Source organism: Centropristis striata, chromosome 1, assembly GCF_030273125.1.
Source record: "Centropristis striata isolate RG_2023a ecotype Rhode Island chromosome 1, C.striata_1.0, whole genome shotgun sequence".
NCBI lineage: Eukaryota > Metazoa > Chordata > Actinopteri > Perciformes > Serranidae > Centropristis > Centropristis striata.
In genome coordinates, this window is record NC_081517.1 from 38676828 (window position 1) to 38748916 (window position 72089).

At 38.2% G+C, this 72089-nt stretch overlaps 1 protein-coding gene across 5 annotated transcripts; it reads left to right on the forward strand.

Annotated features, from left to right (window-relative positions):
• The first annotated feature begins 252 nt into the window (after window positions 1-252).
• sh3gl2a (SH3 domain containing GRB2 like 2a, endophilin A1) lies at window positions 253-49662 on the forward strand. 5 transcript variants are annotated; one of them, XR_009394935.1, is made up of 12 exons: window positions 253-506; window positions 36318-36386; window positions 37773-37845; window positions 38736-38879; window positions 39208-39341; window positions 39431-39589; window positions 41621-41724; window positions 42025-42045; window positions 42506-42621; window positions 43624-43638; window positions 43802-46115; window positions 46228-46404. XR_009394935.1 is itself a non-coding variant. In XM_059341699.1 (12 exons), the coding sequence occupies exons 1-12, from the start codon at window positions 462-464 to the stop codon at window positions 46422-46424; spliced, it is 1080 nt and encodes a 359-aa protein (XP_059197682.1). In that variant the 5' UTR covers window positions 260-461; the 3' UTR covers window positions 46425-49662. The 5 variants fall into 5 exon arrangements, 3 of the variants coding, with proteins under 3 accessions (XP_059197682.1, XP_059197666.1, XP_059197673.1); XM_059341699.1 differs by lacking the exon at window positions 42025-42045 and having other exon boundaries at window positions 260-506; window positions 43802-43813; window positions 44265-44276; window positions 46228-49662; XR_009394936.1 differs by lacking the exon at window positions 42025-42045 and having other exon boundaries at window positions 254-506.
• Window positions 49663-72089: the final 22427 nt, after the last annotated feature.

Genomic DNA, 72089 nt, shown 5'->3' on the forward strand with positions numbered 1-72089 from the left:
TTTTTATCTTAGTATAATATTTGCCTTTAAAGTTACATAAAATAGAAATACTCAAGTACCAAAATACAGTACTTGAGTAAATGTACTTGGTTACATTCCACCACTGGTCTGAGTCTATGTCGCTGTCCCCGGTTTGTCCTTCCACTATAGACAGTAGATTATAAACCTCAGCCTGCTTTCACAGTAACCGGCCGTGTTGAGGAGGCGGCCGCTTTAAAAGGAGCTGGCTGCGACGTCACAGCCGTTTTAGACATGTGTCTCTGACATCCAATGGCCTGATCAGGGCTTTAGTCAGCCCCCCTTTCTCGAAGGAGATCCCTCTGCCGAAGACCAGCGTAGACAGGGCTTAGCCACGGTTGCACGAGCATAACCAGATACAAATTAGGACCGAGATTTCTTTTCCTTGCACGCACCTGCAGCATCAAGTTCATATCCCCAGCTAGAACCACCGTGTAGCAACCATGTCTGTAGCGGGGCTGAAGAAGCAATTCCACAAAGCCACTCAGGTAAGAGGGACGCGATGTCCCGAGTACCACATCTCCTCAGATATTCGTGCTGAAGTGTCATGTTGTTGCAGAGCAGTGGAGGAGGGAGGTTTGGCTATAGAGATGTGTCCTATTATAACACCTCATGCCGTGTCTGTGCTCCATCTGCACCTCTTTACTCATCGCTGTCCTGGTGCTGAAATGTGCTCCACTGAAAAGATGCTGCAGCGTTGCACCAATGCCATAATTTATTACTCGTGTTTTGCTCTGCAGCCCCCGGTGCATTTTGTTGCAGCTATTTCACGGGAAGACACGATGATTATCGAGTCATGTTTCAGGTGGTACTACAGTGTGATGGTAGTGATGCCAGACGTCAGATCCTCTCGGTACCCTTCAGATGACATTCCGCACAGAAAAAGCACCAGATCTGCGGCTCACGGCTCTGGCGCTCAACGAAGGACGGTGTTAAATCGGTGTTTCTTTCAGCCAACCACAGAGGGAAACTCCGCACCGTGTTATGCAATCGTTAAGTGCGCCTTGGCGGAAATCCGCTCCTATACTAGCAGCGGCACGCCATGACCTCGGCGCCCTCTAAACGCACCTATCTTCTATGGCGGGTTGCCAGTGATGAATTAAATCACGTCTTGCCTTTCTAATGCTGAATCATCTGTTTTTTACGCCCAATGCATGGGGAGATATTCAGCTCAAGGTTACTCAGAGGCTCCCTCAGCCCATCCCTCCCACCATAGTTATCCTCCTCCCAGGAGCTCAGACTGGGAGTTTGGAGGCCTTCAGAGTTAGGGCTGGGTATCCTTTCAAAAAATTAATTCCAATACCGATAGTTTTGGCCTTAAAGTGATGCAGATACCGATTGCAGCACAATTAATAATTTTTTTTTATAGAAATAGCAAAATATGGACTAGAGGGTATATACAAAATCGCGGAAGGCACAATATTTCTTTAAAGGCACAAATAAGATACCAGTTTTAGTAGCAAATCGTATTCTACAGACTTAAGAATATATTTTTGTTTGGTACAGATTCTTAAAAAACAAAAATGTCGTGAACTCTATCGCAATGGCAAAATCAGTCAAAAATAATCACAGTTAGATATTTTTTCAAATTGTCCACCCCAAATACTTATTAATACATTTTATGCATAGCCTACATTGCAATGAAAAGCAATGAATTAACATTGCATAAATTATGATAGTTGCGAAAAATGCCACCACTTTTCCCCATTTTTTCACTGCATCATTCAATAACCTACAGTTCATTATGTTGGTTAAGTTACGTAGTGGTTGCATAAAATGTTACCACTCTTCCCCATCCAAATTATTTTTACAGTGATACATTACTGTACTGGTTGTAGCTGCTGCTGTAGTTTGTCAATCATATGTCATATTAATTATAATAATGTTAGCGATGATTGGCTGCAAGCAAAACCATACAAGTAGTGTTTTTTTTCTAGAACTGGGTACAGAAATGTTCAAATGAATTTACCATTTGGATAGATTACTAATTAGTATTGGGTCATTGCAGTTGATACCTTTAAAGGTAACTAGCACTGATAGCAGCACTAATCAGAGTGGTGGCCAGAGGTCACCAGTGGGATCTTGATGGTCAGATGTATGGACAGATCCGTCCCCGCAGCCTTCCACTCCACTGACACCAGGGCTTTGAGTGACTTTTATTTCCGGTGTTAGCTGGGAGCTCCAGCTTCTGAGGGAGGTTGTCCTGTTTCTAGGGGTGAGTCACAGTAACACTGACAGTCAGCTTCAGGCTTCACACAGCAGGACTCCCGGAGCCTGGCTGAGTCACACACACACACACACACACACACACACACACACTCCTCGCTCTTCTCCTTGTTCTTCAGTTCACCCAGTCTCCAAATGACCTTAGCTATAGCTCCCAGTTTGAATCATTCCTCATATTTACGAGCCGTTGTCCCTGAAACGGGAGGGAATGACGTCTTAATTGTGACACTGACGGTACTCTATCTCTTTAAGGTTGACCTCTGTGGATATTAAACTCTATGAATCACATGTTGGACCTGAATAGCTGAGATGAAGCTGGCAGTTTGTGACGACAGGAGTTCATTTACACACTTTGTACAGCTGGGATCCATTATGGCCATACAATGGAGTCTAATACTGTATTTTTAGTTAATTTATGCTGCCATTAGCTATTTAAATTATCATTAATGTCACATTGACGTTTGAGAGGCTTGTGTAGGTGACACTTAAATGTGCTGGTTCTTGAAGAGCAGCATTTGCAAATCAAATGAACCTTTCATTGTGTTTAAGGATTTTAAAATATATATATTTTTTAAAGAAGAAATAATTGCAAAAAGCTGTCATTCCGCTGTTAACACACTTATCAGGTTTAATCAGGAGCTCATTTGATCAGATTGGAAGTAGACAGCAGCCCACACAGGGCATTAGATGGCTGCACAGATTGTGTTAATTCTGTGTGATGAGTCTATTGTCACCCATTAGCAGAGCCCTCTCTCTCCCTGCAGATGTTCCTTTGCAGCCTCCAATGCTTTTGTGTGTGAGGCAAGGGCGCATGAGAGCATTTATATCTGTAAATATGCATACAGTTATGTGGCTCTCAGTGTGCATGCATAAAGAGGCACGGCTGAGTGTGTAAATATGCAGCGAATACGTCTGAATTTGTAGATTTTTTACAGTCTTCATTACTCAGTTTCACTCCCAATGCGATTCAGTCAGCTTGAGGCTCTGAGTTAGCTGTCTCTGTGGTCTCCTGCCGTCTGTTCATCAGCCCTGCACACACACACACGCACACACACACTCCCTAGACTCTCAGTGGCAGAAGGCTCCTATCAACCCCTCTGTTCCCGTGCCACAACCCTGTAATCCGGGCCCAGACTCACCAAGGCAGCGACCTGGCAATCTGGCTCCTTAGTCACTCATCCTCCAACCAGACCCCACCCCCCACCCCCCCACCCCCCCCAACTCAGGAAGATGGGGGTCACACGGATTAAGTCACCGGAACAGGGATTTAAAAGAATGAAACAGGAGTTTTGCAGAATGATTATCAGCATCAAAATAATACTTTGAATTTTTGAGAAATATACTTATTTGCTGAAGGTAGATGCACTATCATGTCTGTATGTAGCAGATTGGTTTAGTATAAAGACTACAAACCGCAAACCGCGGCTCTGGTCGTGAGCTGGACTATTTCTTGACTGGTTTGGGTTAGAAATAGTCCAGCACATAAACCTCCAATAGACAGCAAATCGTTGTTTTTAAGACTAATTTATGCTCCTATAAATGTCTTGTAATCATCACTGCCAACATACTTCTACGTCATAATAATATATAGCTCCTCAGAAAGAGGCAGAAGTGAAGGCAGTATTGTAGATGGAGGTGGTCTGTAACGTCATATTGATAGTTTAAAGTCCCCCTCTGCTCAGAAATTTGTTTTTCTCATCCTAATGTCTCCTAAAATGTCTGACCTTGACTACAGTGACTTGCATCTTTACAAAGTTTCTCACTAGAGAAGTGTTTTCACATTCCTCTACTGAAAGGGGAAGATGTCTGTGTGTTCCCTACGATCTAATATTCAAATGTATGCCAGAACAGCTGGATTAAGTACATCACTACTGCGAAAGCCAATCAAAAGCCGGAAAAAAACCCGAAACCTCAGGCAAAGAGCGAACTTATCTTCATCTGAATCTGGAGGCTCACCAATGTTTCCTCTGATGGAAAAACAAATAGACAATTTACCAGACACCACACTAAAGTTGTAATTCGCAGGCCGCGAGCTGTGGAGCTCCACAGGCTCGCACTGCTCTTTCACCGGTCAACCTAGTTCATGAGCATCTGTGGTGGGTGGAAACAGTACAGGTGCATCTCAATATATTAGAATATTATGGAAAAGTCAATTTAAATATACTTTTCCTATGATATTCTAATTTATTGAGATGCACCTGTATGTCATGATATATTAAATTCAATACTTAATATATAAAATAACTACGTAAAAAGGTTATTTTCCACTAATACAAAAACTATTATGAACAACAAATTGAGCTTCTTTATCAAATTAATCTATATCATATAAAAATCCAAAATTGACTTAAATCAGTCCTTTGAATTGATTTGCCACACGGATACTAAAGCAAAATCTACCTAACTATAAACAGTAAAATCCCTCCAAATTGATCATTTTAAATTGTTTCACGGTATGGACAGCAGAGGACAGGGCTTCTTAGGCTTAATGTCTGTGATTACATAAAACGCCAATATAAAACATTACCATAAATAAATGGAGCTGCATTAATGTGAAAGCAGTTTATATGTAGATTGGAGCAGATTGCAGATCCTAAAATGCTGCATTGACCTTACGGCCCCAATGCATCACTAATTGGTAATTAGCTGTGCAGCTCTGTCTGACGTTTAGTGAACAGCATCTGCTGCGTGGGAGACGGAGAAACCCTCAGTTTGTACGTGGGGTCTTGCAGCATTTCTTCATTATAGACTTTATGAACTCTGCAGAGGCAAACGGCCCATAAAAGCCAGAATGCCATGGATTCACTGGAGTTTTATGAGATTAACACACACACACACACACACACACACACACACACACACACAAACATGCAGACACAACCTCAGCTTCACCTTCTCACAGACTTCACTGAGTAATTTATTTCACACAACCACAATCACACTTTTCTCCGACAGAAGACATCTCTCTCTCTCTCTCTCTCTCTCTCTCTCTCTCTCTCTCTCTCTCACCCAAGGACATTCAGGCTCATAGTGGTGCATTAATAACGGGGGCCATTTTAAAAAAGAAGGGAAGCATGGGGCATGAAGGGTAAAACCCAGCAGGTCCAGTGGAAATTGCCTTTTCAAAAGTTATTTATTTATTTATCCAGCAATTCATTACGCCTTCTCACTGTGGGCCATGCTAGATATACTTCTGCACACACTGTAATAGATTTTAATGTCTGGAGACTGTAAAAAAAAAAAAAACATCAGGCTGCTAGAAATACAACACCTCATATTTCCCATTTTGTTATTTTAAGGCTGGCGTATCTTAAAAGGTGACGATTGCTCACATTTTACGTCACAAGTCAACTTCACCTCAGAGTCAAATGAGTCATGCTTTGAGCAGATGCTACTTTCATTATGGCTCTGTTCCCATGAAGCGAGTCATGTATGTGTGTATGAGTCTGTGCATGCATGCGTGTGAATGTGCTAATGTGGTGAGGCTTTTTATTTGGGGCTGTTAAAACCTCAACTAATGGTTTTGAAGGAGAGCAAACCGCCTGGTGCATCTCCTACAGTTCTGCTCGGTGTTATATTTTAATCAAACTGCAGTTTTAAATACTGTTTTTCATGTTTATCTTGAGGCTGCAGAGAGCATTTTATCTCAGTGAAGTGAGTGTGGGCTTCCAGCAGGAAGACAAAAATATGTTCATTAAATAGAAACTGCAGGAGAGAGAAGAGGGCGGCGAGAAAGCGAGAGAAAGTGTTCCAGAGTGAGAGTGAGAGGGAAACAAACAGAGGAGTCTTTGGGGGGTGAGTGGTGTTGCAGCTTTTCCAGATAAAAAGGTTGCTTTGCTTCTTGTCAATGTGAGCAAGATGCTAACAAGTAATGAGCACTTCATGTTTAAATCCATTGTTATTTTCTTTTTTATGTATGGCTAGTGAATTTGAGAGTTAGTTGAATTTAAAAAGTGGTAAGATGAAGGAACTCTTTGCTCTTAATAAGGTTTAAATTAGTCCACTTCTACAAATATTTTAAATAAGATAAGATGCTGTTTTAGTGTGAGTATTGTGTGTTAAGCACACTTGTAATTATTGTATCTTCAGCTATATTCTTTGCTGTAGATCAGCACCATATGGGCTACACACAGTCCACTACTTAATATAACATTTAACTACTGAGAGAGCACAAACCTCCACCAAAGCCAGGCATTCTTCCAATTTTGGTGTTCATAAACTAATAATAATAATAATAAACTTTATTTGTATGTTATTTATAGCACCTTTCATATTGAAATGCAGCAAAAACAACAAAAAAATACACGCACCAAGTGCTTCACATTGAATGGACATACAAATGAACATATTATTATAAAAAAAATAATAATTTATAAAAAAGATAGATAAAATATGGATAATAAAAAGTGTAGCAGAGGAACTTAATGAGTACTTTACAATTGTGTGTGTTCGGTCTGTTTTGCACCTTTTTGCTCTGAAGCCGCAGCCCTAAGAATCTTACTGCCCCGACGAACACAAATTCAAAGACTAGTCTTGTCTAATTAAATATCATAGGTCGCTCCATTTGATTGAGTCCGGACCCAAACAGCCCAACCCCACCAATTGCAAGTTAAACTGTATTTTAAAAATTTCAAACAAAAGTCGTAGTAGTAAAAAATATCTTCCTGTGATCACAATCTGTTCCAAAATGTAAAGGGTTCTTTGTTGGCCCATGTCATATTCTTCCACCAAGTTTCATGAAAACCATGCCAGTAGTTTTTTAAACGTTATCCTGCTGACAGACAGACTGAAAAACTGGACCAAAACATGACAATGAAAGAGGTTATATTATTGAAGTATTAAATCTAATCACAGGTTGCACAGTTGTATAGTGGTTAGCACTTTCACCTCACAGCAAGAAGATCAGCTTCCTCCCACAGTCCAAAGACATGCAGCTTAGGTTTAATTGGTGACTCTATATTGCCCATAGGAGTGAATGAGAGCGTGAATGGTTGTCTGTCTCTATGTGTCAGCCCTACGACAGTCTGGCGACCTGTCCAAAGTGAACCCCGCCTCTCGCCCAATGAATAAATAAATAAATCTTATCACAGAGATGAATTTAGGATGAGAGTTCCACTGATATACATTAAGTGCATCATTAGTATCACAAATAAACATAACCTTCTAAATTGAGATACTAAGTGTTTGAAATGAAATAAAAACCTCACATGGAGATTTATCGGCAGCACACATTAGAAATTGCTTTTTAAACGAAAACAGTAGAATATCTGCACATCACATGGTAGACGCCAGGTAGCAATGCCACCCATTATTAATTAGAAATGACCTCTTGAGCTGCTGTTAACATGAGCCTGACAAGAGGCTGGAAAACTCCAGCAAGAAGCCTTTTGCAGAGCGTCTGTATGAGCGAGTGTTGTATCACCCATATCTGTATGTAAACACACAGATCTGTCACGATACAGAAGCTATCTGAGTCCGTCTGGGTGCGTCTAAGCACTAAGAAACAGCTATCACATTTGAATGGTGTATATTTCTTCTAGTGGGTAACAGAGCAGTAATCCTTTATTTTGCAGTCAGCTCTGGTACGACTAGAGGTTTCCCAGTGTGTGTGCTGAATACTAATGTGAGTGCTACACCTCTCCTTGTGTTGCTTGTAGCTTTTTCATTTGGCGATCAGAAACCATCTTGTTTTCGTTTGTAGCTTAAAGGCAAATAATTTAGCCATTTCTGGGTTAATTTAAAGTGAATTCTTAATTTATGTTGGTGCATTTACCAGCATTTCTGGCTTTACTTTCCTGAGAAAAGTGGTATGCAATGTGCAAGCGTGCATGTGAGTGTGCCTAGATGAAGATCCGTGCGTACCCGTGGACAGCAGTGGGGTCCTTGGATGTGGCTGACGCCTTTGGGGGCTTTAGGGCAGCAGATTGTGAGTGGGTGACTCATCCAGCCTGGATCCTCACTAGGGCCTACTGCAGTGCAGCGTAAAACAGATCCAGCTGGGAGATAACAACAGATGGGGCGGGAGGGGCGAAGAGAGTGGAGCAAGGAGAGAGAGATAAGAGACAAGACAAGAAAGCGGGAAGAGATGGAGATAGAAAGTGGCTCTGAGCAGGTAGGGAGTGGCAGAGAGATAAAGGGGGTATTCAAGCCAAGACATACTGAAGGCGAGAGCAGGAGGAAGGACTCAGCCAAGTCAAACAGGAGGGAGTGTGGAGAAAGCTTGATCTGCAGGGATTTACTTTTTTGCAGGCTCAAGGAGAAACTGAATTTCATCAGTTGATTTTGGTATTATGCCAGTTTATTTTTTTAGCCATTTATTTCTGGTAGGGATGGAACTAACAGTTGCTTTCAACAATTATTGCGCCAATAATTTAATCTGTTTGTCTAAAATGAATTATCCAGTACTCTAGGTCATCAAATTGTCCAACAAGCAGCCCAAAATCCCTAACGATATTCAGTTGATCAAATCCAGTATAAACAAAAGCAGCAGATCCTTAATTCTGAGAGGCTTAAGCCACAGATATACTTGCTACTTAACCACATGTTTGGGTCGACAATCGGCTGCGTTGTCCAATCCAATCCAATCCCTTTTATTTGTATAGCACATTTAAACAACACAAACGTTTCCAAAGTGCTGTACATAAAATCAACAATAAAACAAACAATTCCATACACCAATCAGCAATAAATAATAAGTGTATCAATCTAAAATGATGCCATAAATAAAACAATACAATCAAACAGATAAACATAGTAAAATAAAATATAAGACGTAGTTAAAGTAGTAAAAGAAATAAAAGACACAGAGGACCACAAAACTCACGCAGTGTTAAAAAGCCAAGGAATAAAAATGGGTCGTGGACAGAATTGTGCACATACTAACTACCACAGGATTTGCAGGATGTAAATAACAAACATGGTAACTCTCCAGGAGGTTATTTTATTGTTATTTCTAAGATCATGGCAGAAAAATCATAGATGATATTTAAATACCTTAAACTTAGCCTGTCGTAAAAATGGTCAGTACTTCTCCTACACTACCTAATTCCTGCTAACGTGTACAACTAACATTTTAAATAGACGCTGGATACGTGAGGCAGCTATCATGCTAACACATAATTAACAGCAAGTATATCTCTGGCCTGAAACCAGAAAATGGTTAGCAATTTGCTCTGAAAATTATTATTTGAATGTCAAATTTTAATTTTGTCAACCAACTAAGACTCTTAGCGTCTTCAAAGAGTCTCAGTTATCCAGGTCGTAGGATCAATGGAGTAGTGTTGATAGTTTATCGTTTAACTATGACAAAAAAAAAAAAAAGGCCAGTGCTGGACAGTCCTGCAGACCACTACATTGAATTCAATGTATTTTTTTGTACAATATCTAGACATGGATATTGGTGATAATTGTGGAAAAATACTTGTAAAAATGCAAAAAATGTACTACCAATATGTATTTAGAAGTAGGCAATCGACTGCTCTCCCACTGCTTTCCTCCATGGTACCAGTGCCCAGAGTTCCCTGTTTATTTGCCAGCAAAATTCTGCAAGTTGACACAAAACATATTGAGGGAAATCAAACATTCACCAGCTGCATATACTACCCACACTGAAATGGCACAAAGCTGGTTTAAAATCTGCAGAGTTTTCCTTTAAGATTAAAAAAATGATCCTTGCATGAAAGTCAATGTGCTCACACTCCTCCACCACCCTAACCTTGACACCCTCACTTCCTGCCTCACTGCATATGTTGTGCACTACCTCCTGCGTTGGCCCTGAATCTTGCCATTTGCTGTAAATCGTGAGTTCAGAACCGTCCAACATTGGCGTAACTCCTATAGAGACACTGGTATCAGGTGTAGATATGGTGCGTCATGCCTGAGTCAGGGAACAGAGCGTTATTGTTGAAATTACCTCTTTGAGAACTGATTGCACTTGTCCCAGCTAACCCAGTGTTTCCAGTCTTGGCCAAGTTTGGATCAGCAATGCAGCAAAAGTGATGCTGCACTGGATCCAGTCCAGCCGTAGATTCCCTGCAGCAATTTACCACCTCCCCTTTTATCTGGATTTATTTCCTTCCCTCACCGTGCTTCTTTTACTTTTCACTTTTGCTTGTCTTTGCCTACCAGCTTAGAAAAAGAAACTTTCAACGACCACAGTAGGGCTCTTTCTCTGAAATGTCCCGCTCAGGAAACTGTCCTTTGCTCAGGCTTGCTAAGCAGGCATAAATTTCAGTGAGCCCTCTGACAAGTGCAAACAGAATATTTTCTCAGATATTTGATCCCGGCTTCTGAAGGCTGCTCCCTTCCTGAAATTTTTAACAGGAGAGTCTTTCAGGACCAGTGACAGTTTTTTGACGAGTGTGAATGTAAAATGTCACTTCACCTCTAACAAATGCTCTCCTTATTTCTCCACGAAAACCTCTTAAAGCCTTTTGAGAGCACTTCAACAATGACTTTTCAGTTTGTTGAATCTTGAACATTTGATAAACACGACATCTCCAGAGCTGCTTCTACACCTTATAGTCTAACATGCTGTAGGCCTATACTGCAGTGTTTCCCCTACATTCATTCAGCAAGTTGAAATTGAGAATAGATTGATTTAACATAAACTGGTGCTCAAAAAATTTGGTCAGTACCCTTAAAAGTATTGATTTCTTTTTTTTGTTATTATCTTTTTATTAGGAAATTTCACAACAATTGACAAGTACAAATGGATTTACAGCTGTTAGTATCAAAACTGTACAGAGCCAAAGGTTTTGTATCAATAGCTTCTTGTTCCAAATGTTCATTGTCCATTCCCTTTTTAATAATATGAATATGTAGAGAAAAAGACAATTACAACAAAAAAGACAGTTACAATTTAACTGTCTACATCCAGAGGGGTATGGAGGCAAAAAGTAAATACATAATATGAATAAATAAATATACATGTCTGTAGCAGTTGGGCATCATTCAGTTGTATTCATGTCACTGATATACAGCTGGAGACCCCCCCCCAAAAAAAAGGAAATCAAATTATAAGTTTCTTCAGCTTGTTACCTTTACAAAATCCAATCTTAAAGGTCTGATGAACTGCACCCATCTTTCCCAGTGTTTCATAAATATGTCTAACTTTAGGTTGAGAGAAAAAGTTATCTTTTCCATGGTATAAATATCTATTGTCACATCTATCCAATTATTAATTGTAGGTCCAGTCTGCAACATCCATCTTTTCAAGAGTAAAAATTGTCATGTCCACCCAGGACATCCGAACTGGAGCCAATAATTACCTACTACCAGGCCCACCATCAGGTTGGGGGGTCAAAGGTCAAACAGTCTGTGTGTGTGGGGATGAGGGGCTCATAATTCCTGTGACTACTGAAGAGTGTTTGGAATGACTGTAACCTTTTCCACTAAAGACAAAAGCCAGGCGTTAGTGGGTGTTAGAGGGCCGATTGTCCAGTGAGAAAGAGGCTTTGCTGTAGAAGAGGGTGAACTTTCGCATGAACTTTGGATAAACTGTATTACTTTTGACAGGAGTGCACATGCAGAAGCCAGAGGGTTGAAAACCGGACTGTGGAGTTCTCAGCCTTCTGACGTCAGCTTTGTTCTGGAGGTTAATGACAGACGGACGTGGTCTGTGCCTGCCTATTATTAGCTCGTCCTGTGGTTAGATGCTGTCGGCACATTTTGAATAAGAGCACTGGTGAGGTAAACTCATTAAACAACCTCATGTAGAAGAAATGTGAATGAACAAGGCTTCATATTTGTCAAAGAAGAGAGATGTGCTGAGCTGCTGCCGTTCTGCACATTCAGTCATTCTGATTCTGACAGGGATGTTCGCTTGAGGTTTTTCGTTTGTCTCTGGAAAGCGAGCTGTTGTTTGTCACTGTCCGTGGTTTTTCCACTCCCTTTTTTCCCCTCATCCTGCCTCTCGCACTGCATCAGTATTCAGGCCATGGTTGATGTTTTATTCAGGACTGAAATATTATATATTCTGGGCATCAACCACTGCAGGAGAAGCGATGGCTCGGTGCTGAAAAAGGGAAATTCTCAAGACCTCTTAACGAGAGCTGGTAACATAATGAATGAACAAAATAAGCCTAGATGCTTCTCTTTTCTGCATATTTCCCCTTTACGATACAGTTTTAAACATATTAACCATGAATGATTAATGGCTCAGTAATATTACGCAACAAAATAATATTTTTTTTTATTACGTGATTATTCCACAGTTAATGTGTCCCCGATGTTGCAGTGAGTAAATCAATTTGCCTTTATGTGTGAAAATGGCTGGAAACATTGATAAGACTAAATTAAAGTGCACACACACACACACACACACACACACTTCTGCGTCAGGGACATTGAGGTCACATCATTATCTATAACCCAGTAGCTTGACGTACGATCTCCTCCAAACCCGTTCACCGTGCTGGTTATTGGCTTTTGTTGTAATGTCGACATGTTGGGGACACAGTGAAGGGCAATGCACTGTAATGTGCAGATATGGATGTTTTTACATCCCCAGAGACCTTGTGAAGTGTATTGTCTCTGATGTGTGGTCCATTTACTCAGGGTCAAAGGTCGTCATCCGGACAGAGGTCATGAACCAACTCACAGCATCCAATCATGTTTTCAGTCAAGATTTGAGACAGAAATGTGACATTTTGAACCAAAAGAAACCTAATTTGTTAGATAAAGAAAAGTTAAGGTCCAATTGTAGTTTTTGGCAGTAGTAATGTAATAATTGGCCAGACGGGGGTGTCAGTATAAAGGTCTTCGACAGCCTTTATCAGTAAGAGATGGAGATCTTTGTGGCTTTTTTATTTGGATGAGGAAGCCAAAAGATTAAAAAAATATATTTTTAGATCATATAGTGTCAAAATTAAGATAGAGAGATGCAGGATTTAATTAATTTACTATCACCACAGCTCTATGAATGCCAGTGTCGGTTGGTCCAAACTTAAATATCACACCAACTATCTGATGGATCGCCTGGAAATTAATGTTCATATTCCCCAGAGGACGGACCGTACAGACTTTGGTTGACTCCTGATTACAGCTGCATAGTTGATGCAGAAATTTTAGAAAATTGCAATTCCCAAATAACAGGATGCCCAATATTTGTGAAATTGAAATAAGTGTCAAAATACCTATGTGGTGTTACAGAGAGATCCCAACCTCTCAAACAAGTTTGTTTGGTGCAGATCGAATGTTTCCCACAGAATATGATTTTATCTGCAGTGTTGCAGCTGCAGCATGTTGAACTGAGTTCATACTGTTAAAAGTTCAGTTATAAATCACATGGATCAAAGATTTGTGATTGTGCTTTAGCATAAACATACATCCAGCCTCATAATTACTTAATTTACACGCTGCCAGTGTTTGAATATGACTAAGTACATTTACACATTAGAATTTTGGGGTACTTTACTACTTCCTTACATGTAGCTTTCCACTACATTTTTAAGGACGATATTGTACTTTCGACTCCACTACATTTAGCTGCCAGCTTCAGTTACTTTTCAGGTGGAGATTTAACTTGGACAATTAAAAAATATATTAAATGGGGGTGTTCCGGTGGTCGTGTGCTTGCTGCAGCGGACCCGGGTTCGAATCCGGCCTGAGGTCCCTTTGCTGCATGTCTTCCCCTCTGTCTCCCCCTTTCTATCTGTCTCTCTATCTCTCTATCAACTAAAGTAGTAAAATTGCCAAAAAAATAATCTTTAAAAAAATATATATATTAAACAATCTGAGTGGGGACATTCTGCATAATGAGTACTTTTACTTTTGATAACTTTAAGTACATTTTGATACTTTTGTACTTTTACTTAAGTAAGTTTTGATGCAGGACTTTTACTTGTTGTGGTGTAATTTTACAGTGTGGCATTAGTACTTTTATTTAAATAATGGATCTAAATATTTCCTCCACCACTGCATTCAGCACACAGGTGAACAGGTGCTCATATTAACTAATTCTTTGAATATTTCAATCTAGACCAAAGTGGTGGACCTGTGATCTGTGTTGTCAGCTTAAAGAAACAAAAAGAGAAAAAATGACAGCATAATATGAACTTTATTTAGCAGCAGATGGATTTCCTCCTTTGCTGAATCTGAAGTAAAATGAACATTTGGGTAGGAAAAGCGTTGAACAGAAAGGAGAAATGCTGATGGAGAGAGAGGGGATGAAGAGCAGCAGAGAGCAGGAAGACATTAAAGGAGGAAGTAATGGAGTTAAGTGGAGAGAAGAGGACGATGTTGGGAACAAAAGAGGAGAGGAGGCTTTGCTTTCAGGCAGCTGCAGCATCATGCGCTCAGTCTAATGCCTAATTTGGCTCATAAGAGGACAGTAATGAGCGGTGGGAGGGAACAGAATATGCTTTATGTATTAACATGTCTGATGAAGCGAGAGTCCAGCAGGTTTTGGGGGACGGTATGTTTTTGGTATTTGCTTGTATGTTTTCCAGAGTAAAAAGAAAGCCATGTTAGTTGACCTAGCCGTGCACACACACACACACACACACACACACAGAGCTTCCTCCCACCAACTGCAGAGCTCAGACTGAATGGCTTGTCAGGGATTATACTCAGATTAATCAGAGCACAGTGACTTTGCATCATATTGGAGCTGTGTGAGTCAGAGTCAGAGCGCTGCGGCGGTAATCTGTGAAACGTGGTGCATGTGCCGGACCCGCTCGCCAAATGTTCCATGTGACGGGGTCAGACACTCACGACTCCTCCTTTGCTGTTTTTTTTTTTGGTTTGTTTTTTTAATTCTCAAAGTAGTATTTTTAGCTGATTTCTTCTCTTTCTTGCGATTTCTGGAGAGCTGATGTATATTTATATTGCTTTTAATCAAATCAGCTTCAAGTCTGATTACATATGATAATTAATCATCACTAAACTCACGCTGTTATGTGTAAATGCTCTAATGTTATTGTTTACCGTGCAGTTGAGTAATTTAATCATGCTGGTGCTTTGTGTAAACAAGCCTCTTCATCATCTTCCAGACTTGTGGAAAGTGCCACAGGCTTTTTGGTAAACAAAGTTATTTTTCTGCAAAAGCACCGCCCACACACTGAGGTGTGGATTAGACACTAACGCAAATGAAATGCCAATGAAAAATATATTCCTTATTAAACTGACTTCAGTGTACATGCATGTGGGTTTGTGTTTAAAGCCGTGTCAGCAGGTGTTTGAGTAGATAATTGTGAACTTTTTGCAGGGACTTATTATCTTGAAGAGATGTAAGAAAGAATGACAGTCCTGGGAAAAAAAAGGGTGTTATTATCAAGATTTTTTACTGCTGTGTGTGTCTGCAGAAAACACACCTGAATCAAATTAACTACACACAAAATGTATACTGTAGAATTTTAAATGACTACAAAAGACTATATAGTGATTGGTATACCACAGTATGATAAGTGACATTTATATATATATTATATATAACATATCGTACTTCTGCTTATCTTCTGTATTGAAACAAAATATCTAATTTAAATTGTTTGTCCAACCCAAAAGCCTTTATTTTTCATTCATTTAATGGAATAAAAACAATTCTAACTGAGTATAATTGTAATAACTCCGAGATAACGCAATATATAAGACTTATATACCATGCAAATCTCATATCACTGCAACCCTTACAAAGATGTTCCAACAAACTATGCTTTTGAAAATGTGAATATTTACATATATCATTTGGGAAATTTGGTCTTTACTTTAATACCCCTTACTGAGCATTCATAAAGAATAAATAAACATCGAATGCATTATTTATAAGGCACTGTAATGTAGTTGTAAGCAGATATATTATTAATGTATTTGTCACAATGTATTTTTAACTCTTGTAAAAATGACATTATAGTAAAACAGAGTTATAATTACATAAAGTATGACATCATAGGAGATGGTATAATTGTTGGCAAATAGTGTGTATTGTTAAACACCGTTTGCTTGTAATATGTTACGTTTTTATTCCTCCTTCTGAGTTTGTATGTTTCCAGTTTGTAAAGCCTGAGGTGAAAGTTTTAGGGTTAATCACAGCGGAGCTTTCAGTCCAAATTATATTTCAGCCTTCACACAGTAAATGCAGAAACCATGTAAAAACATTTACAGGGTGTCTGGGCATGAATCCATAAATTATTGATCCTCAGCCTACTTTGTTAGTGTGGGCACAAACACAGACAGACGCCTTTTTGTAAAATGGATTTTTATTTTTTTTATTTTTTAAAGCACCTGCTGACCAGCTACGCTCACTTTATTAGATACACTGAGCTAAGACTAATGCCGACATTAATCCAACATTCATGAAGGTTATTTTACTGTTTATGTGTTGATTCAACTGTGAGCATTTAAGAGACTATACCTAGTTTTTAGCATTTCAGTATGAATGATGCTTTTATTGTGAAGCTTTTGACCTTGACTTTGACAACTTTAGCATAATAAATACGGTAGAACTTTTTCTAATATTACGGTAAAAGGATATTAGTAGTGTTGATTTCACGTTTAAGATTGCCATTTTATTCCATATTTTACCGTAAAAAAATCCCTCAAAAGAAATGCTGTTCTGGCATATAATTGACAAGAAAATACTTTATAAATTCTGCATAAATTAAAGATTTCACCATTAAATATTACAGTGTATTTTTGTTAAATATATGGTGTTTAGTACATTTAACAGTTAGAAAAAGTATTTTTACAAATAAGAAATGCAAAAATGACAGTGATGCTTGTATATATGTTACAGTATATTTTTGTTACAAACACGGTGCCAGTTTATTTTACAGTAGAGTAATGTATTTTAAAAAATTAAAAAAACTGTAAAAAAAAATAAAATAAAATATTTTGCTTGATATATTCATTTAAGGTGTTTCATTAACTCATTTATCATTTTACGGTATTTTACTGTCATGGTTTAGCAGTTTTTGACCGTAAAATCGACAGAAATATTTTACAGTGTACATGTTGAGCTGCTCTTTGCTTTTTAATTTGCTTTTGTTATTAAAAATAATGCTGACAACACATTCAATCCATTGATGTCATTTGTTATAGAAGAGGTCACAGGGTGTGACACTTATTGATCCTCACAGATGATCTATGGAAACATAATTATCTTATAGATATTATGACGATCTTTTTGAATCTGAGCGTTTTTTCTTTTGAGTGGCATCGCTGCTGACATTTTATTATTATTATTACTTTTATTATTATTGTTATTATTATTATTTTATAACTTTTTTTAAATTAACCTTTCTGCAGTTAATGTCTTTGTTTATAAAATGTAAAAAAAAAAAAAGAATAATAACAATAAATTTAAAAACCCAGCAAAAAAATTCTAGAACGTAAGATTATGCTTTTAATTAGGTTTTTTTGTCTGACAAAGAATCCAAAATGCAAAGATATTTTGTTTATTAAGAAAAGAAAGAAAGAAAGAAAGTAAAAGAAATACTTTATTTATACAGCACCTTTTAAAAACAGCAGCTTACAAGGTGCTTTGACAGAGAGCAGTTAATTACAACAAGAATGATGTCATAAGGCTAAAAACAATTCTTACATTAAAAGAAAAACCATAAAAGACAGAGCAGGAACAAGACATTCTCAGATACACAGAAAATAAAAGGTAAAAGGGGTAAAAAATAAAATAAAAAAGTGAAGAAGTAAGAAGAAGTACTAAAATATAAAACATTACATAAAAGCAAGTCTATAAAAATGGACTTTAAAAAGTGAAGAAACAAAGAAAGCAGAAAAGCTTAAATCTGTTAAATGTGCACATTTTAGAAGCTGGGTCTGGTGAATATTTGGCATTATTGCCTCTTAATCTTCTGTCAGTTGTCTCATCAGTTCAATCAACTCATTATTTCAGCTCTTAATGTTGCATTATTTTAATATGTATTATCAAATTTATATAGAAACACATGTTCCTCAGCGTACATCTTTCTTTGTGTGAATATAAAGGCTCATCAGTATTCTGCGTACCATTATATTTAGTTTTTTCTGTCTCCTGCCCACTTGACCTTGTGTATGTTCTGGAAGTCTAATCAAATCAGAGTCCAGATAGTCAATATCAAATATAGTGGATGTTGGTTCTGCTGAAGCTTTTCAATTTTCTCCTCTTTTAATGGGTCATGCCGGTCTCCGGATTTATTAATATTAGTGTTTATTTTGGGAGGGATTGGTGCAGTGTGATTGAAAGTCTGCAGTCGTATTTGGAGGCTGTTTTGGAATCTGTTTTTTTTTTTCCTTTTAGCTGCTTTATTGATTTTTGGCTGCTTGTTTCTTGCAGGATCCATTATTCAGCTGTCGCTGCCTGGTGCTTTAGCTTGAAGTTAGAAGTGAAAGACATTTATCTTCATCAACACTAATAATGAATCTTCTTCCATGCGAGGCTGCATTTGTTTAGCTGCGGTCTGCTGTCGTACGGGGAGCCTGTGTGAAGCAATGTGTTGAGTTCAGGCACCTCAGTGGAGTGTTGGTGTCTCCTGCACTCTCACACACCACAGGAACAGTCTGCACACTCCTGGTGGATTGTTACAACATGTTGTTTTCCCGAATGGAGCGAACACAGTTTCCCTGCAGGCGTGTTGTCACAGCATTTAAACACTCTGACATACTTTATCTTCCCTATCACATTTGTTTTCCTGCTGCTGCTGCTGCTGCTTTGACCGATCATCTCTCTTTTTTAATGTGTTCAATCTTTATTTTATTATGTTTATCTTGCATTATTGCAGTCTTACATGGCCTTGAAGTGGAATACAATACAGCAAGGAGTGTGTGTACGTGTGTTGGAAAACATTTTCGAATTTGGTGCATTAGGCTAGATGGTGCTATAACAATGATCCTTTAAGTTGAGGCCTGTTTGAATCATAAGTCTGAGAAACATTTAGTTTTTCTGTCTTTATTAGATTTTCAAAGAATATTAATAATACATAATTATATCAATACACAAACATAGACAATGCAAGTAAAACATATATATATATATATATATATATATATATATATATATATATATATTAAGGAGGGATAAAGATAAAAAAAAATAACAATTTAAGCAACATATATTTACAAAAGAAGAAAGAAAGTTGTTTTTTTTTCCTTGTCACAGATGAATCGATCCATAAATGCCACGCCCATTTGCGTTTCAATACAATTCTTGCCATTTTTGATTGTGTCCAAATCAGTTTTCTCACAATTCTACCTACACATTTTTGGTAATCGTCACCAAACTTGGTGCAGAAAATCTCTGGACCAAGCCAGAAAAAGTTACTTTTTCTGATTTCTGAAGTTCCATACAGTTTTGCTAAAGCTGTCCCTCAAAGTTTACTTAAAGGCTTTGGACAGGGTTTTTATTAAAGTTAAAAATGTCTTATCTTTTGAGTACTTAGGCTGTTGTAACCACATTTGGTGGACATGTGAAGAGAAATTTGTTGCCATCTGTCCAATAAATTATGCTGTAGCAGTTAGGGATGGCACGATACCACTTTTTCAGGTCTGATACTGATACAGATACAGGCAACCTTGCACCGATACCAATCCAATATCTTAATTTTCCCTTAAACAACTGAGCTGTTAAAAATAAAAACATTTCAGCCTCTACTTTGCTAAACCCAGCCATCTAAAAACACCATGCTCAAACTGTGAAACAACAACTCACAACTCCAATCTAGTGATTTTGGCCAATCTCGCCCGATACCCACACTGAATATCGTGCATCTCTAGTAGCAGTATCATCGAACTATAAATCAAGTCATCTTGATTGGTTTGTCTGTGTATGTACATAGTTATAGCTGTTCGTAGCATATCACTTGAAACATTCCTCAAACTACTTCACACTGTGTGTGTGTGTGTCTCTGTGCGTGTGCGTGTGTGTGTGCGTGCTGTTTGTGTAAAAGGTCAAATGCCTCATGAGAAGGACAAATCAGCGAGGGTTTTCCTGCTCGGAGACACACGGCAGCGTCTCTCCTGAACCTCCCTCAAGGTTCCCCCAGAGACTGAAATGATGGAAAACGTAACACGATGGCTTCAAGTCGAGGAAGAAGCAGATTTATAAAATGGCTGCAGCAGTAGAAGCAGTTCACCTGATCTCTAACAGCAATAAATCATATCAAGAATTATTATTGATCAGATTGGATATTATTCAAATTTGAGGAGCACTTTGGTGTGAAATCAATTTAAAAAAATGTCATCGCTTGGAGCTAAAGCTCTCTATGACCAATAAACCTGTGCAGAGCTGCAGCTTAACAGGCAGCTGGACTATAATGTTAAAAATAAATTATGTGGTCATGACACATCTGTGGATTACTCACACACACACACACACACACACACACACACAGTGCAGTTAGAAGTCTGAGCTTTAATAACTATTATCAATACTGATTTTCACTGTTCATTATCTCAGACAGCCCCATCATTACGCCCATGCAGATTCGGCTGATGACACTTATGGGCAAACGTTAAAATCAGCCTGCTTTATAAATATATAACATGTTTCCCTTTTTCAGTGTGTGTGCTGGGAAAAGTCAAGTCTCTCTGCAGGCCTCAAAGCTCCATCATTATTTCTTCAGAGAGACACACTTTGCGTTTGAAATGGAAATTGCAGGGTGGAGAGAGAAAGAGAGAGAAAGTTAATGTGCTGTTTGTGTAGCTGTCTGGGCTTCTGTGTGTGTTTGAGTGAGCAGTGACTCACTCCGTGTGAGGATGAAGCATCATTTATAAAATCATTGTTTCAGGGTCACGCTCCTCTCTGTCTGCTGGTGATGAATGAAAATGAGACTTTTTAACCAATGATGAAACTGAGTTTTCATATTTATGGTATTAGATGATATTTTAAGCAAACACTCCAGCAGCAGCTTCACCAGCAAAGTACTGTATTATTTTAACAGTTTCTGACTGTATTTTGTAATTAAATTACAGTGTATTACTCAAAACACATTTGCAGTTTTTTCTACTGTATTGTTGTAAATTTACAGCACAGTGATGGTCACATTTTGTCAGTAAATTGCTGCATATTTACAGAATGTTAACTGTATCTACAGTATATATCCTGTATTTTATTAGCCTGGCTAACTCCAGACTATATCACAAATGAGATCTAGTCTGGACACCAGCTATTCATTTCTCCGTAGAGGAGGCGTGGTTTACAATCCTCCAGAGCCGTTTATTGGGCGCTACGAATATCTATCAAAAGCGTCTGTAGGTAGCTCTTAGCCAATCGTATCAGTTATTACCAGATGACGTATGTAGAGCGACCGAAATTGATGTTTACATAGCCAGACTAGCCCATCTCTACTTTGAGACTAAAATGCTCAATTCTGCTTCTTCAACGTTTTTCTGCAGCATGTTCTGACTCTGGCTGCTCACCGTCTACCGGCAGTGTTGGTGTGTGTGTCTGTGAGAGAGTGTTGCTTGCTCACCAATTCTCGCTTTCTTCAAGATTATTTATTTTTACGCCTTATTCCCCCTCATGTCATTCAGCTTCATACATCCACTGATTTTATTGGCAATAGACTCTGGGCGGCTCCGCTGTCCCCCGGCTCGTAGCCAGATCACCGCCGTTACAGCAGCGAGCGGTAGCAGGGCTAGTTGGTAGATTAGGCTTTGGCCAAATCCTGTCAGAAGCAAGGCTAAAACATCCTTTTTTCGTGGTGAAACAGGAGTGTAAAGTCAAACGTTGTTCTTCTTTTAAAATCAACTTTCGCTCTAAACTATTTGAAACGCTGTCTACAGCTAGATCGAAAGAGAATTTCGCGTCTGCTGCAGCCATGTTGGATCCGTAAGAAAACTACAAAACTACAAGCTTCCATCTGTCGAGTAGTACGCGTCATCGTCTTGCCGTCCCTCCCCGTTCTGTGATTGGATCCCTAAAACAGGACTAAGAAACGGCCATGGTTTCCAGACTGCATGCAGGTTTGGAACGAAATTGAGCGTGCAAGGCAGTATGGGTATACCCAGTATTTTAGTATTTTATGCTAATAAAATATTAAAATATATATTATTATTATTATTATTATTACTACTACTACTTGTAGTACTAGTACTATTACTACTAATAATAATGAGTATTATTATTATTATTATTATTATTAACTGCATACCGAATATTGTCCTTTTGTCATTATTTATTCATTTTTTATATGTATATATAATAATAATTATATATACATATAAAAATGAATAAATATGATGAAAGGGAAATATTCAGTATGCAGTTCCTGTGAAATATGTATTTATAAAAAAAAAAATATGTCAGTAAATAACAAGCAAAAAGTCTCTGAAGCTGTTTTTTTTTTGCCTTAATTTTATTATTCCTTATTTTTATCTACATACAGTGTGCACAAATGCTGTTATTCAGCAGTCTGAACACCCTCAGCCTTTCCTGTTTCCCACCGAGTCAAGGCACTTTTTAGAGTCATTTTTGCTAAAAGGTTTTGATGATGTCATAGATTGATATAGATCTGTTTACATATGCCAACCTGATTATAAATCCCACTGCATTTCTTGACAACACCCATGCTGAGTAGCAGCATTAGTGGTTGAGGCTGGGTTTGATTTTAAGTTTTAAGTTTAAAGCTCATTGATCAGGAGATAAGGTCCTGAGCACATCAGGTACCTGTACCTGTATAAAAAGAAGTGTTATTCAACAATTCATAATATATCGAATGGAAAAGGAAATGTAATTGCACATACTGCTATATCATTTTTTTCATGAAAATATCAGCCTCTTATAAGTTAACGCTCCAACATTCACTGTTGCAGACAGAAAGAGCATGCATGTCAAGAGAAAAATGGAAAAGGAAAATGAGCAAGAAAGGCAGTGAATGGTTTTGAAAGTAGTTTTCGAGAGGGAGTTAAAAGTGAGAATTGAACAGATTGAGTTCACACTTACTTGTTGTTCCTGGGCAGAACTATAGGTGGTTTGGCAGAGTGACTGAGAGTACTGGGAGTGTGATTGTGAAGAAAAATTACTGAGCACCAGAAGAGTACAGTCAATATAGAAGCAATTATTCATACAAAAGTGTACATTATTTTCTTTATTTATAGTTCAATTAAACTGCATACTCATGTTTTATGTTGCTCATGTCTTCACACATACAGTCATGGAAAAAAATATTAGATCATTGTTTTCTTCAATTTCTTAAAATTCTAATTTTAATGCCCGGTACAACTAAAGGGTCATTTGTTTGGACAAATATAATGATAACAACAACAAAAAAAGCTCATAAGAGTTTAAATTAAGAGCTGATATCTAGCCATTTTCCATGGTTTTCTTGATAATGATTTTGGTTATTATCAAAAAAACCATAGTGAAATAAAACCCACAAAAAAATACAAATAATGACTGTGTCTCAGCATGGATGCACAGTAATCAGATCAACTGATATTTGTCAGCAACGCTGCACACTCAGTCCTCGCTCAGCAAATCTCACTCATCATTCATGTTGTGTGTGTCGTTACTCATCCTCCATCTTTGTCTCATCACCATCATCACGTATCTCAATGCTAGCAAACTCTGGCACGCTTTCCTCTCTCTCACACACACACAGTGCCAGCTGGTTTCCCCTCCCCTTCCTCCCCTTCCTCCCCTTCCTCCCCCGTTTACCGAGCAGTACACGGATGGATTTGAGTGTGCACACATCTCCCCAGCCACAAACTCATCCCTGCTGTTACATAAGATCCATGCAAAGGCTTACAAATCAGATTATTATAGCCACCCGGCCACACACTCAGAGAGGATAGAGGTCAATGAAGCAACATGGACAACCAGTGGACCGATGCTGGCGTGAGTGGACAAAAGACACATTGGCGTCCTGTCCTGTCTGCGTCCAATCAGTCTGTCCACATGCCAACCTGTCCTGCAGTTATTGGACTGTCTGAACTGAGCAGCCAATTTAGAGTTCCTCTTTTGTTTCCAGTTAAACTGCTGCTGTCACTGATTGTTGCTCTGTGGTTTTGCACAAAATCACAACCAGGCACACCGTTGAGGTTTTGTCCACACTAATACCACCCCAGGCCTTGACGCTCTGCAGGATTAGAATCATCCAGAAACCGCTGTAGTTGAACAGGAACCAGCCACCCCCACGTTGGCTTTCAACACCAGGATTTAGGAATAACAAATGGATTTTCTTTGATTCCACGAGAGCACAGGTCTATTCTCAGCACAGCCTCTACAAATATAGGTTCACTTCTAGATAAAGTGCTAATGTCCACTCACAGCTTGGTCCAACAGTCCTGTATGTCCGGGTTTAAGGATAGCAGTAATGACCAAATTTAAATCTACGTCATCACAAATATGTGCATTCATGTTAGCAACAGAAGAAGTGTTTTGCCCGTTTTGCTCCAGCTATCTAAATAAGTTAGCAGGCTTTTAATGTTCACTTAAAACTGTTACCAGCATCTGCTTGTGGCAGAAACTTGTCATTTACACTGGGGACACTGTGGATAATTTGTCAAAAGGGTTCTGAAAATAGTTTGCACTTAGAACAGAAATAAGAGCGCCTTGGGAAAGTTTTATTTACACAATAAGAAAACAAACTTAAAGCCCTAATACCAAAAAAGTTGGGACATTGTCGAAAACATAAAACAGAATGCAACAACTTGCAAATACTTTGTTTAATCTGATAAACTTTGTAAATATACACTCTGGATTTGGAATTTGATGCATTCTGCTTTTAATTCTGTTTTACACAGTGTCCCTGCTTTTTTTTTTTTTAATATATGTATATGTATATATATATATATATATATATATATATATATATATATATATATATATACATAATAAAATAAATATAGCAACATATGCTTAAAAATCTGAAATGGTCCAAAACAGTACATGTGCTGATCAGTAGCAGCTATGACTGGGGTGCATATTACTGATACTTGTGTGGTTGGTGTTGACAGTGTTGCACCGTTATGCTTTTTTTTTTTGCACGACCTTCATACCTATCCCAAATTTAATTGCCTGAAATTGCAAACTTTTCAGCACAAAGCGACATCCTTGCTGTTGCGTGTTTGGTTGTCAGAATCAATATAACAACAACAAAAGAAGTTCTACAGAATTTCAGATCACAACCAGACCAAGAGGTGTTTTGGTTTAACAAGTGACCCTGTTAACTGGTGACTATCAGCAAAATATGTCCATGTTTGCTTGCAGTAGAGAGTCGCCAATTAACACATTTGCTTGTTAAACCGAAACCCAGGTGTGCTCTATGGCTGCAAGCCATTAAACGTGTTGACTACTACTGGACTGAGAACACAATGTAAATGCTTCATTTTGTAGCGCCCTTTTAAAACAAGTCAAACCTCCGAGTGTGTCATGGTATTTCAAGTTCTATGCATGACCACAGATAATGTAGTTGACTTCTATGGTTGTAATTTCTTGCTGGTGTAATGTTACATGCAAGCAGTCCTTCAAGATCTCAGGCACCATGCAGGATTTCATAAACAACACAATTTTCTCTTCTTGCTTTAATCCCTGTGTTAGGTTTCTACATTAAATACGTGTAGATATGTGTCCATTAAACATTGAGCCACTTGACATTGTATTTTACCAACTCACTAAGAGCACACAGATCTGGAAATCTGTCATTATTTTGTTCATTTGTTTAAGTGGTTAATGCCCCTGCATAGCTTCACAAGCTTCTGTTTCAAGACTGCAAGCACATGCTTTTGTACTTCATGTCTATAGATTCTGGTTAAGACGAATGTAGTCGGACATATTGTTGAGTCACAGTCCAGCAGTGAATACACTCGGCGCAGCTTTGCATGAGAAATGTGACAATGAGAACAGCGAGGCCTTGAGGGTGTTTGAAGGTGAGAAGAGAAAAAACGGGAGTGTTAAAGACATAAATGAAAGGAGGGGAAAGAAAAAGCGGTAATCTGAAAAAGAAAAAAAGTGACAGGACAAAGGTCTTCTGGGCATTGTTATGCAATTGTTTTAGACTTTTCAAGATTTGTCAGTTCACTGTCATATTCCCAGCTGACCCAAGCCCTCCTGTTTCTGTAGCTCTGTCCTTGTTCTTCATCCTGTTGTTTTCTCACAACAAACAGAGCGAAAATGGAGAGATTGAAGGGGAGGTAAAGGTCAAAAGGTAGAGCCCTGTTGGGAGATGCTTCCACAGTAGTTTGGGGAGCAGGTAGGCGGAGGAGGAGGCGAGGGGTGTTTGAACGCTGTCAGGAGGAGTCAGATCTTCTTGTTATTGTCCAGCAGCAGGGGCTGTCCTCCTAATAGCCTCACTAATCACTCTTGTCATTTTTAATCTCCCTCTTCCACCCTGGGCGTATTTAAAGCAGGGGCCTCCGTGTGCCCGGCCGGGATTAGACTAGTGAGCAAAAGAGGAGGAGGAGGAGGAGCAGGAGGCGTGGGAGGCAGAGGGGGAGGAGAGCAGCAGCACACTCCTTGTGCGCCTCACATTGGGCGCCATGTGACTCATGCTAATGCTAATGGTACAGCTGTGAATGCTAAAAATACAGGCTAGCATGAGGCTGTTTTAGCTGCACAGCAGTAAAGAGATTATTGATAAAACACATGAACTACATTATTTCAGCATGAGTACTGTATGTCCTGCATGTGTACCAGTATGGACCTGTGCAGTCATGCATGCATCATGAACATACAGAAACATATCAAAATTGCAAGTCATCATGTTTTTTTAGTCCTCCATTGACATTCATTATCAGCAGAGCTATTTTATTTCAGCAACATTAGTGATGTGACTCCTTTTTTTCATATATACAAACATGATTAAAATATATTTAAAAAAGCAAAGGCGATAAAAGATGAAAATAGGAAACAAGGAGGAAATCTGCACATATATTACCTACAGATCAAACGCCAAGCTTACACGCCTACAGGCTACTAATGAGAGGGACTGAACTTCTATGGCAGCGGCATGCAGAGAGAGGAGGGTTTTCATCATCAATAATGCATTTTTTGAATGGCTGTTGCTGACAGCACAGGCAAAATGTTAATTTTAAGTGTGATTTTGTTCTTCTTTAGGTTTTATTTGTTATAAAACTGAACTGACATTGCATAAAGACCGGGGAAAAGAGGGAAACCACAAACAAAATCCACCGACCAGCACCTCTAAAGCTATAAACATCAACTATTTAATATCATTTGTTTAATCTGCACAAAAACAAAGGAGTAAAAAACGTGTTGGCTGGTAGATTTTGTGTTGAACAGAGACAGACTTTATGTTTTCAATCTAAACGCTAAGCAAACGATCTCCTGGCTCAAACTTAGTATCAATCTTAACTAACTCTAAAGAAAGCAAATAAGTGTATTCCCCAAAATGTTCCTTCAGAATAACGAAAAGCTTTTTGTGAAAATAAATCCTTTGAAAAATGCCTTGTTTCTTTCAGGGTTTCATCCAACACTGATAGATGTTGTAATTTCTCTTTCTGTCCCCAGAACAACAAACCATTACCAGCTATTGGATCCCATTCTGTTATATCTAATCAGCAGAGACAATTCACCTGCAGGCCGACAGGTTCTCCTTCTCTATAAAGAGAATCTGCCCACACAGATTAATGGAAACACTCCTCGCAAACCCCAACAGGGGAGTTTAAACAGCAGGGTTTTACACCTGTGTAAGACACTGTGAGGTAATACTATTAAACCTGCTGAGGAGGACGCCGGCCAGAGACGCACTCTGACACATAAACCGTTGGCTGTTGCTTTTAAACGGAAGTCGGGGATTAGATTACGCTCCTCACTGCAGAACACGGTGTGATCAATACCACAACATCATAACTACACATGCACACACAAGCCTGGGGTTCTTATGTTGGATTACTTCATCTCATGTTTCTACATCTGTATTTTTCTAAATCATACATACATTTATGGATTAGTGCAGTGATGCTCAACTTGAGGCCCGGGGGCCAAATCAGGTCCACAATAGGGTGCTGGGTGGCCCTCAGACCTTTTTCTAATTCACAATGACATTTTTTGTACTGTGAATGTGTAAATAAGGTGCCAAAGTGCATGAAAAAGCATCAAAATAAAGTTAATTTATCAAGAATGCATGACCCGACAGAGGTCCAGGGCTAAACCCTGAATGTCCTTCAAGCCAAGAAATGCTCCTGCTTACACTTAATCTGTGTTTATTCCTTTCATATGATAAATATTATAACTATTTGTTCATTTACTGGCCCCCGGGGGCAAAGAAAGTTGAGAATCCCTGTGCTAAATGCTGATGTTCTCTCAAAAGATCCACTTTGAGATCATGTCAGGACACACGCTGCTGTCTGACCCCATGCGATGATGCAAGAGATTTTGGGATGAGCAGGGAGGAGAGGATGCCCTGCAGCCATTGGCAAGTTCTGTGGGCTGTTTTCCTCTCCACATTTAGCGTATTTAATCTGCTCTGATTTGGTTTACGTTGATGCCAGTCGGAGAGAAAATGGAGAGTGAGGAGAGAGAGGTCGAAAAGCCTCATGTGAACTCGACCAACTAGTCTACCAGCCTGTTCTTATTTAGTCTTTGTCTTGTCCAGGGCAAACTTAAATATCTCTCTTTCATTAGATGCATAGTGATGACATTTTAAACGGATGTTAAGGCCCCCCTCAGGATGAGTTGTAATCATTCAGAGATCTACAGGTCCAAAATTTTGTGCATTCTAAATTTTAATTTGTCAAAAACTTCAGTTCATGACCAAACATTCACATCAGCCTCGGCTGTACTTTGTGTTTAGTGCAAATCAGCAAATTTTAACATGCTTACATGAACATGTTAAACATCACAGTTGACACATCACATGACTGCAGCGGTTATGGAAGTCTGAGCTATCATTGAATGAGAATTGTTTTATCACAATTGGAAGTCAACATCAGCTCTTCCACCCACTTTCATATTTCCCAGTATTATTTAGGGCAAAATGGATAAATATTTTAGTGTCATACATGTTTACTACAGCACATTATACATGCCAGGAGGCCGCACTGCTGAGAGTTAATTTGAGAGTGATGTAACCTGCAACGCTTTGAGGTCGGAAATTGGGGAACTGGGAAATTTCTGCCTCAGACTGGAACGCAGCATTGGTATGAATAGTGTGTTAGTATGAGATTTCCAACAGAGCCTTTGTCTTGTTTACATAACTTTTAACTTTTCTTTTTATTCTTGTTTTTTATTTTACACTTGATTGAATGTCAGATTTTTGTTTGTACTGTTAAAGTCGTCCTCCCTGCACATTCAGCATCTATTTACTGTTAGGTAAGTTCCCCTCCAGTCATAAATTTGTTTTGCTTTTGGTCACTTTTTTTTTTTAGCTTCACTGTGCAGAATGATGATTGTGCAGAGTTTGACACTAAAAGGCAGTTTTCATATTCCTCTGCAGAAATTCTCACAAACGGTTGTGCCTGTTTTTTAAGCAAGTTGTAGTTGAATTTGCAGCCTAAAGTGTAATGTTAGAACTTAAAACCTCCCAATTCACATAAACTGTGAATTGACTTTTCAGTGAAGTTGAGTGGCGACATCTTGTCTCAAGCAGTCAAACTTGTTAAAGGAAACAAGATATGTGAACTACTTTGTGGAAAAGCATATATTAATATGGAAATCCTTATATATTACACAGTCATGGAAAAAATTATTAGACCACCCTTGTTTTCTTTTCTTTCTTGTTCATTTTAATGGCTGGTACAACTTAAGGTACATTTATTTTGAAAAGTTAATGATAACAACAAAAAAAAGTTCATAAGAGTTTAATTTAAGAGCTGATATCTAGACAATTTCCATGATTTTATTGACAATGATTTTGGTTAATATCAAGAAAACCATGGGAAATGGCTAGATATCAGCTCTGAAATTAAACTCTTCCGAGCTATTTTTGTTGTTATCATTATATTTACAACAAATGTACCTTTAGTTGTACAAGGTATTAAAATGAACAAGAAATTGAAGGAAAAGTGTGGTCTAATAATTGTTTCCATGACTGTATATGTCCTTAATCTGTCTGAGGGGGAATCTTTAATATGAATCAGATTAAAAGGCTGCAACATAGGAATAACAGCCCATGCTCTGCAGTGAAAGCTCACCCCTGCATAGCCTCTTTGTCTAGAACATCACGAATCAGCTGCATGTGCACTTCCTCACACAGCCTTCACTACTACGAGCGCTCTGAATGTGACGTCCCAGCCTGTGACGTCCCCCGGTTACATATCATCTACGCCACTGCTGTTATTTCCCAGCAGCCAACTGTGCGTTTTACTCATCCCTGTGAGGTTCACTTCACGCTGCTGCGCAGTTCACCTTGTCGTGTCCTTCCCCTGCAGGAAGGAAGAGGAGTGGGAGGGCTGACAGAGTGATGGGTGAAGGAAGAAAAGGGTGAGGTTGGTTTGTGGAGTGAGGGACAGATAAAGGGGACAGAAAGAGATCAGTTATGTGTGAAAACAAGTTGATATAGCAGCTTCCCTCTGGAGGTTTTAGATCTTCTGTGTTAGGAAGAGATTGGTGGCTTAAGTCACATTTACTCACAGTGAGTAAAGGATCAATCCTCAGCCCAGTGGCTATTGGCTGTGACATGCTATATCGTCCTTTAGTGTCTCTGAGTGTGTGTATGTTCTTCTTGGCATGCATCTCCCTTCATCACTGCACTAAATTGCTGTCTCCTCAGCTCGCAGCCATGACAGCAGAACACCGGCTCTGTCTTTGCTCTCCACTTTGCGAGTGTCTGGGGGTTGAACATGCGTTGACAGCAGCCATGGGCAGCAGTGTGCAGAGCAGCGCTGTTCCACTTACTCCAAACAGCCACCAACCATTTTTATTCATTCAGTTGCTCTTACCCTGCTGAGCTATACGCATGTCCCCACAGGCTCCGCTCGACTGAGTTGTTTTTCATCCATTAGGCTTAAGAAATAACTGACTTCCACCGACTCTGACTCCCTCGACTCTCGCCAACTCAAAGCAAAAGGAATCATGGATGTGGGACTCAAGCAGACTCACGCACGCAAATTATATGAGAATGAATTTAAAGCTCTGAGGTCTGTGTGAGGGGAGGCTTTCTGCTGCACTCCAATTGGTCTTCAGAAGTACTTCTGGTGCTTTTTTCTATCACTAAGAGGTTTTTGTCCAACTGTGCACCAGTTGGACACTTAATATTACCTCCACTTTGTGATGAATGCAAATTGATTGTAAGTGTTGGAAAAAATAGTCCTGAATAACAATAACAGGCAGAAATGTGCAGCCGGGTGGGGAACATTATGGTAGTTCTAGTTCATTTGGAAAATTACATCACATTACATTACATGTCATTCAGCTGACGCTTTTGTCCAAAGTGACTTACAATATTGTATTCAACCTGAGGGTACTACACTTAGACCACAGGAATCAAGTAAGTACAAAACTTTAAGAGCCAATTGTAATCGCTACAGGAGTGCTATATGTTAAAGAAGAAAAGAAGAAGAGAAAGAGAAAAGAATAAGAGCATTTTTTAAAAAATTTTTTTGATTGCTTGCTAAAAGCCGAGATTGGCCTCCAGATTTCTTTGTCCGTAAGGGGTCTGATGTTTCAGGTTTCAGTCACGTTTCAAACAAAAATGCTAAACATTCACTTATTCCAGATTCTCGGTAATGAAGATTTGTTGCCTTTATTTGTCACGCACCGGCACCTTTCACACCTGAAATTTAGGTTCGGATCAAACTGAAAAGTCCTAAAGTCCGGACCAAACGAGATAGGTGTGAAAGCGCCCTTAGATTACCTTTCTTTTTCCAGTTCATGTAAACCTTTCCATCAGTTAAATTGTAAGATTATGAACACAGGACTAAGTAGTAATAGAAAAGTAACACTCTCTGTGGGTTGTAGAGAGGTGCAGATCAGTGGAAAGAGACTTTAAAGTAGGAAAGAAGTGTCACACTCCCTACTCCATATGCATGTCTCTTCTACCCTCAGGTCTTTCTTAAGATCAACAATCTTGAGTAAACAGTAAACCTTCTCTCCTCCTCAGATCAATTGTTCTGTTATATAAACCTTGAGTCTGTTCAACCTGGTGTGTAACATGAATCATCAGCTTCAGTCATGATATAAGACAAATTATCTCCGTAGAGAAAAGAGTAATTGTTAATATCCTCTTATTAGCACCAGAATAGTGACTGTGTCATTAGGAACAGACATGACTCACGCACGGCTACATATTATGAAAAAAAAAAACATTCATCTAAAAAAATCCTCCTTTTGATGTTATCCCTCTGTTTATCAGTACATGATGTATCTCAGCTCAGATGATTCATTAAAACTGTGTGTGTGTGTGTGTGTGTGTGTGTGTGTGTGTGTGTGTGTGGTATAAAGCACATGTGCCTCAGTATATGTTCCTCAGTTTATATATATACAGTTTATTTCTAAAAGGGGCGCCATCTGTTTTGTACATTCACATATTTGCCTGAAACCAGGTAGAAATTACATGTAACTGCAGTCATATTGTATCTCAGGTGTGACACGGTGCAGTGTGTGATTAGACGGCTTGGATGAACACCAGAAGTGTCACCACCGACATCGCTTTTGGTGGCACAGCTGCGGCTCACAGCCACACATAAACACATAGGGTGCATGATGCTATTTCACACCTCCGTCTTTATCAGCTGATGATCGGCACTGATGTTGCCATCGTGAGGCTCGTTTGTCCCAGAAAAAAAAAGCATACAAACGGTGAGAGAAATAACAGGAACTTGCAGATACTGGGACGTACGCACTATACTTGATAAGCAGGGCATGGGCAGGTACTTGTCTCCATGGCAACCAGCTCAAGGAGGACTGGAAGACGTTGTATAGTGTGTGTAGGTGAAGCTAATGACAGGAAATGTGCCTCCCTGCTACACTCCTACCGTGTGTGCGTGTGTTCTCCACTGCTGTCAGAATATTGAGCTGTTTCACAAGTGGGATCAGAAGACACTTTGGCTAAGATGACTCATAGAGCACCAATCCGCAGAAAGTCTAACGCTGCATGAACCGCTGTCACAGGCTTAGTCTTATAAACCTCCCCTGCTCCGTCACTCACAGGTCTCTAATGTCTTCCCCACTCACTTTTACTCACATTAGCTGCAAACCAAAATGCATACTTTTTACTTTTATTGAGTACTGCAGCTGTCCTTGCAAAGTAGGTTCTGTTGCATGCAATATGCATACAATACTACTTCATCATAACATTGCACCTTGAAACTTGACCCACTTGCTCATATATCACAGTTATTCTTCTCCCTTTGAGTATCTAGAACAGCACTATATGAATTGAATGTATTATTATCATTATTATTATCACAGTCCGAAACACAAAATTTAAATAATAACAGAAGAATTGTGCAAGTTGGAATCCTTTGTACCTTGCTTAAAGGGACAGTTTGGATTTTTTATATATTATATATTTTTTATATTTTGTATGTGGGTTAATATGAGTTTCTTATCCATAGTCAGTATGTTGCCTACAGTAGACAAGGGTCAGCACACCAGCAGTTTGGAGAAGCAATGCACTGCTATGGACGGGGTATTTTAGCCACTTAAAAAACAAACAATATCAGTTAGAGTGCACGCTTTATTTAGAATATTTTCACCACATTACCAAGCCTTTTCCATAAAAGGAAATGAAGCCTTTCCATCCATCTAAGCTGTCTTTAAAGCCATCTGACTCCATTGATTAAAAACATTCAGCAGTCATTTTACCTCGCAGAACATAGCAGTTGCAAAACTAATCTATTGAGGTAGAGGTAGACTAGCAACTCCTGTGATCTGTGAGGTAAAATGTTTTTGTCAATGGATCTTTGCAGCTTTGAAGAGAGCATTGAACTTCATCAATCCCCCATAAGTAAGGGCTGTCTGGTTGCAAGTTAAAGTGGTGGCTCATTATTGTACTCTAAATATAGCATCCACTTAAACTCATGTAGATTTTTTCTTCGGGTGGCTAAAATGTGTTTTGCTTCCACCTCCGTCCCCAGCAGTTCACTGCTTAGCTTCCTTGTCAGTTCTCCTGCCTGCTTCTCTAGCTGGGGGTGTGCCAGCTGCCATCTACTGTAGGTAAAACACTGACTATAAATAGGTGCCTCAAACAACCCCACTTCAAGAGCTCCAAACTAAACCCTTTAACGTTACCTTGGGGATACAACAAAACGCCATTTGTCGAGCTTGTTAGAGACGGAGGTCAACCCAGAGAGCTCTGCTGCTGCTACTTTGCAGTGAATGCAACATATAACTCCAGATACTAATGTCTAACATGCAGCATTATATTCACAACAGTACAACTACATGTTTTTCTCTGTCAATGTTATTGTTATTATACAGGTGCATCTCAATAAATTAGAATATGATGGAAAAGTCCATTTAGTTTAAGTCAAATAGCCCTAAACAAGTATTGAGTCATATAGATGGACATACTTTTCAGAGGCCAACATTTCCATATTAAACATACTTTTTTAAATTGGTCTTTTGTAATATACATTTTTTGAGACACTGAATTTTAGGTCTTCATTAAATGTAAGCCATAATCATTATAATTAGAAGAAATTAAATAAATTAAGACATGACATATTTCATTCTGTGTGCAATGGATCTATATAATGTGTTATTTCCACTTTTTGAATTTAATTACTGACATGAATAAACTTTCTATGATATTCTAATTTATTGAGATGCACCTGTAGGTCTTTCCTTTTTGTTGTTTTCAGATTTCTTAATAATTATGTTGTTGTTTGCTGTCAATATAGTTTCTGTAAAAACTATGTGCTCCTTCTGCGGCTCAGTCGATGTGACATATCTTTTGCTGTGCAGAGGATTGTGGGTCAGAATAGTCAGAAAAGCATGCTGGTTTGCAACTGCAAAATGCAGCCACATGTAGTAAGACATCCTGGTATTTTTGGCATGCTAATTATTTTTCTGGCATACTAAATGGCATGGTAGTTTGGAATACACCCAGTATTGCATCTATTTCTGTATTTCAGGATCTTTGAATGTAGTTTCAAATAACAAGATATTTCAGCCCCATTAAAAAACAAATGCATACAAAAAAGTAAATGTACAGTGTGATTTTTCAGTCTTTAACTCGAGGAAAAACTCCATCCATTGACCTTAGCTTTCATGGTTTCTTTAGTCATGCATTGTGCCGTTCCCTGAAAGCTTTTCTCCCCTCCCTCAGTCCTTCCTCTCAGGGCCTTGTCTGGCCTCGTTGTGTCAGATTGTTGCCCCCTCAAGCTATCTGGTTACATCACAGACTGGAGCTGGATGGTGGCAGAGCTGGAAATATCATGAGCAGACCGAGACAGGGGACAGGGGGACGGGAGCCCAAAGGAGTCGTTTCTGTGTTTATGTCTGCACATGGATCTGTGCCATGTCTGAAGCTATAAGGGCCGACGCTCCTGGCTTGTTGCTGCCCATACTTTATCTCTTCCTCTGCGCTGCTGCTGCAGAGATGGAGAATCTCTGCATTGCTAACCAGTGAGCCTGTCGTTGTCATATCTGCCTGTTGTCTCGAGTTCAGACTCTGTTAGAGGGGTATATGTGCATAAAAATGTGTAAGTACAAATATGAAGAAATGGAGGAAATGTTCAGATCCTTTACTTGAGTAAAAGTGCTAATACCACACTGTAGAAACACTATTAAATGGAATGGGTTTCTGTTGTGTGAAGCACAAGGTCAGGCTGATGTTTGTGTAGTTGTTGTTTGCCATTTTCATAATAGAGACGTTGATATGACCCTGATGTTGCAGACACAGGCTGGTTAACACTGCACAAACTGACAGAGTGAAACACTCTATTATTTCAAATGACTTAACATGTAATTTACTGAACAATCTGCATCTGACTTGTTCTTTATTATCTCATAGACCTGTGAGCTATCCAAGGTTTGAAATACATACTTATTATTATGATAGAAACTTTAACATTTCAAACAAATGCAGTCTGAGGGATCTGTGAGATCTTTTATTTGTTGTATCTGTGCAGTTTCCCTGTGCAATATGTCGTATGGCAAGTCTTTGGAATATGCTCCTTCAAACAATTATCAATATATATGTGCTGAGGTCTTTCTTTATGTCATTTCAATTATGGAATTCATTTTCATTTCATTTTAAAGTTTTAAACCCGGACGTTTTCTGTTTGTTTTGCAGAAAGTGAGCGAGAAAGTTGGAGGTGCAGAAGGAACGAAGCTCGATGAAGACTTCACTGATATGGAAAAGGCAAGTCTGATCTCTTAACATTATCAGCTTGTTGAGAGTGGAAACTAATGCTGGAGCTCATTATGAATTTATCAGGAGATCATTAAACTGTTGTGGGATCCCAACATGCTATAAATATCGCAAACATTTCTGCTGTCATGTTGGAAAAGTTATTACAAGATCAAAAATTAAAAATGTCCACCTCTCAACAGTTTCAGTAGATCTGGTCAAAATGAACTTCTCATTACATTACATTAATAATATATATAACACAAAAATGCTGTACCTGCATTTACATTGAAATTAAACTTCACGACACGGCCTCTAGACGGTTGCAGTTTGGTGTCAAAACGACTTAGTTCGATTGAGGCACAAAGAATATTTGGTTAGGTTTAGGCACAAAACTAGATGGTTAGGTTTAGGAACACAAACAACTTAGTAAGGTTTAGGAAAAGATTGAGGTTTTGGATCAAAATTAGTGTCTCATACAGGATGTCATTTAGGGGATACATTTGTAAGTGGGTGTGTAATAAAATGGGGGTGTTGTGTAGCCTGCTAAACTGCAGTTAGACCCTTCTTGTGATGTATGACTGATGGTACAGAGACGACAAAAGGACAGATGCTGAAGATGCAGAAGACCACAGAATGAAGTAGTGTGGGCCTTGAAAGGAGCTTAACAGCTCCCCTTTATGCTCCACACTCTTCTTGTATATCTCATGTTCATGTTAAAATCTTAAGACAGTTTTTTCTCTTCTTTAAATAATTTAAGTGATTTCCCTCCTGCACACTTAAAACCCAGAAAATGTCACTGCAATTTGATTTATCTTAGACTTATAAAATGGACTTCATGTCAGTCATAATGTTCCTTCTATGCCACTAACAAACAGTATTTACTCCAGAATTTCAATAACTCTTTGCCTTTGTGCGTGTGTCTGTGTGTGTCTTGTGTTTGCTCACATACTTGAATACGTCCCTGAAAACATTGGTGCCCTGAATAACATATTGCATGTTTTTTCCCGTATGTGAGCAATAATAAATACATGTGAGTGCTTGTGTATTATGAGCATCACCACATGTTAGTAGGTGTGTGTGTGTGTGTTACATGTTATTGTGCAGCAGGAAGAGAGGCCGAGCGTTGCAGAGCTGTTGGCGAGCCTCCTCACACTGAACAAGGACATCACAGCCAGCTCTCGGCTCTGCACAGCTCCCTCTCACCAGAACAAAACAACACTTTCTTTTATCTCGTTTTTTTTCACTATTAGATGCAGAATTATTTAATCGCTGTTTCTCTCATCCTCTCCCACAATCTTTTGACTATTTTCGTTTCTATCCACATCTTTTGTTAAAGATTATTTCTGCCCCTTCTCTCTCCCTCTCTGTGTTGTTTTTTTATGTTGTCGTTTACAGAAGATGGACACCACGGCTCGGGCCGTGCTGGACATCATGACCAAGACTACTGAGTATCTGCAGCCGAACCCAGGTGACATAAACCAGCTGTGAACGATGATGATGTGATGTATTGTTTACTAACAGACCCAAGCCTAGTCTCACCTGATTCAATATTAAAATATATTTTTTTAAACATTAAAGAATACTATGTAGCATTATTTATCCGCACACTTTGTATGCGTATCACTACTCACTGAACTGAAACACGGCCGAGTGTTCTGTGGCTGTACATGAATAAGACAATGAGCTGAGAATTAAGTTGGATTACAGTTTGCAAACTGAAAGTTGCAATAACAATTATAAAACACAAGGAAAAACAAGAGTATGAATTTGAGCGAAACTAGCTTACTGTATCAAACATTGCTAGCATGAATTACTAGGTTTAATTTGATCCAAAACTTATTCTAACACAAAACTCACTTAAATATGCAAGATTACTGTGAAAACTAACCTCATGTCTCTTTGGGGACGAAAACATAAAACATTGAACTCCTTGACGTTATCTTACAGTTTAATCTCACTTGAGTTAGTGTTACGATTGACAGGAATTCTCTTTTCTTCCTTTCAAAATAAAAGTGTCCGTTATCAAAACAGGCTTTTGCATAGTACTGTAAATATATATTTTATTTTGCCTATGTATGCATGTGCAAAACATAGCGACTTATTGATTAATTGATCATTAACGTTATAGATGCTCGAGTCAGTCAGGTTTCCAAACGCCCATCCCTAATACCTACACACACACACATATATATATATATATATATATATATATATATATATGCAGTCTTTATGAGAAATTACCTCAAATTTATCTGAAAACAACAAATTACTATCAGCACCTCAGACCTTTTTTGTTTTCTGACCTAAAAAATATTTATCCCAGTGGTGCTTGGCTTCATTAGCGCTTTGTCTTCACAGCCACCAGAGCTAAGATGAGCATGATGAACTCCATGTCCCGTATGCGGGGACAGGAGAAGGGGCCGGGCTACACGCAGACCGAGGCCATCCTGGGAGAGTCCATGCAGAGGTTTGGCAGGGAGCTCGGAGAGGAGTCAAACTTTGGTGAGCTCTAGCATGTTGAAGCTCCTCGCAGGAAGAGAACAAAGCTTTTTGTGAATATGTTTCATAAGAACAAAGCGCCATCATTTTTATTCCCTCAAGGACGCAGTAACAATGTTATGAAAAATGCATGAGCCTTTTTTCAGACAAGTTGCCTGAAGTTGTTATTTAGTTCACAAGTGAAGGCGTTAAACTGTTATTTAAAGACAAATACCTTACTTCAAACTGCGCTCTGGATTCTAATGAGATAGTGTTTCTGCAGATTTACTTTTTTCTTCACTGACACTGAACTGTGTGCTATTTGTGTCTAAATGTGTCTTCATTTTCCCAGGCCTTGCTCTGATCGATGCCGGGGAAGCCATGCGTGAGCTCAGCGAGGTTAAGGACGCTCTGGACATGGAGGTCAAGCAGAACTTCATTGATCCACTGCAGAACCTCCATGAAAAAGATCTGAAGGAGATTCAGGTACGAGTGCAGAACTTTGCTGCAGTAATCAAAGGTAAATATCTTGGTTAAAGATTCAACATTACTTCATCACTTTCCTTCTTCTGCAGCATCACCTGAAGAAAATGGAGGGTCGTCGTCTGGACTTTGACTATAAGAAGAAACGTCAGGGCAAAGTGACAGATGACGAGATCAAACAGGCACTAGAGAAGTTCGACGATTCCAAGGAGATCGCTGAGCAGAGCATGTTCAACCTGATCGAGAGTGACGTAAGGATTATCTTTATCACTTCTCCCTTTGCATCGTTTAAAGAGACATTTATGTGGATGTCCAATCTGTATTATTGGCAGAGATTGGACCAAGTCTTTGTTTTGCAAGTCAAGTGAGTTTCAAGTCTTTGCACTCAAATCCCAAGTCCTGAACTTTGAATTTCAACTCCTGAACAAGTCATAATGCGTTCTTCACCAACCGAAATGCTTTTTTAAAATATAATTTACGACATTTGTGAAAAAAAAGTTTGTTAAAACAAATGCCACTGAATTTATGTGGATTTAACTTGTATGCTGACAAAATTATCTTTGGTATTACTTTTTCAAACCTGCATTAATCATTTATATAACATTAGTTGGCTCACATGGCTCATTTGAATATTCAATGAGCCATGTGTTGATGCGCAAGTCTCGAAGGACGGAGAGTGGGTCGGGGTTTGACCACTAGGATGGCTGTATGATTCCATAAGCCCACCACGCGTCACTAGCGTTGGGTTTATACTGGAACTTTGACAGGGGCGCAAAGGCCACCTTGGCTGTAAATTGAACATTTTTGAACCTGGTCTCACAGGAATCCGTGAAATAGCCACAGATTTGCTTAACTCAAAATCCGTGGAATAGCCACGGAATCACTCAAATTTCTGTGAAACTGACACGGATTTCGCTACAAGACAAGTTAATGACAGTCATATCCCTATGTAACACTAACTCAAGTGAGATCCCTAATGACAGTCATAACGCCCATCCCTACTGGGAATAGTAGTGTTAACTTTAGTTGATTTAGGAAATTAAGGTAAATGGTGTGATTCCTTTTTTTTTTTCCATCTTTGGGCTTGAAGAAATGTATCAAGTATTTTCAATTCAAAATGCTCAAGTCCGGGGCGTCCCAGTGGCTCACACTGGTAGAACGCGTACCATTAAGGCTGAGTCCTTCCTGCGGTGGACCCGGGTTCGAATCCAGCCTGAGGTCCCTTTGCCACATGTCCTCCCCTCTGTCTCCCCCTTTCTATCTATCACTTTCAATAAAGCAAAAATGCCAAAAAAAAATAAAAAATGTCCAAGTCAAGTGACAAGTCTTTTTTGGTTGTGTTGAGTCTAAAAAGTCACTAAGGGCGTCCTGGTGGCACAGGTTCAAATCCGGCTCTCTTCTCCATTGTCTCCCACTTTCAGTCTGTATCTCTCCACTGTCAATAATGGAAAAAAAAAATGTGACTCATGAGACTCTAGTCCACACCTCTGGTTGATGGTATAGGATGTCAATTCAAGCAATAAAGAAATTCTGTCCTATTGATTGATTAACTGTCAGCCTCAATCCTGTATGTGTCTGTAACAGTCATACATTGCTGATAGATGCTGTAGATCGGCTGTAAATCACAATGGGACTGCGATCGAATAGTCATAAACAGACGATTCGTAACATTCCTTAACCCTTTATCAGGCAAAGAACTATATTTGGTAACTTCAGGTAATATTTTGAGAAAAAAGTTTTCAATTTACTAGATTAAAATGGCAAATCTACAAGAAAAAAAGTCGCAGATTTAAATTTAAAGTGGCAAATCTGTGCGAAAAAAGCAACTTTTTTCTCCCAGATTCATCACTTTAACCCTTAATAGGGACTCATTGAAATACTTGCAAATTCCAAATTTTAACCCTAGAGAATATTGGAGGATATTACATACTGCCAGAATGTGTAAAAGAAAACATACGAAAATAATATTTTGAGAAAAAAGTTAACGAGATTAAAGGGGCAAATCTACAAGAAAAAAATGTGCAGATTTATGAGATTTAAAGTGGTGAATCTGCGAGAAAAAAAAATGCTTTTTTCCCCCACTTTTTTCTCATAAATCTGCAACTTTTTTTGTTCAGATTTGCCACTTTAATCTAGTAAATTTGCTACTTTTTTCTCGAAATATTACCCAAAGTTACCAAATATAGTTCTTTGCCCCATAAAGGGTTAAGCCAAAAGGACTATTAGACCTCAGGCATCTTTATGGGTAAACATTAACAGTAGGTCCTGCTCCTCTTTCACAGATTGAACAGGTGAGCCAGCTCGCTGCACTGGTCCATGCCCAGGTGGAGTACCACAGCCGGGCTGCTGAGATCCTCACACAGCTCTCCAGTAAGATCGACGAACGGTAAGTTCTCACTTCCTGTTTCAATGGGACCTTTTTATATTAGCGTAGGTTATTGGCTGTACCTATAATAGCATGTAACTTCCTAGTCACTAACTGTTATTTACTAGAGCCCGACAGATATATCGGTTGACTGATACTATCGGCCGATATTGGCCTGTCAAAGGCATGTCGGTATCGGTGTATATGCTGTCCGATATGTTCTGTGGTGGATTTTTTTAACACAGAAAACAGAAAACGTTGCTTGGCGTGATTTAGAAATGGTGTTAGCTATTAGCTATTAATTATTTCTTTTCTTAATAGTCAGCAAATGACAACTGAAAGGTAATTATGTTTATTTAGCTATTTATCTTGTTCATATTTATTATTTATTCATCAGTTATCATTTATTGAATTGGCTGACAATGTAAATATGAGTTTGTATAATGTATAACAATGTTAAATATTAATATTTAACATGAACAAGTTTTTTTGTTTGAGAAAGTAGCCCTCTGGGTACATTGCAGAGCGGTGAAAAATCAGTGCATAATCCACTTAAAAAAGGTCTATTTTCATGTCAGTGACAAAAAAAATACTATATCGGCCACCAGATCTGTCATCGATGAAAATCAATAGCAGATCAGCATAGGCATCGGTTTTAAATAACCCATATCGGTCGGGTTCTATTATTTATAAATGCAACACTTAAAGCGTTTACGAGAACACATATCATGTTCATTTTCAGTTTGATATTTGTATTTTGTTTTGCTAGTAGAACACGTCTTAATCTCTAATGTTTTTGCAGGATAAGGGATACTTCTAACAAAGCGAGGAAAGAGTACATGCCTAAACCTCGTACGTCTCTGGACTTCTCCATCAGTGAGAACCACAATGGAGGGATCCACAGTGCTCGCTCTCCAGGTGAGAACCAGAGAACAACTGCTCACTGTTTAGAAACATGTCAAGAAACTGCTCCTGGTACGGCAAATACACTAATCGATCAATATGGAATCTCAATATGAGTTCCTGCAGAACAATAAAACTTGAGAAGTATTTGCCTGTAAAGGACAGTTTCTGGGCTAGTTTCTTTCCTTTAACAACCCTTTCTATGTTTTTAATTTGTACTATGAATTCTCAAATAAAAGGCCAAAAATGCAGAAAAAAGCAAAGCACTACTGCAAATGTATAATACTGCAATTTGCAGGTTAAAGGTATCCACATATTCACAGTATAGTAAATCAATTCAACGCTCGTTCAATTTCAACTTAAATTCAATTTGACTTTAATTTGTCAAAATGAAATTCAATGTTTTTCCGCAGATGTTTCACAATAAAATCCTTGGAGGAAAGAGACATTATTAGGTGCTTTGAAGCCTTTTAATTTGAAACTAACTGCATGTGTTTTGTTTGCATGAACACTCAATGAACTATATAACACCCAATGAAAATATAAACTACATAAAGGAAGGAAGTTGGAAGTTTTTTATTAAAATATGAGAAAAATGCTGTCTTTTAATCCTGTTTTGTAACATGTGGTGTCATTGAGATCTTGTTTTTTAAGAGACTTGTGCACAAGAACAAACATAATAGGCTCAGGCAAACACACAAATGCACAACACACAATTTACGTACATGATAGACATTAAACATGACAATAGCAAGTGTTCTTCTGAAATGCAGAAGAGAAACATGAATTGTTTCCATAGAAACATCTTAAAATGAAAGCCGTTCTTTCATTAATTAAATAAAAAAGGCAGATATTTGAGAATTTACAGTGTTTGCTAATTTTTATCTTTCTTTTTCCCAGCTCTTTCAGTTCCCAACATTTCACGTATTACCTGTACTGAATAGAATATCCAGAACTAATCAATACAACTCTGCGCTCTTCTCTTTCCCCCTTTATGATTTTTGTTTATTGTTCCAGGGGCGAGGTCTCCAGGTGAGCCAGGTCAAACTTATCTGTCTTTTCTCCGTGTGTGTGCTCACAAATTCATTTCTTCAACAACGTCTTTTTATTTACTCTTGAAACTCAAAACTTCTTCTACTCCTTTCTTTCACCCTACTCTCTGCCCTCGTGTTTGTTTCCTCTTCCCTCTTTGCAGCAAGGTCTCCAGGTGAGACAAAAGTGAACCCCCAGAGAGATACAACAATATCTCTTCCATCACTTTGTCATTCTTGTTTTTCGTCCATCTCTCTTTTCATTTGTCTCGTTGTCGGAAAAGAAAATTGTTGCACTCAAATGCTACAAATTAACAGCAGAAAAACAAGTGCTGTCCGATTGCTGTACAAAGAAGCTCCGACCTACAGTAACAATGAGAAGCTTACAGCGGACGAGCATTTGCTGTTTCTGTTTTGTTCTCTTGTCAGTCTTCTGATCCGTCTTATCCTCCTTTTTCTTTGTCAGTCTGCCTCTCTGCCAACTTTTTGTTTTGTTTATTGACCTTTTCATTGCTCCGCCTGCTGTAGTTACCCATCTATTCATCACTGATCCATCCAGAAAATGCTGTTAAACATAAACGCTGCTGCTCTTTTTTTCACCTTTGTTTTCTCCTTTCCCCTTTGCAGCAAGATCTCCAGGTGAGCAAGGGTGACTTGGGAAGAGATGCAAAATCTCTCTATCACTCTTATTTTTATCCTTCTTTAAAATTGACTTTTGTGGAAGTGTATTTTTGTCTGCATTTTTGTTCGCAGTGCAGCTCGTCTGCTGTGCTGTTTCTGTCTAACTCCTGGTTTCTCTTTTATCCCTTTATTTTTTTTTAATCAAATTGCTCATCTTTCTTTTATTGTTCAGGCTGCTAAACACACACACACAGGTGTTTTTATATATTTGCTAATAAGACATCTGCTCAGCTTGAAAGTGGGTCAGAGCCTTGATGGGAATTTATGAGGTCACAAATCTCCATCTACCAATAAGAATGATAAAGGTGCAATTTGTCGCACTTTCAATTATAGTCTAAACATGCCCACACAGTCCTGAGAAGAGCTCTAATCAACCAGATTAACTGAAAACACCTGTGTGGATGTTTAAAGGAGCCTTTAAAAGAATATTTTGACATTTTGGGAAGTCCGCTTATTAGTTAATTTGCTTATTCGCTCAGAGTGAGACAAGAAGTTTGACATGACACTCGTGTCTGGATGCTAGTGATGTGTCCTTCTGTGTCAAGGCTTCGAAGCGTGTCGAGTAATCAAGCAAGATTTTTGTGAAACGTGTATCGAGGCTTGTGTTGATGACGTATGTGGTGACGTTCGAAGCCTCGCGAGCCGGCCGTACCGCGTGATTGATTCATGTATTGGTTCGCGCGTATTGGAGTGTGATTCAATATGTAAAGGGCAACGAAATGTGGACTTGATACATCACTACGCATTTATTTGCAGATGCAACTGTGGAAGTCCACACTGCAAAAGAAGAAAAGTTGGGTGAACTCAAAATTTCAAGACAACGAACTTCGATAAAAGTTTAAGTTGGACAATTAAAGTTTTAAGTTGTTGTTGTTTTTGAGTTTGCTCAACTCTGAATTTCTCTGGCACGATTGTAACGGCGCTATGAAATGTCAGCTAATGTTGCGACCACAATTTCGAGTTAGCATTGATACGCTAATGGCTACTCTTGTAGCTGTAACAAGAAGCACCGCTAGCATCAGTTAGCCGCTAGCATCGGTTAGCCGCTAGCTTTCGCTAATGACCAAATTTCACCGCTTTCCCGCGTTTCACAACAAACAAATAAGAGTTAGCAGAACTATATTGTCTCTTGTTGTGAACCCCAACTTAAAGATATAAGTAACAACAACTCACCAACTTGTTTTTGAGCATACAACTGGCTTGTTTATATTTAGATTTGTATTGTATTGTAATGCTGAGCGTTAATATCTGTTTCCAGTATTTGCGTGACAACAAAGAGCAAAGAAAACAGATCAGGTGAACTATGAAATCTGCACCACAAAAATCTCAGACTTTCCGAGTTGTTGTCCCAATTTCAGGTGGGGTTCATGTTAATTTTCCGTGTTGGGAGCTGTTTCTTTCGATTATTTCACAGCCACATGGCTGCAGCACAAATACCTTATCTTCTATCAATGTTAACAGAAATGGAAATAATCGACCCTGTAATTCAATGCTCCAAAATCTCTTGGGTTCTTACTCTGCCCATGCTTCACACTTCCTCCAAGTTTCATGAAAATCCGTAGTTTTTCCGTAAACCTGCTGACAAAGAGACAAGTCGTGTCAATCCTCTTATCTACCTCTCTGCCAAAAAGAGAATATAAAGTGTATTTCTCAAAATGCAAGACTATTCCTTTAAACAGTGTATGCCTCATTATTGTGTTCTTCTCACTGACAGTCATGTTTTGTGTCTCTCTTTTGCTTTGTCTCTTCCTCTCTGTATCTTCCTCTTCTCTTTCTCTCTTTCAGCCAGGTCTCCAGGTGAGCCTTTCACAAGCAATCATTGTGTCTCTAATCTATGTGCAGCTTCTTATCTCTTACCTTGTGACGTCCGATCTAACTCTTCTCTTATCTGTCCGACTCTTTGCTCCAGCCCCCATGGACCAGCCCTGCTGTCGTGCACTGTACGATTTTGACCCCGAGAACGAAGGTGAGCTAGGCTTCAAGGAAGGCGATATCATCACCTTGACCAATAAGATCGATGACAACTGGTATGAGGGGATGCTGCACGGCAACTCCGGCTTCTTCCCCATCAACTATGTGGATATCCTGGTGCCGCTGCCCCACTAGGAAGTCACTGCAACCAGCTGTGTCTGCAAAACAGATCCTGGCCTCCAGTCCTTCCCCCCTTCCTCCCAGTATTCCCGGTAACCTTTACCTAAACATTCCTACCAACCACCTGTACTCTGCTTTAAAGGAGTAAAAACAGCAGCAACACAATAACGAGTGAAGATCGATGACGCGTTTAAGCAAGTATGCACCAATTGAGCGTAAAAACTTCAAATGAGGAATAATCGTGTTTATGTCGTTGCTTCCCCTTTTTCCCAGGAGGTACCTTCAGGCTTCCATAGTCATTTTATCCATTACTGTCCTGGCTTTTGTCTCGGTTTGAGTTGGCCGTCAGTCTGTCATAATTTCCGTGAGTTTATCAGAGCAGCTTTGCAAAATTCACACTTTTCTCTCATTCACTGTACTTTGTGGAAACTTCTACAGTAGATAGAAACTTATTTCTCACATACTAGGAAAAAAAATAAATTGGTCCACGTGCTTCATGTTTGTTAGCGACTCTAGGTCAAGCATGGTTTCAAGTGTTTAACGTTTTATCTTATTGAAAAAAAATATGTTGAGCTGATTTTGTTTTGTTTTTAATATCCTCTAGTTGTCTCTCGGCGTCCAAAATTCTGTCCAAAAAGGATGTCCTCTCACCTTTTAACTATTCTGACGAAAGTCGTAGACTAGAGTCATCTAGTTGATAACTAACAACCAACATTACACATCGTATTTTTATTTTTTACATATGAACACGTGCGCATGATTTGTCATATGTGATTTAGATACCAAAGTTACCTGCAAAAACCAGAGTCAACTCCAATTTTAGCTTCGAGATTTCCAGACAGCACGGTGTCAGTGAATCTGTTCAACGCAACAGGGTGAAGCTTTGCAATCTCTAGTTCTTTGGTATTTTTATCAGCAGGGGTGAAACTGTATTCTTAAGTATGTGACATTAATCTATCTGAGCCAGTGATTAGTGGAGTGATGAACAAACACAAGTTGTGAAGTTTAAACTGTTTGAAGTGATGTAAGAAAACTATGGTGCGTAAGTTTCAATCCTCCAACATGTATTTTATCAGCAGCTTGTGTGAAAAATGGTCGATGTGTTGTGATATAATAACTTATAGGACTTAACTGCTCATTGGGGCAACTGTTTTTTCTGCAGCTGAAGGTGTAGCTCTTTTTGCTGCATCCCTACTAGTCCCATTAGTATTCTGTAGTTTAGCTGTCTATAAGCCATTGATTAAGACGAAACTAGACAAAGCCAGAGTGCACAAATGGCTGAACGGAATGAGAAATTATTTATTTTTTTGTCTTGGTGCAAATATTTTTTTTAATTGGAATGATGCAACTTACAGTAAAAAAAACACTCCTCTCTATGGAGATAGCTTTGTCTCAATAATATTTGTGTGAACAGATCGGGATCAGATGTGCGTGTTGTCTGTGAATACAAAAAGACTTCCACAAATACAAAAGAAAAAGGATTTGTAAATGAACTGCACGGATAAAAAGAATATCAGTGAGTTTATTAAATTAATTTGTGAATATCTTCCTAACATGTACAACTTATAGAAGAAGTGGCTTTAGCCGGTGCTGCCATGGATATAGTATATAGAGATCTGAACTGAGATCCACAAATGCCTTTTCAATTAATAAATGGAAAAGTGATTTACTCCTTTAAAAGTTTTGAATGTTAGGAAGATGTTCGGCAATGTTTTTCATGTATGTATTTGCTTTGTAATTTTATTTGAGGCTTTTTCTTTATTTAACATGTTAAAAAAGAATAATACAATACAAAAGTTCCGGGTTTTTAAAGATTCTGTGAAGATACTGATATCATACTAAACTACAAGAGCTAATGGATCCAACCATGTTGTGATATCTTGAAAGATATTTCAAATATGTATTATTACAAAATACCATCTTAAGGTGATATAAAAGTGATTAATAGGGATAAATCATAGCAAATTGTGCAATTCTGCGTTTCTTTATTGATTAACAACCCCAGTTCGTATATTTGCAGATTTGTTTCATATTTGCAAAATATTTTTCTGTTTACAAATCCCTTATCTCTCTAAGTATTTGTGGAAGGTGTTTTATATTTATAAATTACACATTTACACACAGATTGCTCACACAAATAATCTATCTTCATATTTCTCCAAGATGATATGGACTAAATGCTGCTGGTTTACCCTTTTTATGTCCTGTTAGACCTCAGAAAAATTGCAAGATTATACACATTTACTTTAGTTTTCTCTTACCAGCTATATGGTTGTATGCAGTATTGTGTGAGATTTCCTTTCTCCTTTTTGAACTGATATTGTACTGATAATCTAGAAGTCAAAACCAGTTATTACAGTACACATTTGAGAACAGCTGAGCAGTGCACACGTCGTGCACACGTTATCCCCGGGGTTTTATTCTCTACGATGTCGACGATGTATTAAACCTTTCTGCAAAAATAATCTGTGCAACACTTATTTTTTCCACCCATCTTGTAGTAATGTTGTGCGTGTGCTTTGGGGGACGGGGTTTGGGTTTGCATACGGTACATGTTATGCACAGGGACGGGGCTGCAGAGGACCTCTGGTGCTGAGGTATTTATGATATACTGTCTCTGACAGTGTTCCACATTAAAACAAACACGGATGTCTCTTTAATCAAAGGACCAATTCATTATATTCAATAGAATTATAATAATTGATGCAAAATCAACTGATACCCATATTAAGTGTTTTTTTATTTTAAAGGGAAGCACAACTTTAACAGACAGTATATTTGTTGGCTGGGGAAGAATAATGGTACAGTATGAAGGTCATGTATGTATTTATCTATTTATTTTTGAAAGGCAAAACAATTCCTTCCTTCTTTTTCTCTTTCACTTTTGTTTAACAATTGTGTGTATCTTTGCCCTCAATGAGGACTGTACAGCTTTTCTGTGTTTTGTTTTCACCTTGTGTGTATAGTCGCGCATCTACAGTAACGTATCTTATTTTTGTAACTGTGACAAGTATACACATACAGTATAGATGTATATATACAGTATATTATCCAAAAGCAATGTGAAAGGAGGGATTCTCTGTGCTGCACATGATTGTCTTTGGATTGTTTTTTGTTTTCTTTGTTTGTTTTTTGGGTTTTGTTTTATTTGATTCTTGCACTGGATTCTAAGACTGTATGCTTGATGTAAAGAAAAAAAAATGTTATAAGTCAATGTAATTTATTCAAATAAATACAAAGAAATGGTTCTGGCCATGGTGACTTTTTTGTTCACAGATTCGCATACCTCTGGATTTTAGTTTAAACTGAAATATATGTTGCAGGCAGAAATCTGTTTTGAAAAACGACGACGTAAACAGTTAAAAGTTAAAGTAGGGATGAGGTCTTTAACCCTCCTACTATGTTGTGGGTCAAATTGAAGTTTAAAAATAAAAATTATATAATAAAAAAATACTTTTTATGAAAAAAAAATGTTTTTATGTAAAATTTAAAAATATCAATGTCATGCAAATCCATTGTATTTTATATGTAGGTCTTTCCAAAGTACATAAAAAAAAGTTTTAACATGCATTTTTTTCAATGAAAAATGAGTGAATTATCCTCATTGAACCATGATCTGTGAGAGGTAAAGAACACAATTGCACTAAATATTGATTGAAATGGTTAGCAAAGGAGTTATTAATGAAATATAAATAATGTTTATTAGGAATTTTTAGTTTCTGACGGTTTTGGATAATTAAAAATGCCCCGGGTCAAATTGACTCATGAACATTATTGCTGTTCCTGAGAAACAAATATAACAGGAGGGTTAAATGTATGGAGAGGGTCTTCATGTTTGTATCGTATATCTCAACTGACATATCTTTAGGAGCCTTTAAGATGCTTGATAGTCGTGAAAATAAATGTGAAATCATTTGATATCTCGCTTACCATCTATTTTTACTTCACTGTCTCTAGCTGTTGTTTTCAGAAGACACAGCAGGGACTTGGCTCAGCAAATAGCGGAAGCAGATAGATGCATTATTCATTTTCCTGGTGGATTCTTTCATCTCCTCTTGCAAGAATCCAAACAGAAAAAAAATTGAAAAATAGGTCAGGTAAGAAAATCTCTTTAGTACTTTGCAGACGACTGAAATGTCTTAATAATCCTGTTAGTGCAACACTATCAGAGTCACAACCAGCTTAAAGAATGTTAAAGGCTCCAAAAGATATGAAACGTATGCATTTGGAGGCTTGGATAAAAAATGCAAAATTTGTGCAACATAAACTGTGTAGCAGGGTGTATGCAGGAATTCTAAGGTTATTAAATTGAATTTTAAGGCAGTTTCCAAACAATTTGAGACCTCTTACCAATTAGAGTTTTTAACTGACACACTTCAACTTGCATTTAATAAACATTTTTTTAACAGATAATACTATCATATCTATCAGCAGACTATTATAAAACCATTTTTAGGCATTTTAAAATTCAACCTTTTTTGTCAAAAATCGACATGCTATAGTGCCATTTTTTTTGGACAACCTAGTATCTCAGTATCAACAGACTATAATTGACCGATTTGATGCAGTTTAAGGCATTTTAAATTTGACCATTTTTGACAAAAATCGACTTGCTATAGTATGACGTTTTTCATTTTTTGGACATCCCATAATATGGTGTTTTTCTGTCATTTTTGAACAGATTATACTTTAATATGTATCAACAGACTGTAACAGAACAATTTTAAAATTTGACCTTTTTTGACAAAAATCGACATGCTATAGTAAGACTTTTTCTTTCTTTAATTTTGTTTTCTGTCATTTTTGAATAGATTATACAATAATATCTATCAGTAGGCAATTTTAAAACCATTTTAGCATTTTTAGGCATTTGAAATTTTTACCATTTTTGACAAAAATCCACATGCTATAGAATGACTTTTCTTCGTTTTTTGGACATCCCATAATCTGGTGTTTTTCCGTCATTGATTCAACAAATTATTGTTATAACAGACTTATAATGGAATTTGAATAAAGTAGTGTGAGTGTTGAAAGGTAAAGTGACAGAACGCAGAGATAAGAAGCATTGACAGCTTCTGATGGGTGTCGCTGATCATCCTGTTGGTCTTCCTGGGACACCCGAGGGTGCAGAGATCCTCCACTGACGGCTGCTCCGTCCCTGCTGATGCGCTGAGCAGTTTTCACAGCCTTGTGTCGTGTTGACAGTTGAGGGCGGTGCAACTGCCATAACAGGCATCGATGCAGCCAGTAAGGATATTCTCAGTGGTGCACCTGTAGAAGCTTCAGTATAACCAGGAGTCCAGAGTACAGTCATAGTATTGCATGTTATAACAATGTTTATAAAAAAGAAATGTCGTGGATATAGTCACAGAAATGGTCATAAAAATTGTTTTGTAAACATTGGCTGTTGGTATAACAATATCATTAAAATGTTACATACTACCATACATATTCTAAGAAAAAATATCATAGTATAGTATGCCATAAAAAAAAATAATTAAAATGTCTTTGTGAAGTAAGTCAGGATATAGTATGGGCATAAGAAACGTTTCATCACTGTACAATTTCATTGCAATACAACAAATTATAATTTTAAATTATCGCCCGGCCCTACCAGTACATTAAAAGTGCTAAACATTAAATTACACACTCCGTCAGAATTCAGCCAATGCTTATCACAAAAAAAAATACAGATCACTAATACAATGCAACTCTGTTTGTAAGCATTTATCCACGTTTTTAATTTTATCACATCGCCACCTGCAATCTATTTCTTAATTTTTGCATACTGCCAAATTTTTGTACTGTACTACGTCTCTGTTACAGTAGAGGAAACTACTATACTTCATATTGCAGTAATACAATATTACACAACCCTGCTGCAGTTTGATGTTATAAAAACAACAAAAAACAAACCAGGTTTCAGCTTTAGAACAAGCATAGTTGAGCAAAAAGAATCAGAAATACATGCATAAATGCAAAGTGTACACATACACAGAAATATGTAAACATAAAAATTTGTACAGACATTCATGCATATCAAAGTAACATGCAAAACTTGTCAGGAATCATTGCAGGGGAAGGCAAAGGAGTAAAAGTGGTTGTAAGACTATTTTAAAGGAGTCAAAACATTCTGCTGTTGTTGTATTTTGAGAATCAAACAAATACAATGACAGTTATAATAACAATTTCTTCTCATATTAATGTAGGATTTACTATAGTGTAAAGTCAGATTCATGACTACATCACTACCTCCTTTCTACAGTATATTTAAAGATTAAATTGAAAGTTTTCCAAAGGAAATCATACCTTGTGGTATTTCACACACATATTTCTGTGTAAATAAAGAAAAGAAAAATAAATATTGCTATTTGTGTGATCTTTTGAGAAAAAATGTATTAATAAGAAATATAATGTAAACCTCTGATAAACTTAGTTGAATGCTTTACTTTCTTTTTGTGCCCATTTGCCTGCTACAGACATATAACTCCTGCATTGTGTTTTGCGTGATTAAACTCTAAGTGTGCAGAGCAACCTTAAAATAACTGAGTAAACTGATACTGTAAATAAATTCTGCCTTCCGTGCATCAGATAGGAGGGACTGTAAGACAATCTGATAAGACCGCTCTAGTTATAACTGTAAGACAGTTAACATCAGACCTTAGGTGACACTTTTTGGTCCCCACCCTGTATCTGTCATCACCAGTCAATCTGGCTACACCCTCTCTCTCTCCGTGCACACAGTTTAACCCCTACACTCCCCTGCTGCACTCACACATTAAACACACACACCAGCGGGGCGCTGCGGCGTGTTGACACTGGTCCAGTATATGGGGGGTCTGCTGTAACGTCCTGCAGCAGACTAAGTCAGCCAGGTTCTTTGAACTGCATCAGAGCATGTCACCCTCACTGTCACACACCCTGTGGCCTGTCGCTCTGCTGATAACTGCAAATATGGACACAGCCTGCACGTTGTTTGACATGTTGCAGGTTAGATAAGTCTACAAACACTTTTGCCAACCACAAGATACGGTGACTGCCATTGTCATATGTGTACAGGTGGATATTGTGGATATAGGGCGTCTCCTTTTAAATGTTGTGCATGAAACTCTGCCAGCTCTTTGCCAGTGTGTCTCTCTCACTCTGCTGCATGATAAAACTGAAACTAGAAGTAAAGCGCCCTCTTGTGTTCGAGAACTTACGGTGTTCAGTGTGCAGATACACACAGAGATGTACATTGATAATGATTGTTGTTTTTGTTTTTTTTTACTTGCCTTTTTCACTCAACCACATTTGTTATGGATGTACTTTTGTTGCATCTTAATACCAACAATATCACAATCAAACATCAAACAAGACCTGAGCAATAAGAGAGAGTGAGGAAGGAAATAAAATAATAAAAAGTAAAGGGGATAACTGCTCTTTAACACAGAAAAAATCATAAAAAGGACATATTTTACACACAAGTATAAACTAAATGTCAATTATGATCTGTACAAGCAAATCCACTGTATTACACAGGAATGTCCTCCAGTCTAACTTTTCCCTTTTCCTGTTGATAAGGTCACTAACAGTAGATCACCGCGCAAGAAGCTACCAAAAATGTATAAATCAGATGTTATTTTCTTTAATTTTGGCACAAAAACATCTCCATACTGGTGTGTTTAAGTTGATTAGTACTCAATTCTTCCATTAAGAAAATAAGTTTGTTCAGCAACTAGGAAGCTTCTTTCACAGTTGATCTTTTTTATATCTGAGGAAAGATTTGAATGTGATTTTCATATTTATCTCTTCAATTTTCATACATATGAAAATGAAATACTAAAACCATCTGAACTCCAGGCAGTTTTTTAAAACATTTTTTTCTCTCTGTGGCCTCATTTTTCACTACAATATATAAGCAGCACCTCTATGGAATCTATTTTACAAAAACAAGAAAATAATGGAATAAAAAAGGAGCCGCATATGTTGAACTATTTACATTTTACAGTCTCTACTTTAAACCCACCTAGCCCTCTCCTCTCTGCTCTGTGTAAACAGCCAGATGTTCAATCTAAGTTCCACTGCATCTTTGTCAGGTGACTGTTGGTCTCAGCTGAGTCATCAATCACATAACAGTTGCGCTGAGGAGCAAAGAAATAACTAGAAAATTTCCTCTGAATTCTGAAAGGGCCTCGGGGACTACTGCCAGTGTGTGTACACTATGAGATGAGATTCTCCAGAGATTTCAAACAATTAATACTAGTAATGTTATGATACTATATTATATACAAGAAGCACAGCTACAACAATTATTCCTTTTCAAGTATTTATATTTATTTATACAGCAATCTATGCCCTTTAACCTCAAAATGTTTGTGTGTAACTGTAATCACATAAAGTTACCTGTGTGTGTGTGTGTGTGTGTGTGTGTGTGTGTGTGTGTGAAACATGTGTATCTGGAGGAGAGTGCACGCTTATGCATGCATGTTTGTGTATGTAACTGTAATCACATAAAGTTACCTGTGTGTGTGTGTTTGTGTGTGTGGTTCTCTCTTTCTGTGAGAGATGGATGAAAGGATGAAAGGCTTTGGGGTCGACCAATCAGAGCAGAGAAATCAACGGAATCGACTGCAGCTGTAGAATGTTCCGGCACAGTGACAGCAGCCAGAGGTGGACAGACTGGAATTTCTGGCCTCGAACAGAAAGCATTTTTGGCAAAACTATAATACCTATCATTGATCCGACTTCACTTTGAGTGTCCTGAGTTCTTCCTGAACAGCTAAATATGTTTTTTGTGAAGAAAAATGAAGAAATAGCTTTGTAAGAGCGATCTGAAAAACTGCTTTTCTACAGAAATCTTATCGCGTTTTTAATATGGGAGTCAATGGGGCAGTTGGTGCGTGTTGGTGGCGCTTCTGTGCGTCCTACGACCAAACTATAACTCTGACAGCTTTACCAGAGGATTGTGAGTGAGAAGACACATTTTCCTACATTTCTATCTATAAATTATTTCTGTAGAGTGGAATTTGCGGCCTGGAGCGCAGTTTTCAAATTTATTTTTTGACAATTTTTTCTCTCCCTCTACACTCTGATTGATGATGTCACAACCTCTGACACGAACAATCCATGCAATACACACACATTATAATCTCAGAATTTCTCCAAAAATGATCATGGTCATTGAGCAGTGATTGATAAAAAAATATATGACCTATCGAAACATGGATTAATACACCAATACACAAGATGTGTGTCTAGTGTTTAAAGTTTAAATGAAGTCTCTAGGTGAAATTATGCCGGAGAAGTAGACGTTTGAAAATCTCCAATTATTGTTATTTTTCGCTCATTTTTTTTCGGCCGTCCCATTCACTTAGATGCAAAATTTTACATTGCGAAAAATTCGTATTCCACAGTGAAAAGTAATAGCACACCGATCCCGATCAAACCAAGTAGCAGGACGAAATTGTGTCCGGAAGAGGAAGAAAAAAAAATACACAGTATAACAATAGTGCTCGGTGCAATTGCCCCGTGGCCCTAATAATGATGCACATGGTTTATCTTTGATGAGTTAGTTAGAATTAAGGGATTTTGAGTCAATTGAATCCTAGATTTGGTTATTTTTCCTGATGGATGCATTCAGTACACATGATTCCTTCAAAGACTGTTGGAAAGTTGAAAATCCCACAAGAATTTCTGATTTTCTGCAATAATAAATGCTGTAATTTTGGTATATGTATATTTTAAAAAAAGAAAACAAAAAAAAGGCTGACCAACCTGCCAGTGGGTTGTGAGGTTTATAGGTCTGAGGTTTTATGAAGCCATGAAGAATTCCCCGACATACTTTTGAAAAAATGTACACTAAATGAGACTGCATTAGTTTGAACTTGTTGACCTAATAAACTGGCAGCTGAGACTGTGTATCATGTGAAGGGAAATGTGGTTTTGTTTTTTCTAGTTTGAGTCCCTGCAGCAGGTGATCACCTGCAGGTGTGTCAAGTCTTTATCTCTTTATAAAACAAACAAACAAGTGAGGTGGAACATTCACAGGTCTTTCCTTTTTCTTCTGCTTAAAAAATAGCGTGAGGCGAACCCACCTTGAACCATGAACAGTATTAACATATCCTGGTTCTAGACGTGCAATTCCAATGAATTGCTCCTTCTCTTTATTTGATTGTAAACTGAATAATTTTCAGTTTCAGACTGTTGATCAGACAAAACAACCACTTTGATGACATCACTTTTGACTCTGGAAAATAGTGGCATTTTCCACTATTTTAAAACATTTTATTTTTATTCCATGCATTATTCTCCCTTGTTAAAAACCTGGAGACTACCCACAATGCAATGTGTGGTGCTGGTCGCAGCAAATGTAGCATCACTTGAGGCAATTATTCCACATAATAGAACCACATATAAACCTTCAAATATGCATTAGTGGAGTTCCTCTTTAAATAATCAATAGTTAATTTTTATATTTAAGAAATAAAACACCTATATCAAGGTAATAATACACATGAGATTATAATGTGCAAATAATTCAGTGCCTCTTAAATAATTTTAATTTCTTAAAACTCTTGCTTTGACTTCCTCCCTCCCTTTTGTTTTTCTGGTTTAATTTTCACTATTTTTTACAGGCAATTGTTGTTTTTGTACACTTTTGCACAGTTATAGATACAGACTCTCGCTCCACCTCCCTATACCAGTTTTTAGAGTGTCATTAATTTGCCAAAAACAAGTATTAAGATGAGTTTGAATAATAGCATTATAAAAAATGTTATCAATTTAAATGTTTCTATAGATATCACAATAATATTGTTATCCTGAATTCTTCTGACCACTGCAAAATTTTTTAGAAAAGTTTATATTGTGACTTGTTGCCACATGTTTTTCTGTCCATCAACAACTTGTTTGAGTTTTAACTGTAATAAACAGTGCTTCTGTGCAGTCTCTCCTTGGAGCAGCGAGCTGAATATAGAAAAAAAAGAAGGAAATCCAGTCAAAACCACAACACTATTGGTCAAAGTGAATGTGGTAAACCCATGTCCATGCAAACAGAAACATACACACACACACACACACACACACACTCCTCTCTTCCAGGTAATGTATGTAATGGCACCTTTGACACATGCCCACACACACACAAACACTGTAGATCTGAGGAAGAGGAGGAGGGGGGGGGGGGGGGGGGGGGGGGGGGGGGGGGGGCGACGAGACAAGCAATCCAGTAAAAAGCATTCCTCAGACCCTGTCTCCTGGTGGGTGGCCTGCTTGGACGCTGTGCCACATAGACAGCAGCTCATTTTCTAAAAACTCCTTCACAGCCATTGTGTCTGCCCCCGCCATCCTGCTACAGCCGCTGACTCATTAAAAAGCTGCTGAACATCAACTAATCCGGTTGTGTTTTAATATCAAGTGACCACGACTGAAACAGATCTTTGTAAACATGCAATCAGCTGTATTTATCAGTCAGTTTATCAGTTATGCATTTTAAAATGAAGATAATCCTGTGTTTTTACAGAGCATCTATTTTAATCCAAGTTGAGAAAGTCCTTCCTTGAAGTCTTGCTAAACTGGCCTGTCTGCAGGAGTTGGCCTCAACTATTCATTTAGTGTGCGTGTAAAGAGCGAGTGATGCTGCACACTCAGTCAGCCGCACAGTTAGCCAGCCATGGCAAGCTGAAACTGGCAGCACAGTCAGCCACTTCATCATATCTGACACTTGAATCAGCCACAGCTCTTAATGCATGAATGGCAGGCTGCATCTGTTTTCTGGCCAACCCACAACCACAGCAGGCCACAAGACACTCACACCAGTTACAGACATGTTCCACATACTCTCTGAATCCCAGGGACAATAAGTATCAACTCAGGGAACTCCCACAACATTAAAACTGGTTCTACCAGTGACTCATATATGCAGAATATACTATATATAATACTGTGAATTAAGAAGCATACGAAGGAAAACACCCACATTAAACTCTGGTTCAAAACTCACATTGGACAAAAATCTGTGTAATGTCTTCAACACTGTAGATTTATTGATGCATGTTGAACACATTTCAACATCAAGTCAACATCTCAGTTTCAAGCCATGCAAAAACACTGGTAATGTAAATATCACTTTGGGTTTGTTTTTTTTAATGAAATGAAATGTTATTAAACAGTACAGTAGAGGAACTCTTCTACATGCCCCAAACTTTTGTTAGACTGCATTCATTTTGGCTCAGGCGTACTGAATAAACAGGCAACTAAGAGTGTATATCAAGCTCAACTTTTAGGAAGTGTGTGAAGTGATTATAATCTCTGATGAAATGATGCAGCCATAAAGAAACACAACGTGTTTGGTTTGCATGTCTAAATCAATATGAAGCATTTCACAGTGGTGGAAGAAGTATTAAGGAGCAAAGCACAAACAATGTAGAAGACTCTTTTCAATTCACGGCTTGATGTAACACTGAGAAGTTAATTAATGACAATGCATCATCATTTATCAGCTGAACAAATGTTTTATTAATACAATCTCACTACAAGTGTAAAGAAGCAGAAAATCAATTCACTAAAGTAGGATTTTTCCATATTGCCACACATTACTCCTTTGCTTTTAAACTTTTCGAAAAATACATTTCTAAATTTCATAAAGGTTTAAGGGCAAAAGTGTGAAAATTGCATAAAAATCAGACACACACATGCACACACATGCACACACATGCACATGAACACACACTCTTCCTCATATTCTCTCTCTACATATTTTGAGATACTTGTACAGTACTACACTTTATACTTCTACTCCACTAAATCAATTCATTAGCTTTACTTTAGGGAAAAAAACGTATAAATATCCAATGATGTTAGACATCATGATGCATTGTTATACATTAAAACATCCACCATATGTATAAAATAGCTATAATTAGCTTTACCTTGAAAAACTACACAAGTTAGAGGCTACTTGCACCTTAATACATCAGTATAAATAATTCTATAATACTGCGGCTCAGCTGGTAGAGCGGTCGGCCACTGGCCCAATGGTGGCAGGTGGCACCGTTTAGGATAGCCTCAGCCACCAGTATGAATGTGTGTGTGAATGGGTGAATGAGCGTAGTGTGTAGTGTAAAGCGCTTTGGATAAAAGTAAATTTACCATTTACATAAAAGTATAACACTGACATGGGCCAGTTATCAGCATGAATTGAATCTGATGGTTTGATAATAATTACATGCTTTTATGTGGAATTGAGCATTTGTTCATTGTGATCTTACAGTAATAGCGGCAATATCGCAATGTACAAAAGCTCCATTACAAGTAAAAGTCTTGGGTTGAAAATCTTGATTAAGTAAAAGTAACTACTTTACTCATGTAAAAGTATCCGAGTACTTGCTCCACCACTGGTTTCTACACATCTCACCTCCTCAAAGAGGTGACAGAGAAGAAGAGAAGACAAATTTTTTAAGTATATGAAAATAGAAATTAAGACGAGTGGAGACAGAAATGAAAGAACATAGACCAAGAAAAGACTTAGGACTTCTCTCTCTCACACACACACACACACACACACACACTGGTGCACTCTTAGGAGCAGCTGTTGGTGGGAGTGTGCCAGTGTGTGTCATTACATGTTTTCCTGTGGCGTTCATACATAGTTTCTCTATTCAACAGGAAAGCCCAGCTCTCAACACCAGACAGAGGCAGCTAATTCCCCTGTCTGTCAGGGCCGCTCAAAGAGCAAGCGATTGGAGATGACAAACGAGGCAGTAAGACAGGTCCAGCAGCTATACGGCAGCAGCAGCAGAGAGGGAGAGAGAGAGAGAGAGAGAGAGAGAGAGAGAGAGAGAGAGAGAGAGAGAGAGAGAGAGAGAGAGAGAGAGCAAAAAGAGTGCAGGCGAGGGCTGAAAGGAGCGTGTAAGTGCCAAAAGGGAGGAGGTATTTCATGTGTGTGTGTGTGTGTGTGTGTGTTCTTGCATATTTGTTAATCATACCGTGAGGGTCTCTGGGGGTCTGACGCCACGCTTGTCCGTCAGTCTGAAGGAGGGTGAAGTTTGTTTCCGGCTCGGGATTCACTTCTAACACCAGCTCTGCTCCCCATGAGGGTCTCTGTCACTCAGGCTTACACACAGGAATCCAAAAGAGGCAGAAAAAGTCTGTGTGTGAGAGAATAAAGCCACAAGTCCCTCCGTTTTTAAATGTGACCACCACGTGTGTGTGTGTGTGTGTGTGTGTGTGTGTGTGTGTGTCAGGCCTCACCTCTCTTCAGAAGGCTTCATCTGGGTATCAGCGGGGCCTCAAAGGGTGGATGTTGAGTTTAAAAGAGTTTAAGGCTCCATAGGACAGAACCAGCCATGATAACATCATCATCTACCATTTTCAGCAATTTAATTCAGTTTCCAGTTCAATTTATTCAAAATAAGTGTTATTTTTCATATTGACATTCAGTATTGTAGAAGAACAAACTGATCCTACACACGTTCTCCCTTTATTCACAATTTTTCAGTCTTAGAACTTAAGAAATCTTTGATGCATGATCTTTCATGCTTGTCATTTAATTATCTGGATCAAAAAAATCTCAAAACAACTTTATTAGTCTGACTAGGTACTGCAGAATAGATTTCTGATATTAAATATCTTGCTGGTGCTGGTGATCAATTCCTTCATGTTTGCCCAGTTTCATTTCAAACTGTAACAAATTTTAAGGTTTAAGGTTTTTTGGCAGGGCAGTGACTCTAAATTCACAATAATTTATTATGGCTTTCACTTCTATTCTTCCAAACAAAATCTCTTTATGTGCTCCTTCCTTTTTGTGGAACCTTTTACCTTTTTTTTCACAGTTGCATAATGATTTTCCGGAGACAAAAGGACACGATTTGTATCTGTCCTCTTCTTTCTGTGTCTGTCACATAATGCAAGAGTACACAGACACATAAAATGAAGAGAAAATGCTTAAAACAACAGAGATGTCATACACTCACCAGCCACTTCATTAGGTTCTTGTACCATCTAATGAAATCTGACATCAATTTTGCTTCTAATAATAATAATAATAATAATAATAATATATTATTATTATTATTATTATATTATTATTATTATAATTATAATTATTATAATAATAATTATAATAATAATAATAGATCAGACTTATATAGCAAAATTATCAAAGACACTTTATAGCAGTAGGAGAGGAAGAGAAAGAGAGCATACTAAAAGGAAAGAAAATCATGAAAAAAAGAAGGGAAAAAAGTAGTGCCCTCTAGGGAATAAAACATTATAATTACATAATTGTTTGATTGACACTCAGAGAGTTATTAGTTTAATTACATGTTTATTAAATATTTATAATATTTTGACCACTTCATTTACATTTATGTGAGTGTCAGAATATTAGAAATATCATAAAGCCACCACCCACACACCCTCAACAATAAACATAAAGTATAAAGCATAATTACCTCCACATTGGTTGTAATGATTAAAAAAAAAAAAAAAAAGGTGATAAAACACCTGCAGACAGGGTGATACTGTTGTACAGTAGTTGAGGGGAAAAGTTGAAGCTGGAGAATTTATGTCTTATTGACACTAAACTAGATTTCCCTTCACTACAGCAGGCTATGTATGATGAATAGGGGGAGTTGAGGAGTTATTTGGCAGGACCGAACACATTTCCTTCCTTGTAGCTTATTCCTGGTCATAAATTATCTGCAGCGGTTTAGCTTGTAAAAGGTTTGAAAGTGTGCGCCAACAGTGAACCAGAGAGAAGGGCTTTCATGACAAATGGTGCCAGGCTAAGAGCCAGCTGCACAGCATGCAAAACAGCACAATGGAACAACATTTGGTGTGCAAATCCAGCCGTCCATTCAAATGGTGTCCCAAACAAAAAGTTGATACACAAACAAATCAATTAACCCTCTGGAGTCGACGATCAAGCAGGCGTGATCAGATCACATTACATCTTTGTGACGTAAAGACTGACGTCAGCTTCCCTCTTAAGAAACGACTTGAAACTAAAAATATAGAACTAGATGTTATCCTCATTTTATCTCTAATGTGCTATATTTGCAACCTGTGTTCACATTTGCAACACTTAAAACGTCCTTATTGAGCATGATTGTGATTTAAAAGTTAAAAAAAACAACAACATCATTTTCAAAATATTCAGCAATTATAGGGTCATATAGGTGAGTTTATACTGAAAATGAAAGTCAAAAACAGCAAGAACAGCCTAAATATAGGCTATTTCATAGCCAGAAAAAAGGTTAACCTGAAGGGGGGAGTGAAAAGAAATTAGACAAAATAAATTAAAAGGTGTCAGCTCACACAGGAGGATAGGCTCAACTGTGGTTCATTTAAGTATATTCAACATTTAAGATTAAAAAACTAAATATCACCATGGCTGCTGCAGATACTGTGATATTAAAGAGTGTCAGGGTTTCCCCACACGGTGTGAAGGAGGAGTCTGAGTGCAGAGTGAGCGAGGCGGTGGAACCTGTCCGTTTCTGGATCTATTCTCCTGCTTTAATCCCGGAGACAGTCACACCCATCACACTGCCATTGTGCAGCTGAAGTCTCTCTATGCATGACAGAGTGTGGGTACTTGAGGTTATCATCCTGCAAGCATTGCCCAAATCACACACACATGAACATGCATATATGCGCATAAGCGTGCAAACTCAACGCCACACACATGCAATTAAAAGCTTTTGTGCATTTATAACCATATACCTGCAGATTTGGGGCCTCAACCTGCATCCAGGTGTTACACACTCTCTGTCTGACTCTGATCGGGTTTCACCTCTTTATCAGGAAGAGACATTCAAATAAAGTCTGTTATTTTCTGATAGAGTCCAGAATAACTTGTCTAGTAGCAACACTGTGTCCTCATTAATAACACTTTGGAGCTGTCTTTCATATAAGATTAATGTGTTTTTCTTCAACCAGACTAAATCCTTATCTTGTCAGCTAAAGCAACATGTTAACCCTCTTTGTGCCATCTTCTCTGCACAGTGTCTGTTTCTGTTGCCTCCTTTATTCCTCTATCAACTGTAGATTTTCTACTTTTCTGGCTTGTCTCCAGATGTTGCCTTAAAGAAGGCTGCACATTGAATTTAATTTTTATCGAAAAGGCAATATGGACGAGTGCAGTATCAACATAACAGCAGGCACACTATTAGTCAACGGAAAATTATGTGTTAAAACACATATTCTGAGTTAAGTATTCTGGTGCTGCAAGATAACCTGGGCTACAAATCATAAATGTTTGTTTTGTACAGATCCTTGCTAAAAACAACACCCCCAAAATGCTTGATCATATATATTTTTTAATAAAAATGAGATTGATACAAAAATTATTATTCCCTTTAGTAGTGTGCATCATATCGCAATTTTCAATTTGATTATTTTTTGTTTGTTTTGCCCCTCGCTTCTATTGCTTATGCTAACACCGTATCAATACATTAATTGCTGAGTCCTGGAAACAGAGAAGCATTGCTACAATTTTGAAATGCATTCAGATGATCAGAGAGTGAATGCATGAGGGCAATTTTTAGAATAAAACCACTTTTGTTAAGAGGTTAAATAAAAATAAAAAGTAAAAAGTAAGAACACCCCAGATGTCTGCAATAATCCTTCAATGCACAGGAACACTGTGCATGCACAACTGCTGTAATTTCACTTTTCACATTTGTTTTCTTTTCCAAAAAAAGTCTGGCTAAACTGGAGTTTGTTGGAAACCTGTCTAATAATTTGACAGCTTGTTTCTTGCCCTTCTTCACATCTCAGCAGTGAACTTAGTGAGTAAAATGTTATTATCATGACAACAGTTGCGGAATACAAATAAAAGACCAGCTGTTAAAATTGTTCTCCGTACACTACATCTGTATCATACAAGTTTTAAATTGATTCGATTTGATTTTAATTCGGATTGGTGCAGAATGGTTCCATTAGAAATGTTAAAATGCAATATTGTAAATAAAAACAGAATTTGAAAATCATTTTTAACCTATCATCTTCAAGACAAGACATTAATGGTGATGCTAAACCTTCTGTTCTTTTTGTAAATATACAAACTGAATTTGATTTGGAATTTCATGCATTCTGTTTTTTTCTTAGTTTTTAACTGCAGCCCAGCTTCTTTGGACTCAGGGGTTGTAGTTCTAATAACAATAATAAATCTACAGTTTTATTATATCAGTTAATACAATCCCCTGGTGAACAGACCATAGCAACACCTGTGAAAGCTAAACAAAGAAAAGGAAAGTATCTGCTTTGAGGCAGACTCCCAGCTGCACCTGCACAGAGAGAAATCCAGGTGAGTAGGTTTCTGATGAGGGAGATTATCAGCATTGTTCAATAGCATTTCCTCTCCTCACTCTCTGGCTTACTCACTCCCTTGTAATGTTTCCTCAACAGTTGACCCACCTCTAACCTGAGTTTGCACCCGATTTCGGCTATCCTTGCCAAGCAAAAGCTCAGGGCACCTCGAGACAAAACCACAAATCATCCAACTTGCTAAACCCTGGGAGAATAAATCCACATTGTGTCACTTACGGCATCAACCTAAGACAGCGCTGCTTCAGAGTGCCTGTGTGTTTTTAAAAATGTGTTAAATTTACAATTGCGAAGGGTTACACTAAAATAACATTCTTTTCCAGGCCCTAATTACAGCAATTACACTGGTAGCAGCTCTTTAGAAGATTCTATCCACAAAGGGAAAGATATGTTGTGTTTGAGTGCCTGATTGCTTGCACACAAGATGTGGCTTGCATTGGCTTTTTCCCTTAAGTACAGATAATCCACATGTGTCAGTGATTGAGGAGGTACAAATCCCACTGTAACAGACACACAGGTGGCACTGGAAAGAAACGGCATACCAGTCCAGATTTCTCTCTGTGTCTTATTTGGTCGATTACCACACAAGTCAGAAGGGCAAACTCCCTCTGCACAACCCAGATACAGGTGTGCGTGAGACCTAACACCCAAAACATGATACCGCTCTCTTGTCTAGATGCCGCTTCGCACCACATCCTGTTTGAGTGGTCATGCGTGAGTCTTTCAGTCAATTCATGCACGAAGATGAGCTACCACCAGTGCCATCCCATGCATGTTATCTCTCTCGAGTGCATTTAACTATCATTACATAAACAGAAACCAGACAATGCATCATTAAACTTAGAATAACTAACTAATAACCCATAATTACTAATAAACATCCAGCAATAATAACATGATATGTTTAATTCAACCTTCAAAAGAACTGAGGCGGACTCTCATCCAGCTCTGCCAGCTGAAACAGAATTAATTGAGCACTAAACAAACTCAATTTTCCACAGAACACTTTACAAGGTGGAGCAATACATGTGTGTGTGATGCAATTAAGAAGATCAGAAAGAAGAAAAACATTTCTGCAACACAAGTTTTTAGGCTTCTCTCTTTCTAGGCCAGAAAGTAGTATCTTTTCAAACCTCTAAAAACTATTTAAATTAAATGTCATTCTTTGGTGATCTCAGCTCATAGATTGGCTTCAGTGGTTTACAAGAAACCTATAAGACTATAACATGCACAGACCTGATGGGCTCCATGATGAATCATAATGACTGGTGACTTCCTGACATTTGTGTTTTTTTAGTTAAACTATTAGATGGATTTCCATTTAATTTGGTTCAGAAAGCCCCGCCCTCCTCAGGATAAAGTGTAATAACTTTGGTGATTCCCTGAATTTTCTTTTACTGCCATTATCCAGTCAAGATGCTTTAGCTTATGACCTGCGAAACTAATAACATTCATCACCCTCAGTTGGATATTGTGTTTAGTGCAAATTAGCAAATATTTGCATGCTAACTCACTAAACTAAGTTGGTGAACATGGTATCCTGCTAAACACCTGCAGAAAAGAGAGTAAACTTCTTGGATACCAAGATTCTTCAGCTCACAAGGTACAGGATGTCCTTATCCAAGATACTGGCACATTCAAGACAGTCCTGATATACTTTAGGACAGCTATTCTCAACCTTGGGGTCCCGACCACAATTGGGGTCGCGAGATGATTTCTGGGGGTTGCCAAATCATTTTGGAAGTCAGCTCTCTCTCTGTGTTAAAGTGTTCATGTGTTAATGTATTTAAGTCTTTTTGTCATTTTGTGTCTTTTTGGGTGGTTTTGTGTTTTTTTTGGTAATTTTGTGTGTTTTTTGGTAATTTTGTGTGTTTTTTTGGTAATTTTGTGTCTCTTTTTGGTCATTTAGTGTCTTTTTTGGTAATTTTGTTTCCTTTTTTGGTCATTTTATGTCTTTTTTAGTCATTTTGTGTCTCTTTTGGTAATTTTGTTCCTTTTTTGGGTAATTTTGTGTCTTTTCCTGGTCAATTTGTGTCTTTTTTGGTCAATTTGTGTCTTTTTTTGTTAATTTTGGGGGTTTTTTGGGTGATCTGAACTGTGCGTGTGAGATTCTGTTCATTGAGCGGGGGTCATGGACAATATGCATGTTAAATTGGGGGTCGCGACTCAAAAAGGTTGAGAACTACTGCTTTAGGAGATGATAATTATTGTAATAACAATAGTATTAAACATGTGACAAGGTTATTTCTGTCCCATGGCAGCAGGGTGATGATCTGCATTATTCTGGATTGTTTTGGTGCCCTGTGACCCCCTGTATGCATGCTGATGTTAGCATTTTGCTCAAAGCATGCCTTAAATATTAAACTATCCTCAACAAAATAAAACCTATAGGTTGTCTGCAACCAGCGCATTACGACCCATATTTATATTTGTTGGGCGGTGTGTTGACCTCTAGAGTCCATATTTCAGGTAATGTAGTATAAAGAGTGATAAAGTCCACGTAGGCCTAAGGATGGGGTGGATGGATGAGTAAAACACAGGACTTTCACCTATTCGTGCCTCATAAGTGACTTTATCTACAAAAACATACTAATTTAAAACAAAAAACATGATCTTCTACCAAACCGAATGAAGCATTTCTATTTAACGTTAACCACGTGTTTAAAACTGCAACCGGTTGGTCATGTGTTGTTTTGGGATTCACTGGCAAACAACTTGTTCTGTTTTTTTAAGTATGAGTATTTATTTCATTTATGTTTGGGGTTTAAGCTTATATCTGTCCTAATAAAGTTATACAACAGACTTAAATGTTTGGGAACCAGAACAAAATGCATTTGATTTTCATGATTCATTTATCTAGAAAATCAATCATCATTATGTGAAAAAAAAAACCATGTTGAACATCATACAATGACAAACATGTATTTTCAGAGCCAGAGCCCTTTCCACAAGTGCTTCATCTGCCAAGCTTAAAAAGACATGTCAGCAGTTTGACAGCTGAGAAAACACGACACTGTGCTCAAGGATATCAGTGGAAGCTGAGTGAATGCCTGTATCTTCCTGCTTAGGAATCACAGGATTTGGGCGGCGGTGAAAGCTTGTCAGCAATGACACACACAAAGGACTTGCTGTGTATCACTGAAAAATTGCAATACCTGCAACCAAAGCAACGATTAAGATCAAGTTAAGATCGAAGGTTTTAAAAAAAGATTTCTGCAATAACCTAGATAGAGTTTTGGAAAGGACCACACAGGCAAGACAGGCAACAGGGGCCATATAACTACTGGTAACATCACCAAGTTAGTGTACATGTTTTCCAAATTGTTACCTCTTCTCTATATCTACATATGAGATAACTAGCTTCAGGTGGGTAATTGTTTATGTGTTCGTGTCATTTTTAGGGCATTGTTGCTTTCTTGCCAAGAGCTGGTAAACATGCTTAAGCTGCATTTTCACTGCTTGGTACGAAGAAGCTCTACTCAACTCAGCTTGCTCTTTTATTGTTTTCTTTGAGCAAAAGCTGTGGTACTTGTACTTTTTGTAGTACCACCTCAGTTGAGGTTCCAAGCGAGATGTATTGACACTAGATGGTTGAGTTAAAACATTGCAGACCACTGATTAGTGAATTGAACTGTGAATTGAACTGAACTGAACTGAAGAGAGAATTCTCACTAATACAAAATGGGACATCCTGCATCCCCTCCAGCCAAGCTACCATCAATAGTGACAGCAGTTTTTTACTCACCCAACTACGATTTTGAAAAGTCTGCAGAACTATGCTGTACAACGGACAAAGTGCTGATGTTCCTCTGTTTGGTTGCCAACAAAAGGATCCAGCAAGTGTCACATTGAAAATGATATTGTAGTACGTACTCGTTGACGTAGTACTCAATGCCACAACAACACGTGCCATTTTTAAAAGCCGGTGAAGTAGCGAGTGGTCCTCTGAACACATTGACAAGAAACACAGCAAGCTCTGCTCCTTCCATCTTGGTGTCTCTTTCCTTATTGTTTACGTTTGGCGCGTCTCCCTTGTTAAATCCGTTGCGTATGTGACGTCACGGTCAAAACTGTTACTGAGCGATTACGCGACGATCGAAAACCATACGTCACCTCCGGAGTCTCATAAATTCCTCTGGGGCCTTTTGGATGCTAAGTGAGCAGCCATTTGAGAGGCCGTGGCCTGAAACTTTCCCAGCGGCCACTTTTTACCCTAATGGAAACGCGCCTAATTGAAATGGGGGAAAAAACAAGAAAGGACCTGGTACCAAAAGTGAGTCAAATTGAACTGAGCCATAAAATGAAGTGGGAGCATAGTCTTAGCTTAGCATAATAACAGGAAACAGAGGAGAACAGCTAGCCTATAAATTAATTTTAACACATTATACATCACTTTATTCTGTATAAAACTAAAGCGTAAAAATATCAGGTCATATCATTGGTTATGTGCTGGAGTCTGTCTTACTGTTCCTACAGATTAAACATACAAAACTTTAATTGTGCGCTTTAAAAGTGCTATGTCGTAGGCAGGTTTGTTGCCCTGGACAGAGCCAGGTAAGCTGTTTCCCGTTGTTTCCAGTCTTTGTGCTAAGCTAAGCTACAGTAGTTGGTAACGCTTTATATTAAGGTCCTTGTAATAACCATTAATTAACAAGTAATAAGGCCCTTGTAAGTCCTTACAAGATGCTTATTAACAATATTGTGTGTTTATAAGCTTATATAAGTGTTAATAATGGCATTACAAACACCCATGACCCACCCATTATGTCTTTGCCATGCCTTTATTAATCTTATTTTGTTTGCTTATTGATATTAAAATATACTTTATTGCTCATCTATTATAAGTTAACTATAAGTTAACTATGCTTTTTGCAACTACCGGATTTAAAGCGAGAACAATGCCTTATTACTTGTTAATTAATGGTTATTAAGGACCTTATTATAAAGCGTTACCCAGTAGTTTTATATTTATATAGTCATGAGAATAGTATATTTTCATCTGATTCCCAGCAACAAAGCAAATGTGCGCATTTCATTAAAAAAAAAAAAGACGTTTTACTTTAAAAGCATTTTAAAAGTGAGTGTAAAATGTTTGAATTACATCACTTTGTAGACAGAATTGCATGCCTTTACGTGCATGCTTTTACTTTGCCAAAGCCTCTGAGCTCTGTGTGATAACCCCCCTCGCACCCTCCTGTGTGCCTCGCTGTCAGACAGCAGACACACACACACAAAGAGTGAAATGAATCCGTGGTAATGAAGTAGAACAAAATAAGAAGGATAGTGCTTGACTTCTATAACCATCCTAACATGCAACTATTCTATTGTGCAACTGAGGATCCTTTCAGGTGCAGGCACGGGTAAAAATGCTCATGTGCGGCCGCCTGGGCTCTCTGCAGGCTGAGACATCTATGAGGTGTTGACACATGGATCCTAACAGAGCCCAACTGACATAGATGCACTGACATCTGCAACCAGGCATGACTATAATTGTGAGCTCTGTTACATTGCAAGAGAGATACTGTCTCTATCAGGTAAGGGGTGAGTCATCCTGTGTGTGAGTCATACAAGAAAACCTGATCCACAACTGGCTATGAATAGGGGTATAAACGTCGATAAGCTGATTATCTACTGATTAATTACTCGAACAAATCTAAAAATAAAGCTAACTCTTACTTTGGTCAGGACATTTTCTCTCCTTGTTGTTGGACTCTCCCAGTTTTTTTGTGTTGATTTTATGTGATATAATCAGCAGTTATGGTATAATTATCATGAGTTGACAAGTGTTCATTGGAGTGTCGTTGGCTCAGATGCAGCAGTCAAATTTATCTAGCCATGTTTAATTTACTGAGATGGGTGTGGACTGCCGGCACAGTGTTTGTTACATTGTCTTTTAAACTGTTTGGTGTCGGCATGAAAAGGACTTTTGTTTACACGGATTTTGTGGCTGTAAACCACATTTTTTTAAAGCTGTCTAGGTACAATGTGAGGCAATTTGTATGCATGAATAGCTTTTTATTGCCAATGTGTGAAAGGATTGTAATAACAAGTAATTTAAAAACTAAGTTGTTTCTCAACTTTCTAGGTTGCCAATAACAGTCTGTGGATTGTTTCGGAACGTTTCTTCTGGGAGAATCAAAAAGATGTGACATTGGTGCGGACTCCTGAGTGCTTTGCCTCTCTTCAGTACACCAAAACATACATAGCTAACATTAGCTTGGGAATGGAGCCTGCTAATGGCACCAGAAACAAAACTGAGTGCAAGAAGGTTTATCTAAAGTGAAGTCATCTTCTGAAGAAAACTATTGTCAACATTGCCTTTTTTTTTCTGAGCTTCCACACTTGCAAACATTATCATGCAAAACAAAGGTATAGTAGGTCTTTAAATACTGATGCACTGGGCTGGTGTTTCTACTACCAACCTGAAGCATGTCCAGAAATCAAAATGTCCAAAATCACATCTCGAAAGGCTTTTCCTATAACCAGCTTGGCTAAAAACAAGCTTTTCCTAGTCTGTTGCAGGCCACATTTTAGTCGTCGAGACTAAAACTGATATCCATAGAAATTTGGCTTCATTAAGAACCAGAGCATCTGCAGATTCAGCTCGTACCTGATACGTTATCATCCACTAAAGTTAGGCACCATGCAAGATGAATAAATACCCATTTTGTCCAGCAGACATCTACACTCATCTGAGCGCACTTTTTTTAATACATTCAAGTTATAAAATACTGATTATACTCACTTTAAAGTTCATAATTTATGATCTTAAAAAGCAACAAAAAATATATTCAAAAATGCATAACATCCATTTGAAAAGCACCATGCTGGAATTAATAAGTTTAGAGAAAGTTTCCCCTTTTTCAAGCTGTGAATATCATGTTGTAAGATGGAGGTTTCTATTTCTATTTGAATGAGTCTACTGCTGTTTGTGTTTGTTTGAGCATGTGTGTGTGTGTGTGTGTGTGTGTGTGTGTACGCTGACCCAGTCAGGTCACTGTGAAGCAAGTGAGAGTTTCTTGTTTGCATTAGCAGCTGCAGGGGCTTGGTGAGGATGCAAAAAACTGACGGTTGACTTGTTCCAAACCCGGGCCAGTTTACATAACTGAAGCACTTCGCTGCCCGAGGAGTCTGCCGTTAAATCAGTGTGTGTGTGTGTGTGTGTGTGTGTGTGTGTCTGTCATAAACACACTGACAAAGGAAAATAAACATGGATAGGTGTCGTACAGTAGATTTATCTCATTTATTGTGTTGGTACGATGACAGGGGCACTTGAAATGGGCTGACCTCCGCCAAAACCACGCACCATCACAGTTCATGGTTGTTAAACGGATATAATTAGTGTATTCGTTCTTGTGATTCTGATCTGCT

What these genes read in the sequence shown, in the direction of transcription:
- sh3gl2a (XM_059341699.1), top strand. Translation starts at nt 462, where the DNA reads ATGTCTGTAGCGGGGCTGAAGAAGCAATTCCACAAAGCCACTCAG. An exon ending in GTATCTGCAGCCGAACCCAG is followed by an intron (nt 37,846 to 38,735) that starts GTGACATAAACC and finishes TTGTCTTCACAG; the next exon opens with CCACCAGAGCTAAGATGAGC. An exon ending in TCCAGTAAGATCGACGAACG is followed by an intron (nt 41,725 to 42,505) that starts GTAAGTTCTCAC and finishes ATGTTTTTGCAG; the next exon opens with GATAAGGGATACTTCTAACA.